Genomic DNA, 68583 nt, shown 5'->3' with positions numbered 1-68583 from the left:
AGTCTCTTTAAAAATAAACTTTTAATTTTGGAATGGTTTTAGATTTACAGAAAAGTTGCAAATGGCACAGAGAGTCCCATGTATCTTTCTCACAGTTTCCCCATCCTTCCCACCTTACATAGCACAGAACGTCCGACACAACTAAGAAGCCGCCTTTGGCACAGACTGCATCTGGGGTTTGCCAGCGTGTCCGTTAACCTCGTCCTCTGTTCAGAATCCCCAGATGCCGCTTGGACTCCAGCTGTCAGCCTCCACCCCTCTGTGGCAGTTTCCCAGATTCTTCTTATTTGGAGAAGTACTGGTGAGGTGTTTCGCAGAATGTCCCCCAACCTCGGGTTGTCTGAGGTTTTCTCATGATGAGTCTGGGATTATGGGTTCTGGAAAGAGACCACAGAGGTGGAGAGCCCGTCTCATCCCATCCCATCCTGTTGGGGTCCATGCTGTGCATCGCTGCCTGAGGCTGTGTCTTTTTTTTTTTTTTTGCGGTACGCAGGCCTCTCACTGTTGTGGCCTCTCCCGTTGCGGAGCACAGGCTCCGGATGCGCAGGCTCAGCGGCCATGGCTCAGGGGCCCAGCCGCTCCGCGGCATGTGGGATCTTCCCGGACCGGGGCACGAACCCGTGTCCCCTGCATAGGCAGGCGGACTCTCAACCACTGCGCCACCAGGGAAGCCCCCTGAAACAGTTTTAAACTGTTTTAAACTGTTAACTTGAAATTATACAAAGTATGTTCTCTGACTATAGCTGAATTAAATTAGAAATATCTAACTCACATATATAAGAAAATCCCCAAACAGGAAATTAAACAACACACTTTTAAATAACCTATGAGTCAAAGAGGAAGTCTCAAGGGAATTCAGAACCTAGTTTAGATGTAACGAAGATGAAAATATATCAAAATTTGTGGAATGCAGCTAAAGCACAGCTTGGAGGCAGGAACTTCAGAGCATTCAGTGCTCATATTAGAACAGAAGAATGGTCTCAGATCAATAATATAAGCGCCCTCCTTAAACTAGGAAAGGAAAAGTAAGATAGAGCCAAAGTAAGCAGAAGGAAAGAAATAACAAAAACAAGAGCAGAAAAATCAATAAGATTGAAAACAAAAGCAATAGAGGAAATCAATGCGACTAAGAGCTGGCTCTTTGAAAAGTCCAGTAAAATTAGTAAAACTATAGCTAGACTGACAAGAGAGAGAGAAAACACAATTTACCAATATCAGGAATTAAAGAGAAGATAGCATTACAGACACCCCCCCCCACACACACACACACACATTACGGGGATGACAAAACAATACCACAAGCAACACTCTGCACATAACGTCATCAGCTTCGACGAAATGAATGAATTCCTTGAAAAGCATAATCTTACCCAAACTCACTCAAGAAGAAATAGATAACACGAACGGTCTCATATCTAGTGAATAAATAGAATTTTCAGTTTCAAATTTTATGAAAAAGAAAATAATCTAGACCCGGACAGTTTCACTAGAAATTCCACTCAAATTTAAAGAAGAAATAACACCAATTCTACATAATCTCTCCCAGAAAATAGAAGAGGAGGAAAGTCTAGCCCCTATTATGAGGTCAGCATTCATCTGATACAAAACCTGACAAAGGCAATTCAAGAAAAGAAAACAACAGACACATATGCCTCATGAACATATGTGCAAAATCCCTAATATAATATTAGCAAGTCAACTGCAGAAATAAATAAAAAGAATAACACTTCCTTACCAAGCGAGGCTTACCCTAGGAATGCAAGGCTGGTTTAACATTTGAAAGTCAGTGAAGGTCATCCAGCATGTGAACAGACTAAAGAAGAAAAATCACATGATCACACCAGTTGATGCAGAAAACGCTTTTGACACAAATCCAATATCAATCCGTGACAAAACCCTTGAAAACTAGGAATAGAAAGCAATTTTCTTAACCTTAAGGGCATCTACAAAAACCTATAGTCAATTTCATACTGAATGGTCAGAGACTGGATGCTATCCAGTAAGATCAGGAATCAGGCAAGGTAGTCCACTCTCAGTTTCCAGCACTGAGAAGTTTCTTGCAATAAGGCAAAAAAAGCAGGGCGGGGAGGCATCTTTTCAAAGAACAAACTTTTGATTTCATTGATTTTATTGTTTTTTCTATTCTCTATTTTATTTATCTCTGTTCTAGTCTTTATTATTTTCTTTCCTCTGCTAGCTTTGGGTTTAGTTTGCTCTTCTTTTTCTAGTTCCTTAAGGTGTAAATTTAGATTGTTGATTTGAAGTCTTTCTTTTTTTAAATGTAAGTCTTTACGGAGATAATTTCTTTTCTTAGTGCTGCATTCACTGCGTCCATTAAGTTTGGCATGCTGTGTCTTTGTTTCCATTTGTCTCAAGATATATTCCAACTTCCCTTGTGATTTCTCCTTTGATCGATTGGTTGTTAAATAGAGTGTTATTTAAATTCCACACACTTAAAAATCTTCCTTCCTTCTGCTGTTGATTTTTAGTTTCATTCCATTGTGTTGGGAAAAGACACTGTATATTTCAATCTTTATAATCTTTTAAAGCTTGTTTTGTAGCCTTACATATGGTCTATCTTGGAGAATATTCCATAAGCACTTGAGAAAATGTGTCTTCTGCAGTTGTTGAATGGAGTGTTCTGTATATGTCTGTTAGGTTCAATTGGTTTCTACTTTGCTTTATATATTTTAGAGCACTGATGTTTGGTGCACATACGTTTATAATTGTTACATCTTCTTGGTGAATCAATTCTTCTATCAGTGAGTGATGTCATTCTTTGTCTCTTTTAATAGCTTTTAAAAGGTTTTAAAGTCTATTTTGTCTGATACTAGTGTCGCCCCCCCTTGGTCTCATTGGTTGCTATTTACATGGATAATATTTTTCCATCCTTTCACTTTTTTTTTTTTTTGGCTGTACCACAGGCATGCAGGATCTTAGTTCCCCAACCAGGGATTGCACCGGGGCCCCCTGAAGTGGAAGCACAGAGACCTAACCACTGGACCACCAGGGAATTCCCCATCCTTTCACTTTCAACCTATTTGTGTACTTAGATCTAAAGTAAATTTCTTTTGCTTGATTTTTGACAAAAGTCCAGAGACATTTCAATAGGGAGAGGATAGTCTTTTCAACAAATGGTGTTGGAAGAATTGTACATTTATTGCATTAAAATGTACCTATACCTCACACCTAATACAAAATGTAACTCAATCTGGATCATAGATCTACGTGTAAAATGTAAAATTAGAACTCTTTTAGAAGAAAGACCATGGACTAGGCAGAGTCGTTAGATACGACATGACAAAAACAATTCATAAGAGAAAAAAATTGGTAACTTGAACTTCATCAAAGTTTTTTAAAAAACCCTTTATTTTGTGAAAGACACAGCTAAGAGAATGACGATAAGTACAGACTGGGAGAAAATGTTTGTTACTTACATATCCTGCAAAGGAATGTATCTATAATATAGAAATAACTCTCATTATTCAAAAATAAGAAAACAAACAACCCAAATTTACAAATGAGCAAAATAGGGAATTCCCCAGCAGTCCAGTGGTTAGGGCTCTGCGCTTCCACTGCAGGGGGCACAGGTCCGATCCCTGTTTGGGGAACTAAGATCCCGCAAGCCCACGGTGTGGCCAATAAAAATTTTTTTTTAAATTTTAATTAGCAAAATATTTAAACAGAATAAATACTTCACCAAAGAAGATATGGAGGTGAAAACTATGCACAACAATAGCCCAAAGATAGAAACAAACCAATTGTCTCTCAATAGATGAATGGATTAAAAAATGTGGTCTAGACGTGATGGAATTTATTCATGCATAAAAAGGAATGAAGTACTGACCCATGCTACTGTGGATGAACCTTGAAGACATGATGCTACTAATCCAGACTGGAAGGGAAAAAGAATTCATGATTCCACTGGTATGAAGTACCTACATGGGCAAATTCAGAGAGACAAAAAGTAGAATAGAGATTCTCAGCGGCTGGGTTGGGGGAGGTGGGAATAGGAGGTTTGTGTTTGGTGGGTACAGAGTTCATGCTTAGGATGTTGAGGACGATGAAGAAGTTCTGGAAATGGATAGGGGTGATAGTTGCAACAACGGGCTGAAGGTACTTAATGTCACTGAATTATACAGTTGACCCGTGAACAACATGGCTTTGGACCGCATGGCTCCACTTATCTGTGGGTGTTTTTCAACAGTAAATACTGCTGGATCCACAGTCAGCTGAATCCACAGGTGCAGAACTACAGATACAAAGGAACTGTGTGTACGGAGGAGCCATGGACAAGGAGGGCTGATGGAAAGTTCCAGGTGGATTTTCAGCTACGTGGGTGGTTGGCACCCTTTACCCCCCAGGTGTTCAAGGGTCAACTGTATAGTTAAAAATGGCTCAAATGGTAAATTTTATGTTCTGTGTATTTTACCGCAGTAAAAACTGTTGGCAAAAAGCCCACAGTGAGACTTCACTGCATATCTATTAGAACGGGGAAACACCTGATCATACCGAGTCCTGGTGAGGCCGCTGAACAACGAGAGCTCTTGCACACTGCTGGTGGGGATGCAAAACGGTCCAGTCACGCTGGAAAACAGCTTTGCAGTTTCTTAAAAGTTAAACACATACTCACCCCAAAGAGCCAGCAATCCCACTCCTGTGTATTGACTCAAAAGAAATGAAAATTTGTGTTCACGCTAAAACCTCTTCACGGGGCTTCCCTGGTGGCGCAGTGGTTAAGAAGCCGCCTGCCAATGCAGGGGACCCGGGTTCAAGCCCTGGTCCGGGAAGATCCCACATGCCGCGGAGCAACTAAGCCCGTGTGCCAGAACTACTGAGCCTGCGCTCTAGAGCCCTCGAGCCACAACTACTGAGCCCGCGCGACACAACTACTGAAGTCCGCGTGCCTAGAGCCCGTGCTCCGCAACGAGAAGCCACTGCAATGAGAAGTCCACGCGCTGCAACAAAGAGTAGCCCCCACTCACCGCAACTAGAGAAAGCCGTGCACAGCAGCAAAGACCCAATGCAGCCAAAAATAAATAAACAAAACAAAAAACCTCTGCGTGAATGCTTATAGCAGCTCTATTCATGATCACCCCAAACTGGAAACAACCCAATTGCCCTTCAGTGAGTAAATGGTTAAACAGACAGCAGTCCATCCATGCAATGGAATATTACTCAGCAACGAAAAAGAACAGACTTGATACAGCAACTGCATGGATGGCTCCCAGAGGCAGTACGCTGAGTGAAAGAAGCCAGTCTCCAAGGTCACCTACTGTCTAATTCCGTTTGTATGTCATCCTGGAAAAGACAGGACTGTAGGATGTAGGACACATCTGTGATGGCCAGGGGTTAGGGATGGGGGGGATTTGACTGCAAAGGGCAGCAGGAGGGATTTGAGCGTTTGGTATTCGACAGTCCTGCTTATGGTGGTGGTGGCACAAACGTACATGTGTGTGCAACTCAGAGAACTGGAGAGCACCCCTCCCATTTCAATTTCACAATATATCAATTTAAAAAGAAGTAAAAGACTTGCAAACATCTGGACCTTCTGAGTGCTCACTGGGGTCTAGACCCTGCACCGCATTCCACATTATTACATAAGAATCCTTCACACACCCCACCAGTTGGGCTTACCATTCCCATTTTACAGATGAGGAAACTGAGGTGTAGGGAGCGGCCTGGGTGTGTCTGACTGCAGAACTCACGCTGGTAGCGACTACGCAGTTGAGAGCCTTGTGAAAGCCAAGTCCGTGTTCAGGCTGTGGGGGCAGCAGGCCTGCTTCATGGAGCCTTCAAGGAGACTGAGAAGATGCCCATGGCTTCTCGGGGATAAACCAGGACTCTGGCACTGGACAGACCACCCAATGGGAGGGGGACAGAGGCCAAGAGCCAAAGCGGATCACTCGGGTCGGCTGGCTGGGCGAGCACCGCAGGATGGCTGGAGCTGTCTGGACACCGTGCCAGGCAGGCCGAGGCAGCTGTGGTCACACCACGGCTGCTTCGAAGCTCCCGTCGGCCAGCACAGGCCCTGCCAAAGGAGCAGCCCTGGGCCAGGACACTCCCCACCCCTGAAAGCATAGCTGAAGAGGGGGTACTGGCCAAAAGTGGCCTCCCCCAGGCTTGCCATTGGGAACGGGATCAGGAGAGACTGAGGCCCTTAGAAGGCCGAGCTGAGGCTGAATGGGGTCGGGGTTGGGGGAGAGGGCCGCGGGGGGCGCGTGGGGCAGCGTCAGAGGGAGCAGAGGCTGGGAAAGCAGGGGGGATGGCAGGCCTGACCGAGGTCTCAGCCACAGGGACAGATGGGGGGGTGGACTCGTCCGAGGGACGGGTACGTCGGGGCTGGCCCCAGAACAGTGTTCCTCCGAGCGCGGCCAGGATGCTGCAGGGGGCCAGCTGGAGCTGCAGTCACCTGGGCTCCCACCAGGCACATGGGGGGCCCCAAGTCTGAGAGGCTCTACGCCCAGTGAGGCGCCCAGAAGCCAAGGTCCCCTGCAGCCTCGCTACCTGCGGCAGCTCTCAGAGGGGCTTCCCCTGCTGCCCTCCCTTGCACCCACCAGAGGTAGCCTGGGGCACTGGGGGTGGCTCTGCACTCAGGGCCCCGAGCACCGCAGACAGCAACGCTAGCCCCTCTAAGACTGAAACCCAGCCCCGTTGGTCTCCTTGCCTCGGACTCACTGCGGGCTGCACCGTCCAGGCCCAGGCCCACCTCCCTCTCCCAGCATTTCCTAACGGGTCGGGCTCCCTGCGCAGCTGAGAGCTGGGCCGAACGCCTCGGGCTCGCGATGGCTTCGCTCTGGCAACAGCCCTACAAGGCAAGTCCGCCCTCACATCACCCGCATTTTCAGGGGAGGCAGAACCCATGGAATGAGTGTCCAGGCCACTCTGGGTGACCCAGCCAGTCTCTGGGTGCCACGGTCTGAGCCCAGAGCCCTGCTCTCAGCCCCGTTCCTACTGCTGTCCCAGGAGGGTTGGTTTCTTCCATCCTTGTGTCTTCCGGACCCTCTGCAAGCTTGGGGCAAATCCCCGGGTGTGGGGAGCTGCAGGCTCGCCTCCCTGCCACGCCTCATCCTCGAGCTGAGCTTTTCCGTCCCCCTGTCTACGTCCTGCGGACGCTGTCCGCAGCTTGCTGGCCGGGCCCTGCCTGCTCCAGCCTCACGCCTTCCCTCCTCCACCCCGCTGGCCTTTGTTTATGTGGCCTGTTCTCCCCTCCCCGACCGCCCTGCCCCACCGGCCTGCACCCTGATTGTGGGCCAGCCCCTGCGCTTCGGGGGCCTCTGGTCAAACACCATCTGGGAAGGCCTCCTAGACTTTCCACCAACCCGCTAGAAGCCTATTCTAGAACCTGGCACCACGTTCTGGGACCACTGGCTTGTGGGTCTGGCTCCCTTTAGACAGAGAGCTCCCCTGGGCAGGGGCCCTGTGGGGCCAGCTTCACACCCACGGCCCCTGGCAGCACGGGGTATGCGGGCCCATTCTGGGGGTGCTGGTGGGTGGGTGAGAGGGGGCCGGGGAATGGGCTGGATGGAGGGAGAAATGTTTGCAATGGCCTACCTAAATCATATGTCATTCTCCTGCTGTGGAAATGAAGGAAAACCGAGACCCATTATTATTCCCTTTAATCACAATGAACATCCGATTGGAAGAATCTCGGGGGGGGGGCATAAAAGGAAGACTGAAGGGTGCCCCCTCCCATCCTTCCTAGTCTTCTCCCCCGGGCACCTGTGACAGGGATGAATCCTCCAGAGACTGTGCCCGCAGATTCTCACTTTCTCCCTACACACAGCTTTATTTCACAACAATTGTATTATTCTCTTTCTCCATGTGCCATGGCGGCCGTCCCTCCACTCACGACACCCCCAGCTACCTCATTCTTCTGGAGGCTGCAGAATGTTCCAGTACCCAATGTACCATGATGGATTCACCTCTTCCCCTAGGGATGGACATTTACGTTGTCTCCAATTATTTCATCCTTATAAATAATGTTGCTGTGGGATCTCCCTGGTGGTCCAGTGGTTAGGACTCCGTGCTTGCACTGCAGGGGCCCAGGTTTGCTCCCTGGTCGGGGAACTAAGATCCCGCAGGCCTTGTGGAGCGCCCAAAAAAAAAAAAAAAAAAAAGGTCGCCGTGAACTTCCTTGGGCAGCCTGCAGCCTTCTGCAGCTGTGTCCGAGGGAAAGATTCCCCGAAGGGAACGGCGGCAGGGTCTATGTGTTCTAAATGGCACTGAGGTCCATCTTTCATTTGGGTTTTAGGGACTACTGTTTCTATTATTTAAATGGCATTCCTACCTTTGTAGTCCTTCCTCTTTGGTCCCCGGACAGCGTTAACATGAATTGATGTCTGGGATTAGAGCTATAGCCAGAAAACCCACGCCCCACTTCCTCTGCCCCAGACTGCGCCAGTCGGCCCCAATTTCGAGTTTGCTCCAACTTCCCAAAGCGGGCCCACAGTGGGGAACGCCTGTCCCACTTGCTGGGAGCTGGAAGCTGGGTGGAGTGGGGTGCCCCTCCCTGCCGCCAGTTCCATGCCCCAAGGTCAGGCTCACACAGGAAGACAGCTGCGAGGAAGCCCTGGCTGCTGGCCAGCCTTGGAGAAGCCTTGTCCACGGTGCCTGCAAATGCGAGGCCCTGAGCTGTTTGCAGGGGGATTTAAAGGCCCCGAGGATGGAGGCAAGTGGGGACGCAGATGCAGGGGGCACCGAGGCTCCTCGGGGGGAGCCAGGGCTGGAGGGAGCGTGCCGGCAGCTGCAGCCGGAGCGCCTGGGCACAGACTTCGGCCCCTGGCGTTTCCCCTGTGTCAGCTTTTCTATTTTAGGCTGGTTGCTCCTCGTCAGGGAATTCTCAGCGAGCCGTGGGAAACCCAGAAAGGCGGGCGCTGGGTCTGCGCGGCTCCCGCGCGCCCTTCCGCGGCCCTGGGGTGCCCTCCAGCACCCGGGCGAGGGGCGCACCCGGGTTGGCAGGCTCGCTCGCCCACACGAAGGTCACCCTTTCCCTGGCCTCACCCTTTCCCTGGGTTACGTGTCCCGTCGAGAATGTTCCCAACTTGCGACCCAGTCGGGCTCCTGGATCTTATCCCACAGAAACAATTTGCAGACGTGAAACCCTGGCAACGGCCCAAGCGTGCAGCCCGGGGCTCACCGCGGCCGTGGGAAGGGGATGGAGAGCGCTGCGCGGGGTGACGTGGGAAAAGCCCGCGACAGGCGCTGAGCAGGAAGGGTGACTGCAGGACGGCTGTGATTACAGTTACGTGGAAACCGTATCTGCGCACGGAAAACGGCGGGCGGCTGGTGGCACGCGCGGGAGACTCAAGGCCGAGGGTGGGGTCAAGCCCCGGCTCTGCCATTCGCTTTGGCCTTGGGACCCTCTGCGCCTCCATTTTCCTTATCTGTGAACCTCAGAATAGCTTACCACCACGTTTGGGGTTTAAGGGGACCGTGTTTATAATCCTCAGGCCAGGAGGACTCAGAAAGGCACACATTAGGGGCTCAGGAAGGGCAGCTGCAGTGGGTTTTATAACAGGGACAAATGGAAATAGTTTGACAGGACCGGGGAAACACCTGTGGGAGACCAGCAGCCAACTTCACATCGCTTAAAAAGGGCCCCCATAAGCCGCTGCTGCACAGTCCACACCGGCTCCCCCTCCCCCCACCCCCGCCAACCCGGAAAACACCTCTAGAGCCTTTGAAAACTATCCCCTGGCTTTTGCGGGCCTCTGATTTCCACCTTGCCTGTCACAGGAGCTGTTTCTTTTCTCGCTGCTGGGACCCTCTCTAACCAGGGGGAGTTCACCCAGGCCGAGGCGGGGAGGAGCATTTGCGGACCATTTGCAGACCGGAACAGGTGGGGCCTGGCTTTGGAAGTGGGAGCCGCGTTCCGCGGATTCCTGCCGGGCGCTCCGCCCAGCCTGGCTCCGGGCCAGACCGGTGCCCGCAGCGCCCCGCTCCACCTGGAGAGGGCCCACCCGGAGGCACCCAGGCCTGGAGCCAGCAGGAGGCTCGAGGCTGAGGGGTTTCGTGGTGGGGACTTTCCAACAAGTGAGAGTAGGTTTAAATCCAACGGCAAGTGAAATCGAACATTCCTGGATTCATTCATCTGGAGGGTCTGTCCCCTACTGTGTCCCCTCCCAGCAGGCATCTCAGCCCGGACGGGCCACCCCTGCTCCTATGAGCCCACAGGAGTGATGGAAGTGGAGGTGGCTTCAGGTGACTGTCCCCACTTTCTTGAGACGGAGGGGCTGCCGGGGATGAGAGCTTTCAGTTCTGAAACAGGACAGTGCCAGGCAAACTGGATGGTCAGTCTCCCTGGGGAGAGCAACCTACAGGGCTGACCTCAGGGAGGGTGGCACCAGGAGGAGAGGCCATGCAGGGGTGCTTCCTAGCCAGTGGGAGGGGGAAGGGAGACAAGGAAGGATACGTGGGGCTGGGGGCTACGCTGGGCAAAGGCCATGGAAGGAGGGAAGCTGACACCAGGAGAAATCTTGTCAATGTCAAAAGCTGGTATTCTTGCTGTCTAATCTGCTCTTTCTGTACCCAGGAAAGTGAGGCCAGGGGAGGAAGAGAAGGAGGGTGGCACAGTTAGGACTAGAAGTGGCTTTCTGGGCACCAGGGTTGAGAGCTGCGGGCCGCTGGGCCCCAGGGGTCGAGGGGCAACTGCCTGTCCTGATGGACTGGTGGGAGGTGTGGGGAAAGGGAGAGCAGAGATCAGGGAGGGAAAAGGGGGACAGAGTCTCCCAAACCAGCTGCCCTGGCGTAGTTACCAGGGGAAAAGGAGTTTTAACACAAAACCCCACTGACCTTGGCTGGCAGGAGCCTTGGGGTCTCCGGGCAGCGTCAGCAGCTCCCTGGAATGTGGCCCAGCAGAGGTGGCCCGTCCAGTCAGGAAATCTGGTGGGCAGTGCCCGCAAGCCCTGGGTCCTGGGCGTCTTCCACGACCCTCCCTTATCAACTGCCATGGAATGCAGAGCTCTGGGCCTGGCCAGTGAAGGGCCAGTTTGCCCACCCAGCGTCCTGCCCACTGTGGGGAGCATCACAGCCTTCCTGCCACGTCTGCCGCGTCATCTGTTCCTCTGTCACCTCCCGGCAAGCCCTGATCGAGTGCTGTCCCTGATGAAATATTTATCACTAGGTGACAAAATACGGTTTTTCAAAAGCTTCAAGTCCTATAAGAAGGTGATGTTCTCCATTTCAGCCCCGCCACTTCCGCAGCCCCTTACTGACGGCTCCCGTTGACATAGGTTGTTCCTTTGCTATTCATCCATCCATCCATCCACCCGTCCATCCACCATGCAGGCATCTATCCATCCACCTGTCCATGTATCCATCCACCCACCATCCATCCATCCACCCAACCATCCACCATGCAGGCATCTATCCATCCATCTGTCCACGTATCCATCCACCCACCATCCATCCATCCACCATGCAGGCATCTATCCATCCATCTGTCCATGTATCCATCCACCCACCATCCATCCATCCACCCGTCCATCCACCATGCAGGCATCTATCCATCCATCTGTCCATGTATCCATCCACCCACCATCCATCCATCCAGCCGTCCATCCGATAAGCACCACTGGGTGTGTATTGTGTAGTATGGTGGTTGCGAGTGCAGCCTCGGCCTTTCCAGCCCTGAAGTCCATGGTTGCGCCTACCGCCTATGGGTCCTTGGGAAGCTTCTCAACCTCAGTTTCCTCACTGTGAAAAGGAATAAAGGCACTTACTTCACAGGCTTGCTGTGAAGGTGCAGGTGCAGGCAGGTAACATGTAACAAACTTACTAAAGAATAAAGCACGCAGGTGCTTTCTCTCATCCTGGGCCACCTGCGCAGAGTGCTGTGATGAGGACCCCGACGCAGCTCAGCCAGGAGACGCTGGACAAGGAATTACGATGAAAGAAGAGTGTTTCTGCTGAGGAGGAGCTGGGAGCCGTGAAAATGTAGCCAGGAAGACTCACCAGGTTTGGGGCTCGGGGGAGGAAGCCCAAGCGGATGGACGTTGGCTGTCGGTGGGAAGGGTGCCCTGAGAGCAGGGGAGCCTGGTGGAGGGAGCTGGGTGAGTCGGGAGGTGCCCAGACATGCTCCGGTTGTCTGGTTGATGGGACAGCCTGGATGTGTTGTATTTATAGAAATCGTTCACGGAAACAGGTTCCTTTGCCAATTAGCTGCCGCTGGCCAAAGCACAGTGATAAATGTTCTAAAAGACAAATCTCCGAAATGTTTTCTCCTTCTCTAGTTTTTATTCTCCCTTCCCTTTCCACTTGTGATTTTTCTGAGCCTGACCGCATTTGGGGAGGGTTGTAAAAGGATTTAAAACTTAAGACAATAAACAAATCACCTGCTTTTGTTAAATTGCTTTACTGGCTATGTTATTTGCTTTCAGGATTTTAGCTATGACCGCAAAAACACTCAACAGATTTAGAAGATTTTCTCATTTTAACTGGAAGGCTCTATCTCCTGGGGGCGGGGGGGAAGGCAAGACCGATTTACCTGGGAGCCTCGTTTGAGTTGAGTTCCAGGGTCAGGAAGTACTTCCGATTTGGGGCTGGGATCCGGGGTGCACAGTTTGGGGGTGGCATTAGGCTACAGGGGGAGGCCAGTCTGGTAAACCCCGCCAGCAGAGACTGGGTTTGGACCCGAGGGCAATGGGAAGCCGGCTCTGAGTCGTAAACTGGGGAGTGACAGATCAGACCGGGGGTTTTTTAAGTTCTTCTGACAGTGCTTCGGAGAGGTTTGGAAGAGGCCAGCTGGGAGGTGGGACTGGGGTAGGGATGGAGGGAGGGAAGAGGATGGCTCTAAGAGCTGTCTGAGAGGTGAGGGAGCGGTCTGCGTAATGGGCTCTGTTTCCGGCCCAGGCAGCCTGGTGGATGCAGATACCCTTTTTCATCCGGAACTGATTTTGTTACCTTTTGTAGTCAAGGCCTCATGCTCCAGGGCACCTGGCCTAAGATGACTAGGGCTGCAGGGCACAGAGCTCCACATCCGGCCGGGCAGGGCCAAACTGGGACTTTGCTTCCCCCCGCCCCCCCCCCGCATCCTTCTTGGGAGGGGCACTCCAGCCGGCTTGTCAATCGTGGCTCCTGTATCTATGACAGCCACACAACTCATTTTCCCTGGTCATTTCCGTTTAAAATGCGCTGTCCTTTTGTTTGCACGGGTTCCTGTGTCATATTTGGTGTTCCCATTTTTAGTTGGGAAATAAGACACTGCATATTATTCTACCCACGGGCCTGAACGGGGCTGCGGAGAACATCCACGACTCTAAGACCTTTGTGGGTAGCAGAAGTAGGGCAGTGGGGTGAGGATGCGCAGGCTTTGGGGTCAGAACGCCGGCTCCGGGTTCTCCTTGTGTCCCTGAGCCCTCCTCTCCAGGCCTCCCCTTCCCCACTTGCAACTGGAGGTGGTAATACCTGTCTGGGCCGTCACCCTGCAGACAGCAGAGCAGCCCGCACGCAGTGACTGTTCGCATCTCCGCGCTGGGGGCTCAGGAGGGAGCAGGTGCGCCCCGCGGGCTCTCCGCACGGAGGGATCGGGAAGACCCGGATAACCCGGCCGCCGGCCTTGCGGGAGAGCTGGTGGGCGCAGTGCGGGGGACGCAGCTCCCAGAGCCCGGGTTCTGAACCTTCTGGAGCTCAGGTTCTTCGTTTCAAACTTGGAAGGTAAGGGCCCCTGTACGGGGGTGTCCCGAGATTAATGGAGACGCCACGCGGAGACACCGCCGGGGCCGGTCGGACGCTCTGGACGCCGTAGCCGCCGCTCCCCAGCGTGCGCGACGACGGAGGGACGCGACCGCACAGGTGCCCCAGCCCAGGAGAAACGTTAGGGCCCCGCCGCCCCGCGAATCTCGGGGGCGGGGTGCTCTCTCCTCCCTGGGCGCTGCTGCAGGGCGAGCTCAGGATGTGGACAATCGAGGGGCACATGAGCATTTCCTCTATGTATCTTCTTCCTACTTCAGTTTTCAGAAAGTGCAGGAGAAGGGCTGGAACCGGCCACCTTTGGGGTTAACGCCTGTAAGCAGGAGGCACGGGCAGCACACTGTCCCTTTAAGGCGTTGAGCCATGCCGAGGCGTTCTGCTCCTCTCCGCTCGCCGTAGCTGCCCTCCGAGAGGCCGGCTTTGTGCGTTTGCCCCGCCCCAGCAGTCCCCGCCCCGCGCGCGCGCGCACGCGCACTGTTGCTCTCCGCACCGCCTAGTTGAGCTCCCGCCCAGGCGGCGGCCGACGCGAAGCCTTGAGCGCCCGCCCCCGTCCCCCAGCCGCCCGGCAGGTAAGTGGCGACCGCCCGGCCGGCAGGCACGCCCCGGGGGTGCGGGACCGGGACAGACGCTAGCTCCCCCCGCGCCGCCCGCCGCCGCACGTGTTCCGGCGGGCCCGGCCCGGCGCCGGTTCAGCCCCGCCGGGCCTCCCGGCGCAGAAGCCCCGCGCCCGCCGCCTCGCCTCCGGGTGCCCGCTCTGCGCCCCTCCTCCCCGCCGAGCGACCGGGCCCCGGCGGCCCCCTCCCCTGACCCGAACCAGCCCCAAACGGACCCGCACGGACCGCCGAGCCCCGGGGACCCCCGGCTTCTCCCGCCCCCAGCGGTCAGGTGACAAGCCCCCGGACCCGGGACTGCGACTTCCTCCTGCAGCCGGCGTGCGTCCCCCGTTTGCCTCCAGAGAAAGACCTCTGGGCCACCGAGCCATCCAGTGCCTGGATGTGGCGCGCTGTCCGCTCTTCTCTGCTGCAGAGGCGCCCTCACCCTAACCAGCTGCTCACCCCCAGCCGGGGGCAGCCAGGCCCCATCTCCCCCCGCGCGAGCCCGGGGCCCCAGGGGTGCGGGGCTGCCGGCATGAAGGGAGAGACCACCACGCTCTTGCTGTGGAGTCTCAGACCCCTTCTAGTCTGGCCTGCGAGAGCCATTTTGGGGGATGTGGAAGATGCTCCCTGGTAGTCCTCTCACCCCGTTTCTACCCGCCCAGGTCCGCTGTCGACATTGTCTCTGAGGTTGGCCCGGCCCCGTAGGAGGCGGAGAGGTAAGCCAGAACGCCCGCGTGTCTGAGAATCCAGGTGGGGTGCGGAGAGCCGGGTTCCCTCGCTCTCAGTGGGCCTCGTTACCGCCAGTCTTCTCACACCCAGCGGCCCAGTCTCTGGGGTGGAGCCTAGTAATTTGCATTTTACTCCGAAGCTCTCCGAAGAAGTTCGGACGCTCAGCCTTGGGTGGTGTGGCTCACCTAGGTCCCAAGAGGGAGCAGGTAGCAAGTGATCTGGAGGCCGGCTGCAAACGTTGAGTCGAGAAGTTGTGTTTCTAAAAGTTTGCTGAATTTTTGTGTTGGTTTTTTGTGTGTTAATGTTTTGCTGGCAGGGGTTGAGCTGGGAGGGGCTGGGCACCTTTCTGTAAGACCACCTATTGTATGTATCCCCAGCTCCTCACCTGAGGGCAGCAAGTTTGCGGGAGTCACACCACACCTCCTGGCGGGTCTTGATTTTTACTGTAGAAGGAGCTGCTCAGGCCTCTGGGCTGCCCTTTCCACCCCACGTGGAGCCTCTTCAGTTCCCACTGGTGTTTAGGTTGGACGCGCCCCGGGCTTCCCTCCTCTCAGCCCTAGTTGTGGTCTGCCTTTCTCAGATGCTAGGTTCTGTGAAACAGACCATCCAGCTCTCGTCCTTGGCTCCTTTCCCCCCACTTGTCCGGCCCACCCAGGGGAAGGCAGCACCTGGGTTAATTGGCACGGCCTGCTTGCGCTAAAGCTAATCACCAGGTAGGCAGCGTTTCCGGAGCGCCAGCTTCGTGCCAGCACCCCCCCCCCCCCCGCCCCCGCCGCAGCTTTATTGACCTGCCCCTCCCCTACCCCACCCTACTGCTTGGGCTTCGAGTGCTGCAGGATCCGTTCCTGGGCCGGGATCCTTGCTGCAGGTAACCCGCTGTGGCCTCACGGGGTGCTCTGCACAGCTGTGTTGCATTGTGATTTCGCTCCCCTCCTCTTGGATGAAGACTTGGGGACGTGTTCTTTTTGATGGCTTCTGTCCCGCCTTGGTGCGACAAGGAGCCCGTGCAAGCTTCCAGTTTTAAGCGCCGAGCTAGAATTTACAAGGTGTGCACGCGTTGGATTAACGGTGGTGTCAGCTTCCGGGAGTCGGCTGGCCAGTGATGCTTGCAGGATGTCTTGGTGGCTCTCCTCTGGAAAGGCGCCTTCCCTCGTTTCAGCGTCACCTGGTGTGCTTCTGTGCCACGTGTCCAAGTCGCGGAGTCTAGTCCTGTGATAGAGGAAACCAGTCTCTTACCATGCAGCATTTGAGGGGTTCCCGTCTTCATGCCGAAACCCAATTGAGCTGCAGTCTCTTTCCCTCCTCTGCAGTGAGTTTGCTTGCAGAGTGTCCTTGCGTACTTCAGGTTGCTTTTAGGAAGCCTAGCGCTGGCGACTCCAGCAGGCGGGGCTGGCTCCAGTCTGTGCTTTTCCGGCTGTGTCTTGTCGTTGCTTCACCAGGGATGGAGAACCTCTCGGCTGTTAGCGTTTTGGAAGCAGCCTTGTGTCTGCCGCGTACACGTGGTGACCTTGGAGTCCCCGGGAGGTGTGGACCACTGGGGCCTGCTCTTGTGTTTTCAAACGTGGCTGTTAGCACTTTTGCATCACTTGGGATGCATTTAAGGATTTGGATGAGTTCCCAAACTTCTGCACCCCGTAGCTCAGTCTCCTGTAATTTGGCGTGTTTGCTTCCTGACAAGAAGTCTTTGGTTGATTTTTTTTTTTTTTTAAATGTATCAAGGACTCTTTGAAGAGAATTACGTTTTGTCTGCCTGGACTGTGCTGCATTTCAGACATGCGGTAACAAGATAGGAAGCACCCCTGAAGGTGGGTCTTGGACTCTGATCACAGAAGGGATGAGAGCAGCAGAGTACCTGCAAAGGACTAGCGAGGAGTTACGTGCAGAGGACCCTTAGTTTGGAACGGCACCTGCTACAGGGCTCAGTGAGGTGGTCAGATTTTTAAAATTCTTTTTCCTGGAAATTAATTTTTGAAGTGTGGTTTGTCTGTTGGCCTCGGTCCCCCACTGCAGGTTTGGATTAGCAGACAGCCCTTGCCACTGTGCGTCCTCCACTCGGAGCTGTGAACTCTCTACCCGCGTCGCCCTGCCTGGTGGGCTGCAGAGCCATGGCAACCGAGGAGAAGAAGCCCGAGGCTGAGGCCGCCCGAGCACAGCCCACCCCGTCGTCGTCGGCCACGCAGAGCAAGGCACGTCCCTGCGGGCTCCTGGGCACGAAGCCTGGGAGACCCTTGGGAATATTTCACGCCCGGAACTGTTTCCCCTCCCCTCCCCACCCCCCACTTAAATATTGCCAGTTTTTACTCCAAACTACATTCCCAGCCAGTCCAGTGCTGATGTGGGCCGTGTCGGGGATTCCCAACCTGTCACCTGGGGAGGGGGCTTCACCAGCAGTACGCATCCTTGGTCTTGATCGTAAGAGTCTGTGTGGGACCTGGGAAATGCCTCTTGTTCAGCACCTCGCCCCTGGCCCGCACAGTTCCCTGCGGAGGGCGGGTGTGCAAACCCCTCCTGTAGACCGCAGGCGGGCCTCTCACCAAGGGCGCAGGCCTTCAGGTGTGCGTCGGGGAGCCTGACCTCGGGTGGGTGGGCTGCCGAAGCAGGGCTGGGGCTGCCAGAGGTTCCAGCTGCACTGGCGGGACTGCCTGGAGGGCGGCCTGGGTGACGGGGGCTTCAGGAGAGGCAGGGCTTGTGAGGGGACGCGCGGAGCCCGGGGTTAGGCGGGTGCACCCCGCTGGACGAGGGCTCTGGGAAGCGCCGTCACAGGGTAGGTGTGAGCGTGAAATTCGGCCTGGGCGCCAGCTCCACACTGGCGATCAATGGGTTTGGACAGTGGTGGTTACTTTTCGCTGACTAGTACTCTCTCTTGAACAGCCCACACCTGTCAAACCAAACTACGCTCTGAAGTTCACCCTGGCCGGCCACACGAAAGCTGTGTCCTCCGTGAAGTTCAGCCCGAATGGGGAGTGGCTGGCGAGTTCGTGTAGGTGCCCCTGGGGCTTCCCTGCGTGTCCCCTCGATGTGCCCGTGCCGGTTGTGATTCTGAAGGGACGGGCCTGGGCCAGGGGGGAGGCCTGGGGGTGGGTGCCGAGGACCGCGGCTCCCTAGGGGAGGCTGTGTTGTGGGCAGCCCAGATTTTGGCCCCTGGATGACTGGAGACCTCAGTTGCTTTTCATTCCTTTTTTTCAGCTGCAGATAAACTCATTAAGATTTGGGGAGCATACGATGGGAAATTTGAGAAAACCATCTCTGGTCACAAGCTGGTAGGTCTCAACCTGGGCCGAAGTTGCTGCTGGACGTGGGTTGGGGCCCATCTCCGGGCTTGTCAGGTTAAGATTGAACCTCCCTGCCCCCAATTTTTGGGATAGTTACTTGTCTCTTGGGTTTTTTTTAATTAGTTAATTGATTTTTGGCTGCATTGGGTCTTCACTGCTGTGAAGGGGCCTCCTCTAGTTGCGGCGAGCAGGGGCTACTCTTCGTTGTGGTGCGCGGGCTCATTGCAGTGGCTTGTCTTGTTGGGGAGCACAGGCTCTAGGCACACGGGCTTCAGTAGTTGTGGCGCACAGGCTCTAGAGCGCAGGCTCAGTAGTTGTGGCTCACGGGCTCAGCTGCTCCGCGGCATGTGGGATCTTCCCCGGACCAGGGCTCGAACCCGTGTCGCCTGCATTGGCAGGCGGATTCTCAGCCAGTGCGCCACCAGGGAAGTCCGCCTCTTGTTTTTCAAGCAAATAGTTTCGACCAGATGAGTTTCTGCCCAGCTGTGAGGCCTGGCAGAGCCACGGAGACCAGGCTTCTGGGCCCGGCCTGCGGGTTCAGGCTGTTTGGTCAGCACGAACCAGAGGGCGTGGCCTGCTCAGTTATGCCCAGTTGGACGTTGAGGATTTGACTTTTGCTGGCCAATCCCGTTTTGCCGAGGTAGTGACTGTGACCGTGTGTTTCCTCCCCCAGGGAATATCTGACGTGGCGTGGTCCTCAGATTCTAACCTCCTTGTTTCTGCCTCAGATGACAAAACCCTGAAGATATGGGACGTGAGCTCGGTGAGCCGCATGGGCCCCTCCTTGGGAAGCGCGTGCGTTTGGGGAAGGGGCTCGGGGTGGGACTGCGTTTGGGGAGCAGCCGTGCTTGTCGTCAGAGGGGCTTTACAGCTGTGGCGGGTCAGCTGCTGATGGGTTTAGCCTGACGGCTGACATTTGAAGAAACAACCACTGGGAATGACTTAGTCTCACAACACTTCCTCTCAGGGAAAGTGTCTGAAAACCTTGAAGGGACACAGCAATTACGTCTTTTGCTGTAACTTCAACCCCCAGTCCAACCTCATCGTCTCGGGCTCTGTGAGTTTGGGGCCTCCCCAGGGGCGGGGGTGAACCGGGGGCCGTCCTGGGCTGCTCTGGGGGCTCGGGGGCCAGCGAGTCTGTCCCGTCCGAGCCCCCGGAGAACCACTGCCACCTGCCCCTCTGTCTCCAGTTTGACGAAAGCGTGAGGATATGGGACGTGAAGACGGGGAAGTGCCTCAAGACCCTGCCCGCGCACTCGGACCCCGTCTCAGCCGTGAGTGCCCCCCGCCCAGCCAGGTCGCGGCGCTCGCCCGACAGCAGGGCCACGAGTGGAGACTGGGCTCAGGGTTCCGTGCCCGTGGGAGGCGGGCGGGGAGGCGGCCCCGCCCGGAGGCTTGCAGAGCAGGCGGGAGCGCGGGCGGCGTGGGTGTTGCGTGGAGCCACCTTTGGGTGGGTGGGCAGAGGGCCCTGGGGGCCGGGTGGCCCAGTCGTGGGGGAGGCGGTGGGAAGGTGGGGCCCCGCGAGCCTGCTGCACGCGCGGTCCAGGGCTGCTGCCAGCGCACAGGATGAACAGGCAGGGGTTAAACTACGTGCGTGTCATAAACGGCTCCATTTACAAACGGCCAAAGTATTTCTTTGCCAGCGAAGGGCCCGAAGTGGTTTCTTAGCCAGGTTTGCCTTTTGGAAAGTGGAAGGGGTCACGTATAGATAGTTTGTTCTCTGTTAACGAGGACATGGTCCTCCTCAGGTTCTAGGCTTGTGGAGGTGAGTGACTTTAAGTGGCTTCAGCCTTGGAAGCCCTTTGTCCAGCGGGGCCGTGGGCAGAGCCCTGACCCCCTGGGGGACGCGTAACGTGTGCTGGTCGAGGCTGCCTGGCGCGGTGCTGGCCCTGTGTCACGGCCGGTGCCTGCGGCTGCGGGGAAGGCGCCCCTGCCGTCTGGGCCCCGGGCCCTCCTGAGTCTGTGCCGTCGCTCCTCTGTCCTCTGTGCTGGGGGCCCCGTCTGAGCCGAGCTGGCTTCCAGACAGGCCGCAAATGGGCATGTGTGAAGTAACCAGGAGATAGTCGGAGTGAAGGCCATGAGTTGAAAGAGTTCTGTCTGTGTTGCAGTGGTCAGGGATGGGGCTCTGATCGCAAACGATGGTAGGATTTTTAAAGTCTTTGCTTCTTACAAAAGTAATGTGTGCTTATTTTTAAAAAAGGCAAGAGGCAACGTAGCGCGTAGCAAATCAGAGTCTTCTGAGCTCCCATCCTCAGAGGCAACTGCGCGCAGCTGGCAGCTACCGTCTGGGGGTTTCGGTTTTTTAAGTGCGTGTTTTCCAGCCCACCCCGCCTTGTCGGATGGCGGTGGTGCTACGGGACAGCGGCATCCTGCTCCAGCTTGCGCACCGCAGAAAGGTCTCGGACACCTTCCGGCTCTGTGCCTGCAGGCGCTCGATGCTCTCGTCGTCCCCCCGGGGACGCTGGCTTGTGACTTGCACTTTATGGAGAGAAGTGCAGCGCACGTCTGTTGAACAGCCTTGCACGCTTGTGCCACAGCATCTGCGGGCAGGTGTCGGGGGAGCACCGGGTCTGCGAGCGGTCAGCCTTTGCAAGGCCAGTCGGGGATCAGAGCCCTCAGGGTGCGTGGGCTTCCTGCAGTCTTCCGCCCCCTTGAGTCCAGCTGCTGTCCCCCTGCCTGGACTCCCCCATGTCAGTGCTTTCCTGAGGTCCCTGCTGTCCCCTTCATCCTTCCCGCCCCCTCTCCGCAGCTGCTGGCCTGTGCGTCTGCCTCACTTGCCCACTCTCTCCCTCCATGGCGCGCCTGCAGGTGTCACCTCCAGGGAGCTCAGCGGCTGTCCGTCTGAGTCGGGACTTGGCGTCCCCACTGGGGTCTGTCTGGCCCCCCCTTCCTTCTGGGTAGCACTGACTTTCTGGCCGTCTTGCCCCTCACACCCGCGCGCTGGTCTGCCAGCGTGTGCCGGCGGTGCTGTCTGGACGTGGCTGGAACAGAGCGGAGCGCGGCCCTGGTGGGGCAGGCTTTGGGGCCCCGTGTCAGCTCGTCATCACCCAGCGAAGGGGCTTGGATCAGATCGTAGTTTGCAGGTTCAGAGGGACGAGTGTGATGAGATCCGCTGCTGTGAGTTGTAGGGAAAGCGGCTTCGGGAGGCTGACGAGCACGTGGCTCAGGAGTGGGGGGAGGGGGCGCCGTCAGCACCGCCGGGGGAGCAGGACGAGGACGGTGACGGCGGCCCTTCACGGGCCACGCCATCCACGTGGAGGCCGCCAGCCACACACGGCAGCACCGCAGGCTGAGACATGCAGGAGTGGGCAATACGTAGGCTTCCAGCTTCTGAAGATCCAGTGCAACGGAAAGAACGTAAAGTGTCTTGTTTATAACTTTTAGTGTCGGTTACGTGTTGAAGTAGTATTTCAGGTATATTGGGTTAAGTAAAAACCTGTCAGGTTTGTTTCACCTGTTAACTCCCCTGCTGCAGTGGCTAAGAAGTTTAAGTGGCACACGTGGCTCCATCACGGGCCCCTCGACAGTCTGGACGGTGGTTCTCCAAGCGTGGTCCCAGGACCACCTCTGCTGGGAGTGCGCAAGCTGTGCGGATTCTCGGGGCCGGCGCTGGGCTTTGACAAGCCCTCCAGGTGCTTCTGCTACACGTGGGCTTGTCCCCTGGGGACGCCTGGCACCGTCTGGAGATGTTGAGGTTTTCAACAACCAGGTGCTACTGGCATCTCGTGAGTCAAGGGCGGGGGAGCTGCTACACGGGACAGCGCATAGCAAAGGAGTGTGTGAACCGTGTGTCAGTGGTGTGAGGACCAGACGCTGGTCTGAACCGTGGCGGCAGGCGGGCAGCCCCAGCCCTGTCCCCGAGAAGTTGACCCGGGGCGCGACCCCCCATGGGACAGGCATCACACGTAGCAGGAAAGAGGGCGTTCCAGCGGGGGGTGTGTGTTGTAAAAAGGCTTTTCCTGCCCAGGACTCGAATGAAAACGATGGGAATTGATGAAGAACTCTACTTCTGACGTTGTGATTCCTTCTGTATACACTGAGGTTCAGTTGGAAAAAAGAAAGAGGACAAAGGCAAAGGCAAACCACTTCTGAGGAAGGGACTGCTCACGTTGCCATTTCTTTATCAGACGGTGTATCTCGCCTGTCTCTGTAGTGGGCAGTTAGGCATTCAGATACAGTAACTGGGGTGGAAGTGTCACAGGTCGGCTTCTGGGCCCGGCCCCCGATCTGGACGTTGCACCTCTTCCCGGGCACAGAGTTTGGAGCAGCCGGGATCTTGTTCCTGCCCCGTCTGCAAAGCTCGAGTGTCGCAGGGGTTGGTGTCCGGGCCCTCGGAGCAGGAACCGGGCCGTCTTGTGATTCTGGGGGTGCTCAGCGTTACGCGGCTGGGAAAGCTCCGGAGTGTCTGAATAAGCGGGCATCCTTCTCCTGACTTCTCTGCCTTGTTCGATGGAAGTCGGGGAAGCCCTGGTCCCACTGCCCCCACGGCCATGCGGGTCCACAGACACGCTCTGGGCAGTGGGGCCTCCACGGAGCCAGCAGGTCTGGGTTGGTCGAGTTTGTGATTTAAATACTCAAGACGTGTTTCGGGGTTGGTTTTCTTTCTGTGGTTCAGTCTTCCGTCGTGAAACAAACTGACGGTTGCTTGAGACACCAGGTAAAAATGACCGTTTTATCCACGCTGCTTGTGGTCTGCGTTAGCATCCTTGGGAAATCAGAACTTAAAGCTCGCTCAGAATGCAGCAGGGTGCGTGTCCCTTTGTCGGGGGCCGGTGAACGGAAGGCCATCCAGGTGAGGCGCAGTCTGTGTTGATGCTCTGAAAGTAAGTTTCTTTTCCCCTCTCCCGCTCCTTCATCCTCAGGTTCATTTTAATCGTGATGGATCCTTGATAGTTTCAAGTAGCTACGATGGTCTCTGGTAAGTGAAAGAGCTTTACTTCGTTGAGTCAGCAAGCGTTTAACGGCTTCCCCTTGCACCGTTGTGCCTCCGGGCGTCCAGCGGAAGCGTCTGCCTCGAGGGGCTTGGGCAGGCGGGGTGGCGGGGAGCGTGGCCGGGAGAGGGGGCTCCTGTCAGCAGCGAGGCCCCAGCCGGAGACGCGGGGAGGCGCTGCTGTCCTGGACGTGGCTCCCCGTGGACCCTGAAGGGGGCGCGTCCCAAGCTCGTGGCGCTGGTGGGGAGGTGGAAGGAAGGTGTGCTGACGTGAACGTCCGAGAGTGTCCATCGGGGCCGTCAGGGTCCTGAACAGGTGGATGAAAACAGGTCCCGTCACGGAGGGTGAGGAGGAAGGGTGGCGGGGGCGGGACATCCAGTCTAAGCGGATCGCGCTCGTGGCCTTGGCGCTGGTAGTGTAAGTGCCCTGTGGATGCTTTAAGAGACGCGAGGGAAGACGCGGAGATAAGCGTTTGAGATTTAACGCGGCCCACGTGGGTATAAAGCGTCAGGAGGTATCTGGGCTTGGCGGGTTGCGCGTCACAGCTCACCTGGTTACCGGGGAGGGGAACCTGGGGAGGGGGTGGGGCGGCAGCAGCCACCAGCCGGACCGATGGCCTGAGAAGGACTTCCCAGCTACACGGGAGAAAGACAGGGTGGCTAAAAATTTGTCTACATTTAGTGAAAATAAAGTAGAGAAACTCGAGTAACATAAGTGATAACGTGTAAGAGTACCGTGGAAGAAACGGAGCTCAGGGTGCTTGCTGGGCGCTTACCGTGGGGGGGCGGGCTGAGCACCCCCAGGAAGGCTGTCAGGTTTGGGTTAAAAGCCCTCTGACTCTTGTTGCTTTCAAGAAACACACCTAAGACAAAGGAATGAGTCAAGGCTCGGAAAAGAAGGGTGGGCACATGGGGTCGGGCAGGTGGGAAGCAGAGACCGAGTGTCAGCCGGGGCGACGGTGACGGAAATGCAGCATGTGGAGTTGACGGGAAGGCTGAGAAAGCTCCGGCACCAGGCCCCACGGCCGCCCGAGGCTGCCGTGGGGAAGCTAGGGGTACAGGGAGCCGAAGTGTTTGTGAGGGAGTCCAGCCTGCTGCTTCGACTCCGACAGCAAGGGGCTTGGGGTTAGCGGGGCCGAGCGGTGCCACAGGCTGTGTATCTGCTGCAGAAGTGCTGGTTTTCTTCAGCGTGTGGCGCGTTCTCAGAATTGCTTGTGGACTGCCTCTAAGAGCTTTCTAAAGAAGTCAGGGGAAAGCAAAGCAGGCCAGAAAAGTAAGGGGAGGAAAGTTGTAAAGTTAGAAGGCGGAGAAAGGGGAAAGTGACAGGGAAATTTAAATAAGCTGTATCCTTCATAAGGCCCACAAAGTGGTCAGCCTTTATAAGCCTAAGTAAGGAAAAAGAGCAGAAACATGCAAGACTAAACTAGAGAGGGGACGGGAATTCCCGGCGGTCCAGCGGTGAGGACTCCGCGCTTCCACTGCCGTGGCCCGGGCTCAGTCCCTGGTTGGGAAGCTGATATCCAAGGTGCGACCCATGGCCAGAAAATAAAAAATAAAAAGGGGGTGGAAAAGAGCAGTTTCGGGGGGATGAGGGACGAGCAGGAGGATGCCTGGCCCACCTCTGAGCAGGCTGTGTAGACGGGGATTAATTCCGACTCCCTAAATTGAGCAAGGGGGTCACCATGGCGGAGATTGGAAAAAGCGATTCAAGGGCTGAAAACTATATGGGCCCTATGATTCTACACTGGAATTGGGTTAAGTGACAGAAACTGCTAAGGCTGCTGGAACTGGACCGCAGGACAAGTTGGGGAGCCCCCGGTTCATTTCTGGGTCCAGCATGACCTAACTCCCCAGCTTGACTGCTAGTCCAAAAAAGACAACCACGGAGGACACTTCACTAGTGAAACTTGAGGTCACAATCCCAGGAAAATGTTACAAACTGAGTCCACAGTGTGTGGAAGAGTAGTATTTCCTGACCAAGTGGGTTTGTGAGTCATGAGACGATTGTAGTAATGTGCCAACCAATAGGAAATTGAAAATCTAATAATTATACCAAGAAATTGGAGGCAGAGATCCGTATAATTTTCTTACCTGATAAAATCCAGCAGCCGTTCCTAATGAAAACTCCAGCAACATAGGCCAGTGTCACAGACTGTTTAACAGAAACTTAATAGTCACGTTTATAGCAAGTGGTTAACGTGGCACATCCATTTCTGCTAGAATCGGGCAAAAGTCATGCCCATCTCCTTCAGCATTTGGTGCTATTTGGAATTTCTAGCTAACGTGGTAAGAAGATAAAGTCATTGTGTGAAAACTGGATAGAGACTTATCTCTCTGTAGGTGGAACATTTATATGGTTTTTTTTTTTTTTGCGGTACCCGGGCCTCTCACTGTTGTGGCCTCTCCCGTTGCGGAGCACAGGCTCCGGATGCGCAGGCTCAGCGGCCATGGCTCACGGGCCCAGCCGCTCCGCGGCATGTGGGATCTTCCCGGACCGGGGCACGAACCCACGTCCCCTGCATCGGCAGGCGGACTCTCAACCACTGCGCCACCAGGGAAGCCCTGTATGTTTTTTAAAACTTAAAAATCACGTATTTGTACTTTACAAATAGGGACTCATTTAAGCCTCACAACAGTCCTGTGACTCGGGTACTGGATGGTCGCCATCCCCGATCCTCAGTTGGGAAGCTGAGGCAGGGATAAGCCCCTGCCCGCCATCCCCGAGCTGGTCAGCGAGAGAGCCAGGGTCCGGAGCACAGCTCGGGCTCTGGAACCCAGGCTCTGAGCCACCGAGCCTGCCGGTTACAGAACGTGGACGGGCACTTGGTGAGGTCACTGTTTGCAGATTGACAGTGTTTCGCTATCCTGGGAGCTACCAGTTAGTGGATGAGAGCAAGTTCCCCCGTAAGAGTCACAGAAGCATCGGGGTGCTTAGAATGCGATTAACAAGAGAGCAAGGCCTGTATTCAGGAAATGGTAAAATGTAACCAGAGGGACACAAAGCAAAGAGGGAGGGACGGGGGACCAGGCACGTCCTCATCCTGGCGGTGGGGAACGCCCGTCTCCTGGGCTGGTATGCTGTAAGCGGTTCGATTTAGAACCCCTCCAACTAGATAAAGTGAATTTAAAATTCTTAGAGAAGCGTAAACTGAGTTCTCTGCCAATAGAATTAAAACAAACAGCGAGTGGGGGAGTGATGTTTCTGGGTGTTAAAACCCGAGACACAGTTACTGCGGCCCCCAGGGCGGGATTGGCTCCGAAGGGCTGCAGGTGGGACAGTGAACGCTTGGGCGATAACCCCTGCGTTCCCGTTACCTGTAAAACCCACGTGCCCTCGACCCAACGCCCGCCCCCATCGCTGGGCATCTGTGCTCCAGAAGTGTCCGCGCAAATACACCGCCATGGTTCCCAAAACAGGGTGTTGTGTTGGCAGAAATCACAGAAACACTGAGGTTGCAGCGACGGGATACCTGGCGCGTCCCGTTGGGGAATAGCGGCCCTTTGAGTGGGTTCTCTTGGTCCTGAACTAGGGGACGTCCAGAAAAGTGCCTACGATATCCTGTTTTTATAAAAAGCACTCTGCCCCAGGGACCGTGTGCTTGGCGTGTTTTCGCGTGGAGAGCCCTGCAGGGACGCAGGTCGGGCTGTTGGCCTCGCGGCCGTGGGTGTGCGGAGAGGGCCGGTCATCGCCCCCCCCCCCCCCCCCCGGCTGTCCCAGCTGTCGCGATGAGCGCGCTGCTCCGTGGTGAAGGCAGCAAGAGCACACGCGTCTGCACGTGCCGCGCCCGTTCTGGTCCCCAGGGCTCAAGGGAGTGGTTGTGAACGGTGACTGGAAAAGCGAGATAGGACTGGCTGTGGCTTGGTCCTGAAACATCCGCGTTGAGAGCCGTGGAAAGTAGGAAGCCGCTTCTAGTCACCTGCTGTGCTCGTTGCTTTGCAGTCGGATCTGGGACACCGCCTCGGGCCAGTGCCTGAAGACACTGATCGGTGAGTACCGCCGGCTCCTGCTTGCAGGGGGGCCGCGTCCCAGGGGACAGTCTGCCGGGTTGGCTGTGGCGGCTTCTCCCACGCTTCCTGCCCTCCATGTGTGGTTCTCTGGAAGCCTCCCTCTCTCCCCGCTGGACCTACTCCCTCTGGGAGGGCTCCCCCTCTCCTGAGCGGTTCCGGCTCCCATCCGCTCCTTCCTGATTGGCTCTCCCTTCTGGCCTCGCATGGCGCTGCCCAGCGGTGTCCTCTGAAGGACCCGCACGACCCTCGGACTCTGCCCGTGCTCAGCAGACCCTTGTCTTCCTCCCCGGCCTTGCGGACCCTCCGCTTGGGTCATTCCTTCAGCACATGGGGTTGAGCCCCTGCCCTCAGTGAGCCCTGTCTGCTGGGGGTGCGGAAATGGGGGGGAGGAAGTGGGCAAGGGGCCCCGAGGTCTCTGCACATGGGGCTGGGCTGTGCCTTGGGGAGGAGGGGAAGGCGGCACGGAGTGGAAGGACAGCGTGGTCTGGGCGGCAGCTGGTGCTGCTGGGCGTGGGGGGTGTGTGGCCAGAGGGTGGCCTCGGGCCTGGGAAGGCAACGCGAGAGATGGAGCCCTGGAGGGGTCCGGTCACGGACTCGGCGGGCAGGTCTTTGCAGTGTCGCGTTGAGCAGGCAGGGCCGCCAGGGCGGGGCGCCCACCTGAGCCTCCTGTGCCCGGCTGTCCTGGGAACAAGCGTGGCTGTGAGAGTGCGCTGGGACCACCGTGACAGGACACCGCGGGCTGCGCGGCTTCAATAGCAGAGACCCGTCCCCACTCCCTGGCGGCCAGATGTCCAGGGTCAGGGCTGGGCCGGGCCGCTTCTCCCGAGGCCGCTCCTTGGCCTTCTCAGCGTGCGCTCGCGTGGTCGTCCGCTGCGTGGGCTCCTGCTGTCCCCACCTCCTGCTCTGACAGGGACGCCGGTCAGACTGGCTTGGGCGCCCCCCCGCCCCCGCCTTATTTTAACTTAGCCCGCCTCCAGGATGCTGTCTCCCAGGTGCCGGGCTAGGGCTTCAGCAGGAGAACCGGGGAGGGACACAGCGGCCTCTGTGGTTTTCTTGCTCTGCGAGGGGGGCCACCCTTCTGACGCGCGACCTTCCCCCGACCGCGGCATCTCTCTGTGTCTGTCGCGCTGTCTTCCCCCCCGAGGCCTGGGTGGCCACCTCCGCCCGGCGGGAAGTGTCCTCGTGCCCAGACGGCCGAGCGCGGGCAGTCCCTGCAGCCGCCCCGCAGCTGGGTGGGAAGCCGAGGCCAGAGAGGTTGACGGCCGGCAGCAGCGAGCGGTCTGGGGCCGGGCCGGGAGGGGTGGTGGGGAGCCGAGTCCCGTCCCGTTTCTAACCTCGGGTCTAGGGCGTTAGAACCTCGGGCGTTGATGGGCAGCCCCGCGGTGCTTCGCCGTCGGAGCCTGGTTAGACCTCTGGGCACTGCCTCCTGTCGTCTGAGCTGGGGCGGTGGGGGGGGGGGCCTTCCGTGTGGCCCGGCGACCGGGTGGCCCTCGCCTGCTTCTCGTGGCATTTTCGGTGTCGGGGACCAGCTGGAGGGAGCAGAGGCCCCCGGTGCGCGGGGGGCAGGCCTGGGCCTCCCGAGGTGGTGATGCGCGTGCTGCTCCGCGCCTGGTGCTCGGGACACGTGGCCGCGCTGGCCCCCCCCAGGGCGCACGCCCAGGGCTCTCCTCGCTCAGGCAGGGACACCCTCCTCCCAAGGAGGCGTGGGACCGTCACAGAGCCCCAGCACCTCCTGGGCGTGGCTCCCGTGCCAGCGGCTGAGAGGGTGGCAGGGCCTCTGACCCGCCTTCCCAGGGCCACCCTGGGGCGTGCGCTCTGACCCCAAGTGTTGGGAGCAAGGGTGCGCTGTGACGTCGCCAGGGTTGTTTCCGGGGAGAAATTACACGCCTTCCGCTATAACCATGCAACCGGAGAGCGCCTGCCTGAGCCACTGTGTTCTCAGGGGGATAGTTTCTCGGTTTAGCTGGGTGTTTGCAAACTCCCTCCTGTGAGGCAGGCGATCCCGAGGCCGACTGGCCGCAGGGCCTTCGCTCCCGAAGCCCTAGTGTCATGGGGTCACTGGGAGAACCGGCTCTCACGCTGGCACGAGCAGTGGGTGAGGGAGGTGGCCGGCCCTGGGGGACGCCCGCGAGGGGCGGTGTCGGCGCAGGTGGCGGTGAGGGAGCCCCCCTTCCCGGAGAGCCAGTGCCCCGCTGGCAGCCGTCTCTGTGCTCCATGCAGACGATGACAACCCTCCCGTGTCGTTTGTGAAGTTTTCTCCGAATGGCAAGTACATCCTGGCCGCGACCTTGGACAAGTAAGTGCTTCCATCCCCGGCGTGGCGTGCGGCCAGGCCCGTCGCCCCCCAGGGCCGGATTCCTAGCGTGAAAGACGATTCATCCCGCTGGGGCTGGGCTCCGGACGTGGGTGCCACGCTGGAAGGGCCTGTCTGTGTGGGGGCTGGATCTCAGGTTGTTGGCTCCGTGGTCACCGTGGCCCATCCTGTCTGAGGTGGTGGCGGGCATGGTGGCCTCGAGGTGCGGGGCCCTGTTCTGCCCGGGCACCCTGCTTCTCCCCCGACACGCTTCTGGGCAGATGTCACTGGCCACCGGCCGCCCTCCCGGGAGGTGGTTGGCGCTCGGCCTCCTGTGCACCGTGGGCTGCCCTCAAGTGGGCTTGCCGGGTCGGCCCCCATGGGAGGAGGAAGGACTGCCCTGGACGGGGCTTTTTCTGTCCCTTTCTGGCAGCAGCGAGGACCCCTTACTGGCTTAGGGACACTGAGTAGCTTCCTTTAGAAAAGTGTCCTTGACCCACAAATGCTGGAGGCCCCACACTCTGCTCGGGTGTCCTCACGGTCCCTGGACGCCGTGCGCGCGGGGCACCTGCACCCGGAGGGGGTGGGGCGGCCGTGGCGGAGTGCACTGACCCGCCCCCTCTGCCTTGCAGCACGCTGAAGCTCTGGGACTACAGCAAAGGCAAGGTGAGCGGCGGGCGGGGCTCGCAGAGGGCTCGGGTGGGGTCCTGGGCTGTGGCCGGAGGGGCCCAGGAAGCGGCTCTGCACGTTGCTTTGGTGCACGTTGCCTGACGACTCGGGTTAAAGCTGGACCTGGGCGGGTTGTGCGGGGGTGGGGGGCCCCGGTGCTCTTCAGAGCCGTCCAGTCGCTGTAAGATGCCTGGACGGGGGCAGCACCTGGGCTGCAGGGCGGTCGTGACTGAGCTGACGTCCCCTGGCCGTTTCAGTGCCTGAAGACGTACACGGGCCACAAGAATGAGAAGTACTGCATATTTGCTAATTTCTCCGTCACTGGAGGGAAGGTAAGTCGTCTCCCAGCTCAGGAGCTGCTCCCGGCCCCTTCCTGAGACGGGCCTTGTACTCTCACCCACAAAACAAACAGGAATTTCCTGTTTTTTAACCAAAATGAAGTCACGCCACACAAAGTGCTGATGACTCTCACTTGTTTTGGGGTGTCCTGTCCTGGCTGCTTGGGGCCCGCAGGCTCCGTGGTCACGCTGAGGCCTCCTGGGAGCCGGTCCCCGGTGGGTTCTGCCCTTGCGGGCGGCCCTCGCCCAACCCCCAGGCTCAGACTGAGGAGCTGATGGTGACGAGCAGCCCAGCCACGACTGACGGCAAATGTCAAACGTGGCGACGGAGTTGAGGAAACAGCTTCTGTCCTAGAGGCGCCTCGAGACGCGTGGCGGGCCATGCGTCAGCCTCTGCACGGGAGGAGGGCAGGGGCTCGGGGCCCACACGGGGGCGGGTGTGCCGTGGGGTGCAGGGTACTGTCCGTCCACATGTGCGCCCTGACCCTGCTCTCTCCCCCTTCGTCTGTGACCAGTGGATTGTGTCGGGCTCGGAGGACAACCTGGTCTACATCTGGAACCTGCAGACCAAGGAGATTGTACAGAAGCTTCAGGGCCACACAGGTGAGCTCGGCACCTGTGCTGCCGCCCTCCTGCGCCTGGTGCCCCGGGAAACCCGACCCAGCGCACGTGGGCACCTTGGGCTGCCTCCGCTGCCTCCTCTCCTCGCCCGCGGGTGACTGGGGGACGCTGTCCGTTTTGGGGCTGCTTGCGGCAGGGGGGTGGGGGTGGTCTGGTCCTGGCTCCCGCAGCCTGAGGCCACAGCCTTTAACCTCTTCTTCCTGTCGGCCGACAGGAAGCCCATGCGGGCGCTGTGGCCTGTCCTGCGTGGAGGTGGCGCGGGGAGCGGGGATGCCTGCCGTCACCCCGGTTGCCCTCCGGGCCGCTGCTCTTCCCCCGTGCTCAGTGGAGAGTGGTGTTGAGCCCGTTGAGAATCAGATCAGAGTGACACCCTCCTCCCTAAGAAGGCAGCTCCGCCTGGGAGCAGGGCCTGACCCCGGAGGCCAGTACTGGCCTTCGGCCTCCATCGTTGGCCTGTTGCTTCTCCTCTGCTGTGCGGGCAGGACGCTCAGAGGCTTGTTTGAAGCCACTCAGGCAACAGGGAAAATTCTGGGGTTCATTTTATTTAAAAGCTACAAGCGCATTAACCTGACCAGCCCCAAGTGGCAGCTCGCGGGATCTGCTGTCCCCGCCCTGGTGGACTCGCAGAGTTGGCCCCTCGGGGCGTCCTGGGGCCCAGCGCTGGTGGAGGGGGGCAGCCCCGGGCTCTGGTCCAGGTGCAGAGGGCGCAGTGTTGACACCGTGAGACCAACAGCGGCCCCCCAGCTGTGCCCCCGGCCCGTGCGGCGCCCCAGCCTCCGGGCTGGGTTCTGGGCTGGGAGCCCCTGCCGTCTTCCTGCTCGGGCCCTGGGCTCTGTTTGCCGAGTGCACCGCGCGCAGGGCCCTGTGGGGAGGGGCCCGGTCCAAGGAACGAACTGTTGTCGGCTGTCGTTTCCAGACGTTGTCATCTCGACGGCCTGTCACCCGACCGAGAACATCATCGCTTCGGCCGCCCTGGAGAACGACAAGACGATCAAGCTCTGGAAGAGTGACTGCTAGGCCCGCCGCGCGGGGGCTGTCGGGAAGCCCACCCGGACTGGCGGGGGCGCGGCTCCCGGAGGGGCTCCCGGGGTCCGGGCCTGGGGGCCGGAGGGGCTGGGCCTGAGCCGCCTCTGAAGACGACTTGCCTGGGGCGTGTCTCCCACTGGAGGGTTCTAGAAGTTGCTGGTGAAGTTTCTCGCCAATTCCTCTCACCGTTGGGGAAGAGTTCCTAGTCTGTGTTGTGTTCAAAGAGAGTCAACAGAAATTTTTAATTTTTTATTACAAAAAGGTGAAGTTCAATTTACCACGAGTTGTGTGTTTTTCCAGTAACTGTTCTGTACCGTTTATGCGATGTTATTACCCAGTGCCAGCGCTGTGACCACGGCTGTGTTGCTGCCACGGCTTCTGGCCGCCAGCCTGGCCCGCCCGAACTCGGGGGTTGCCCCTGTCAGTGCTCAGCAGATGCCCTGGAGACACTGTCCCGCCTGTAGCAGTAGCCACGTGTCTCGAGTCTTTCTGGGAAGCGCAGAGCGGCGTGCACTGACGTCCGGGTAAAAGCCTTCTGTGTTTTGGGGTGGTTGCCCCTGTGCTGTTGGCGTGGCGACCACACACAGGGCTTCCGTTTGTCCCACGGGTGGTCACACTACAGGCAGCGCCTCGGGCTGTAATGAAGGTGGGGTCGTGTGCGCGTGTGGCAGCCGAGTTCTCAGCAAAGCTTTCCTCCATGCGGCTCTTTTAGGAAAAGTCTCAGTTGGCAGGAGGTTGAAAGGATTTTTCTCACGAGACAGGTCCCCCGAGTGATGTGCCCACTCCTTCCTTGTCCACGCGGGGTCCGGGGCCGCAGAGGGCGAGTCAGCAGTCCCCGCGGGCTAACGGCGCGTAGATGTGGGGCCGCGGGAAGGAGGCGGGGGGCCTAGTTGGGATGGTGCCGGGGACCCTGCGATGTTGTCCTGTGGAACCTGGCGGACGCTGGCGAGGGCGGGGGTGTGGGCGCCCCGGGTCTGGGGCGCACAGGCTGGTGCCCGCCCTCGCCGCCAACCGCGGGACCCACGGGCTTGGGAGCCGGCCTCTCGCAGGGAGCTGGGTGTCATCCGCCCTCCTCGCGCACCCAGCGGCTCTGCTTGCTGGGTCAGGGGCCTCTTTCCTGCCGGCGGGAGTGGGGTGTGGGGCGCACCGGACTGCAGGGCAGTGTCGTCGCAGAGCCGCTGCCGTCCACAGGGACCCCTCCCTGCAGCCAGGCCACCCTGGGGTTCCGATCCCGCCTGTGGCCCCGAGACCTTTGCTGGGGAGGCGCGTCCCCTGCCTGATGCCGGGCGGCGGGGCCAGTCCTTGGGCTCCGGGGGTCCCTGCAGATGGGGGAGCGGCAGCCCACCCCGCAGCGGCCGCTGTGGCCCAGAGAGGACAGTCGCACCGGCGTCTGGAAACGAGCATCCTGCCGTTCCCCCCCCCACCACGTGGGAAGAAGCCGTGCGGACGCTGGCTGTCGTAGGAGCGAGTTGCTCCGGCGAAAGGACCCCCGTGTCGGCAGCGTCCGCACGGGGGACGCTGAGGCCCCGCGTCGGTGGCGGAGGCCTGGCCTCAGGATTTCCGAGACCTTGAGGTTCTTTGGGTTTTGTTGGTTCCGGTGTCGGACTCGCCCCGGGGGGAGGGGCATGCGTGCAGAGTGCCGTGTCCTTGAATATAGTTTATTTTTTCTACATTTGAATTCTCTGTTGTAGATTTATGTAAAAATACATTCTCTTTTTGAAAATAAAGAATTTCCTGTCTTGTAACTGTGTCCCCGCGAGAACTGTTTACCTTTCTTTCCGTGTAGCGGCCTGTGGAGCGGAGGCGGGCCCCGAGGCGGTGCTTCCTGCTGCGCAGGCTCTGCAGTGCCACGTGCGCTAGCGGAAGGTTCTTGGTCTTTAAAAAATGCTATTTTCTTACTATGATGATTATGTATTTGTGCTAATTATCAACAGAAAAAAAAAAGCAAAGATAATAAATCACCCAGATGCCTCTTCCCACTAACATTTTGGGGAATATCTTCTATTATATTAAAAACAAAAACTTTATTGTGGAACATTTCGAACGTATATAAAAGTGGAGAAAATCGCTGTGTTCTATCATCCAGTTTCAAAAACTTTTAACCTCTTGTTTCAGGCATCCCTCCCTGGTTATTTGAGTATAAATCCCAAATGTTTTATAATTTAAGCAGTGAATTCATGGTATCTCTAAAAGATAATTCTCCAAAAGCATTACCCCAGTACCGTTTTCACACCTAAAATATGAATTCTTTAACCTAGTGTCCAGGTTTCCCTAGTCGTCTTAATATCTTAAAGTGTACGTGCCTACGTATGTACACACAGGTACATACACATACGTACGTATACATCCGCGCACACGCACACAAGCTTGGTGTGAACCGGGGGCCCCAGCAAAGCCCCCGCCTGTGTTTCCTTCTTGAACCTCCGGGTTCCCCCGTTTCTCCCTCGGCATCTCTGGAGAATGGGTCACTCGTCCCCTAGGTGTCCAGGTCCGGGTTTGCTGCCGGCACCTCCGAGGGGCTGCCGACCACCTTCCCGTCTCCCCGTTTCCTGAGAGCCGGAGTGGACCGACCACCACCCCTCTGTGTTTAAATCGTCGGTCACGTTGCTTGTATTTACTTTGACCATCATTTAACTGGGTCCTTAAATGAGCCCTGCATTTGAAACTCACAGCAGTTTGTGCTGTGGACATAAAGGGGGAACCTGGTTCAGGGCATCTTCCGCCTCGCCTTCCCTGACCGCTCCCGCCTGCTCTGCTCACCCCACAGAGGTCGTCTGCTTTGGATCTGTCCGCTAAGGCTCTGGAATGGTCCAGGATGTGAGCTCCTGGGGCTGGGGTCCTCTCCCACCTGGATCAGTGTCCCACGGAGGACGGCTGCTCAATTCCTACTTGTGCCCCGAATGTCTGTGATGCTGAAGAGATGCACATGGAAACTTCGAAGCCACCAAGGCCTCAGACCTCAGCCACCTGCGGGACCTGGTCTGACCACCAGGTCACCTGCCTAACCTCCCCCGCCCCGTTCCTGCTTCCACGCTGAAACACACTGACAGGAAGTGGAAGCCACCTGGGTGTCCTGATGTCCGCTCCCCGGCCCTGCCCCCCACCCTGTGGCTGGGGCTGAGGTGAAGGCACGCCTGCCCCAGGTGCAATGATACCCATACAAGAAAGCTGTGATCCACTCTGTATTACGAAAAATGCCAAGCATCTCATTAAAGACCTAAATGTAAGGCCAGACACTATAAAACACTCGGAGGAAAACACAGGCAGAACACTCCATGACATAAATCACAGCAATATCCTTTTTGATCCACTTCCTAGAGAAATGGAAATAAAAACAAACAAATGGGACCTAATGAAACTTAAAAGCTTTTGCACAGCAAAGGAAACCATAAACAAGATGAAAAGAAAACCCTCAGAATGGGAGAAAATATTTGCAAATGAAGCAACTGACAAAGGATTAATCTCCAAAATATACAAGCAGCTCAATATCAAAAAAACAAACAACCCAATCCAAAAATGGGCAGAAGACCTAAATAGACATTTCTCCAAAGAAGATATACAGACTGCCAACAAACACATGAAAGGATGCTCAACATCACTAATCATTAGAGAAATGCAAATCAAAACTACAATGAGATATCATCTCATACCGGTCAGAATGGCCATCATCAAAAAATCTACAAACAATAAATGCTGGAGAGGGTGTGGAGAAAAGGGAACCCTCTTGCACTGTTGGTGGGAATGTAAATTGATACAGCCACTATGGAAAACAGTACGGAGGTTCCTTAAAAAACTAAAAATAGAACTACCCTACGACCCAGCAATCCCACTACTGGGCATATACCCTGAGAAAACCATAATTCAAAAAGAGACATGTACCTCAATGTTCATTGCAGCTCTATTTACAATAGCCAGGACATGGAAGCAACCTAAGTGTCCATCGACAGATGAATGGATAAAGAAGATGTGGCACATATATACAATAGAATATTACTCAGCTATAAAAAGAAATGAAATCGAGTTATTTGTAGTGAGGTGGATGGACCCAGAGTCTGTCATACAGAGTGAAGTAAGTCAGAAAGAGAAAAACAAATACCATATGCTAACACATATATATTGAATTAAAAAAAAAAAGGTTCTGAAGAACCTAGGGATAGGACAAGAATAAAGACGCAGACGTAGAGAATGGACTTGAGGACACGGGGAGGGGGAAGGGTAAGCTGGGACGAAGTGAGAGTGGCACTGACATCTATACACTACCAAATGTAAAATAGACAGCTAGTGGGAAGCAGCCACATAGCACAGGGAGATCAGCTCAGTGCTCTGTGACCACCTAGAGGGGTGGGATAGGGAGGGAGGAGATATGGGGATATATGTATATGTATAGCTGATTCACTTTGTTATACAGCAGAAAGTAACACACCATTGAAAAGCAATTATACTCCAATAAAGATGTTTAAAAAAAAAAAATGCCAAGCATCTCAAAGAGCCGAGCAAGTAGCGTCGCATAGGTGTTTGTCCACGCGGCACACACACGTATCACACAGCCGTGTATCACAGATCCCTGTGTCGCACCCCCCGCTTATGCACCCGCGCGCGTCACGCCCACACGTCAGTGTGGACAAGTGCAGCACACATCGTATAGCGATGCACCCCCGCGGACCACACGCCCTTGTGTCCGCACAGTAAAAAACAGTGGTTAGATGCCACAACGTAAGTGGCAATGCCTTAACCGTATGCGTGTTGTTAGACCCGAAGGTCTCTTCCATCCTTGTCAAGGGGAGTGCTAACCTTCTCTCCTTTCATACAACACGCTTTCATCCTTCGCGCGCTCCCTATTTAAGAACCCGCCTGCGCACCGCCTTTTGCTTACGGCGACTTCGCGTTCTCACCTCAGACACGCTGGTGAAAGTGATCGCATCCAACAGATAGCCGAGAATAAGTTCTTTTTAAGTCGCTATATTATTTTAGCGCGATGAAAAAACTTCTTTTTCGTATTCTAATATATTCATAAAACAAGCCAATCAGAGGCTGAGAGGAACACCCGGAAGTCCAAGCGTCCCTCAGGAAAATAGATTCCCCCGGAAACAAAACAGGGTTGGCACGCACTTCCTACAGCGACACGCCTCGCGGAAATGGCTCGGAACTTTCTGCGGAAATGGAAGTGGTTGGTAGCGAATCAGAGGACGAGGAAGGAAGAGCCGCTCCACGGACATCCGGACGCGGCCCTGCGCTTGGAACTGTGGGTGCGGCGGGAGCCGGGGCGTGGTCTGCGCATGCTCCCAGCCTACGCCACGCGTCTTCCGCGCATGCTCTGAGCCGGCTCCGCGCCATTTTTGAGCGGACGGTTCGAACCCCGGGGCGGGACAGAGTCTGCGCGGAGCCGGCTTTTGCTCTTCCCGTCCGTCCTTTCCCTAGAGTTTTAGGATTTAAATCCGATGCTTCGGGTGCTGGCCGTCCCCGCAGTGTAGACGGTGGGGCCATGCGGCCCCGGCCGAGGCGGTGACGCGGTGCCTCCCCACGGCTGCGGGCGCGTGGTTCCCCGGCCGGACGCGCGTGTGCGCTGGGCTCCGTGCGACCGGGGGCGACCTTCCGATGAACCGCGCGGGCTGAGAAAGGCGTGTGCATGTGTGCATAAGCATATGTGCATACGTGTGCAGACACGCCTGCGTGTCCACAGCGTCCGTGCACGCCCAGGCGTCCCTGAGCGCGCCCGTCCACACCGTGTATGCGCGCACAGACAGCACAGAAGGGCAGTGGACAGAAGGGGGGGGCGGTAGGTCCAGCCAAGGGACGCTGAGCCGGCTGGGGTGGACACGGCCTGCAGGAGGCTAGCAGTGTCCCCCATCCAGTTCTCCTTTGAGAAGTTCCCAATCAGCCGGTTAGTTACAGGTAGAGAGCTAACCAAGTGCGCACGGGAGAGCTCTGCCCAGTTTGCAGAGCATCGTGGGAGAGAAGGGAGAGAAGGGCCGAGGGCGTGACCAAGGGACAGGCAGGCAGCCACCAGGGACGGGGTCAGCTGGGAGTGGGTGTGTGTGTGTGCTCTGGGCAAGGCCCTGTCCTGCCCTGTGTCGGCGCTCGCAGGTGCAGCGCGGGGCCTGGGTGTCACCCCGGAGCTGGTCAGTACAGTGGGCAGCTGCAAGGGGCATCAGTCCTGTCTCAGTCACTGCTCTGTCCAGCTACCCACACCGTCCTAGCGGCCGGGCTTCCTTAGTCTCAGACCTGCGGGGCTGTAACTCTTCACTAAGGACAAGCGGCTGCAGGCCGTGCTCAACACCCACTGTGTGCCAAGGCCCCAGCGGCCCTGCGCTAACGTCCTCCCGTTTCACGCCCCTCCCCCACGAGGTTGGTGCCATGAGCACCCACACTTGATAGCTGAGGACACAAGCCAGAGTGGTTGGGTGACGTGGACATCACACCTCCAGTGGGGCAGCAGAGGGGTTAGAGCCGGGCTGCGGGGTGAGGGGCTGGGAGTCTGCTTGTGCCAAACTGTCCTGCTCCACTGCTGGGACTTGTGCGCACAGACCTCTGCCTTGGGCCTCCTGGGACCCTTTGGTCTGGGCACATGGGAGGGTCCATCCAGAGTGGCCCGGGGCCCCAGTGATGTCACCTCCTGCCCATCGCAGGCCACATGGGGCCTTGCCCTTCCCTTGAGTCTAAGCTCCTGGTCCCCGTTGGCTTGGAACAAAGGGGCAGCTGGCTCCTCAGGAACCCCAGACCAGGCCTCTCAAGCTTTAGGCTGACTCCAAACCACCTAGTGTTAAAATGTAGATTCCTGGGCAGAGTCTGAACCTGGGGGGGGGGGGGGGGGGGCGTGTCTAGCGGCAGGCCTGGGAATCTGCATTCATGAAGCCCTTTGGGCCCCCACCTCCCATCCCCCTCTTGACGGCCTGTCTTTGCTCTGGGTGGAGAGTGGGTGACTCCATTTCTTCCAGGCGACTTCAAGATGATGACACAGACTGCGGAAGAACTTGCAGAATAAGGTGGAGGCTGCCTGTGAGGGAAGGTGGCCAGAGGGTCTTCGCAGTGTTGAGAGGACCAGTCGGGAAGGACCCACGAGGAGCAGCTCCCTCCCGGGACTGGCGCAGACGTGGGTTCCTGGGCTGCATTTACTGAGGCTGCTTTTCCGGGCGCTTGCTGGTACCTCCCGGTCATCATCGGACCCGAGTTCACCGGGAACGGAACTCACTAGACCATCCCCAGGGGTGGTTCCTAAAGGCCCCCGTGTGGGATCAGGGGCTACACCCAGGAAGTCCCAGAAATAAGAGAAGGCGAGATCACCCACCTGACCTGCCTGTTTTGCAGAAGCTGAGGGAGAGGAGGGCCTTGCTGAGCACCCCCCTGCCCGTTGTTTCCTGGGTGGTTGGGGGGAGGACCCAGACCCAGATGGTGGAAGTGTGGGGTCCCCTCCAGCCCTGGCGAAGCCCCAGGCCTGTGTGAGCCTTTTCCCTGCAAGTGTCCTGGTGAAGATGCTAGATTAAATACCGACGCCTGGTTAGATTGGAATCTCAGGTAAACAGTGAGCACTGAAAGTGTGAGTATGCCTCAAATATGTTATGGGGCGGTGCTTATACTAAAACGTATTCATTATTGCTCTGAAATTGTCCTGGATTTTCATTTGCTAAATTTGGCAACCCCAGGAACAGGGGAGGGGGCGCTCTTGTCATCTGCCTGGGAAGCAGCCCCTCCCAAAGTGTGCTCTAGGGACCACTGTGCAAACAAGGGAAGGGCTTCCCTGGTGGCGCAGTGGTTGAGAGTCCGCCTGCTCAATGCAGGGGACACGGGTTCGTGCCCCGGTCCGGGAGGATCCCACATGTCGCGGAGCGGCTGGGCCCGTGAGCCGTGGCCGCTGAGCCTGCGCGTGTGGAGCCTGTGTGTGCGGAGCCTGTGTTCCGCAACGGGAGAGGCCACAGCAGTGAGAAGCCCTCATACCCAAAAGAAAAAAAAGGGAAGGTGTCCTATGGAAAAAAGGGGAGGAGCTTGTTTGGGGAATTCTGTGTTGAACCAAGTTGCAGAGTCCTTCTCCGCCCCCACCCCCCTTAAAAAAAAATTATTTTATTTATTTATTTTTGGCTGTGTTGGGTCTTCATTGCTGCGCGCGGGCTTTCTCTAGTTGCAGCGAGCGGGGGCTGCTCTTCATTGCAGTGCAGGGGCTTCTCATTGCGGTGGCTTCTCGTTGCGGAGCATGGGCTCTAGGCACGCGGGCTTCAGTAGTTGTGGCATGCGGGCTCAGTAGTTGTGGCTCGCAGGCTCTAGAGCGCAGGCTCAGTAGTTGTGGCGCACGGGCTTAGCTGCTCAGCGGCATGTGGGATCTTCCCGGACCAGGGCTCGAACCCAAGTCTCCTGCATTGGCAGGCAGATTCCCAACCACTGTGCCACCAGGGAAGCCTCCACCACCCCCTTTTTAAAGGAAAGCCTGCTGGGGGGCCATGGAGCTTGTGAAAATGAGGGCTGGAGGGGGCGTGGTCATTTAGTCATCCATCTTGGCTCATGGGCTGGTGGCATGCAGGTCTGTGCAGGAGGGAGAAGAGAGGGCCCAGGCGAGGGAAGAAAGCAGAGGAGGAGGGGGAGGAGGAAGGCCAAAGACAGAGGGGAGGAGGCTGAAGGGCCTCAGCGGTACTTGGGTCCATCCAGACCAGCCAGGGTCCATGCCAGGGCACCCCGTGGTGGTGGCCACCGGATTTGCCAGCACAGAGCTTGGATGGTTGGCTCTGCACATCCAGCCCCATTCCAGTCCCTCAGTCCACTTGTAGCCCTGGGGAAGCACTCCACAGTGGGCACTGAGTCGACGAGTTCAGGCAGTGATCCGGGTTGTTCAGAGCCAAATAATCCTGCTTCTGCTCTGATTATAATACTCTTATTCCCAGGTGCAGGTGACTTTGGAGAGCTTGAGTTTTCCAGCTCTCTGGTGAAGGCTGCACCTGATCTGGAGAAATGTCAGGGTCAGGACTCAGCAGCTGGAGGAAGTCTGAGGCCAGTTTGGGCCCCCAAATGTGGCCAGTTCCCTTTCCCAGAAACCCACCTGTGGGATGGCCCAGCTCTGCTGGCTTTCACAACTCGGGCTTCTTGGCACCTGCAAGGAAGGGCAGAGCCGTAGATGGAAACGCTCGTCCCACCCCCAGCACCATCCTGTAGAACTAGGGATCTGGTGGGATGAGAGCTAACTCTTGACTCAAGGATTTGTCTTCACACATCTTACTGTCAGCATCCGTGGGCTGCGTGGGGTGAGGGTGGGTGGCTATGGGGGAGCCTGGCCCCTGCCCCACTCACCTCCAGCTCACAGACCTCTGCCTGCTGACCAGGCGGCCCCTAAGCCCTTTCCAGCTTCCTGGGAGATCCTCGGCTGGACGGGGGAGAGCAGTGACATTCCCAGGAATGGCAACAGGCCCTGAGGACTCGTCGCCTTTTGGAACGGGAGACCTTGGTGACCCAGCAACCTTCTGGGGCCGTCACGAGCCTTTCAGAGTGACTGCTGGGGCTCAGAGCATCAGCTTCAAGGCCATTGCTAGCGGCCACCACCTAGACTGGGGGCCTTTGGAATCGGGGAGGCCCCCGCCTGGGGGTGCCCCTGTCCACTGGCTCCTGTCTTGCTGGCCTTGGAGTGGCCGGTGGGTTGCCCCCTGGGTGGTGGGTTTCTGCCCCTTGCCTGTTCTTTGCTCTCTGTAGGAAGGGACACCCCAAGGCTGGGCATCCACGCCAGGAGGTCGCTCCTGTGGGAGCAGCGCTGGGTGGGCGGGGAGCTCGGGCTTTCTCCTCCACCAGGGGGCGGGGTTGCACCTCTCAGGGTCTATGCCGCCTGATGGAGCTGGAGCATCCTTCCTGGGGGAAGGGCCTGCATCTCACCTTCTCTAAGCCTCAGCTCAGCCCCTGGAGCAGAGGCTACTTTCTTGTTCAGAGTCCGGCTCTCTGTGGCCCTGGGCAGGTCACCTCACGGCCGAGCCTCAGTTTCCTCCCTTACGGGACTGGAGCTCAGGGCCTGGCTCACAGGGAGGGTTCAGTAGAGGGTGGCTGCTACTGTCCTATTTTCCAGGTAGAGAAACCGAGGCTCAGGGCATTTCCAGGATGCCTAAAGGTGGTACCCCCAGGTACGGCAGGCAGTGGGGTCTGGAGCCCAGGCTCTTGGGCCCCCAGAGGCACCAGAGGTACTGGGAGGTACCGGGAGGTGCTGCGGGCTGGTGGCCGTGCGGGAGACGTCAGATTTGTACGGTTCCTGACATGCGCCCGACACACAAAATCTCTATCCACGTGTAGCCTGGACACTTTTCCTGGAGTTAATTCTTTCAAAAGTCCATTTTTTTTCTCATTATACCTACTCATTGCACATGCATTTAAAACCACACAGGAGCAAACTAACCCTGCGTCTTACCAACCACCCATCTCGATCGGCACAACTTTTACTGCTTTCCTGTTTCCTATAAATTCCTGTGTTGTAAGATAGGTTTGCAATGACTTGAGGGGTACCCTAGGCAGGACCAGCAGTAATCTTTTTTTTTTTTTTTTTCCCAATTTCAAAGCCTCACAATTTTTCCTGGCGGTGGAGGACTCATCTAGAGGTCTGCTGTGCAGAGGAGGGAGGGAAGGTCCAGATAAGGGGACTAACTTTCCAGATTTTTCTCTGTGTGTCAATGGGCCCAGATGGCTTAAGGCAGGATTTTCTTTGCAATGCTGAAACTCTGCCCCTCTCGTCCTGAGTGTTCCTGAGGATGAGGTGTGTCGCTGTGCCGAAGTACAGAGTTAGTGCTGTTGCTTTTCGTCCCCAAGAGCTGTCATGAAATTGACGCTGTGTCTTGCAGTTGATGGCGGGAGGGAGAAAGTGTGATCTTTGAAACCTGCTTTTTCCCTCTGCAGTGTCTGGAGCCTCCGGGCAGGCAGGGTGGCGATGTCCCCCAACCGTCCCTCCGAGGAATGCCCCCAGGTCGCTCGGCCAAGCCCACAGGGCGGGCGATGACGGTCCAGGGGGTGAGGCCTCTCCTCGGGGGCTGCTATTAATAAAGTGACCGCTGACCCCGGATGTGTGGAAGGAGGAGAGGACCGAGCGTTCCCAAGGCTGGCGTTTGGCCGGAGGCCTTTCTCGCGTGACCGGCCGGCCTCCCGGGCGCTCCGGTTCTGCCCTGGCCCCCACGGCCCCGATGGACAGGAAGCTCCTCGGGGACCAAGCACGGGGACTGCCCTTCCTCCAGGATATAAATGTCCCAGGACCAGCTCCCTGCAAGCGTCCTGAGGCCCCGAGGGAGGGAGCCTCAGGCCTGGGGGGCCAGGCAGGACCCAGACACAGGTCACCCGCCTTCCAGGAGCTGGCTCGCAGCTGCTCCAGAACTTTCTCAGGCTGCCCCGCTGCCCGGCCCCACTTACAGGCCCCAGAGGCAGCCTGGCAGAGGGTCCTGGTTTATTTCTCTTCTCATTCGGTCATCTGTGGGACAGAAGAGGGGACTGTGTCCACGTGCCAGGAGTCCTTCCCCTCGCTGGGGAGACAGGGAAGACGTGATGGGGGCAGTAAATGGCGTTTGTGTGTCTCGTCTCCTCTGCCTCCGTGTGCTGTCCTCCTGGGCCTGGGCCCGGGGCCCTTGGGTTTCAGGAAGCAGAGACAAACGTTTAAACGAGCCATTGCCGGAACAACTTGGCCGACAAGAGTCTGTGCGGGCACACGTCCTGCACCTCGTCTGGGCCCAGCTGTGCCGGGTGCTCTGTCTCAGTTTCCTCATTGGTCCACGCACAGCTCTGCTGCCCCCGCCCCATGGGTGAGATGCTCACTCCGGGCCCCGCAGCCGGAAGGAGTGGCGCTGGCAGCCATCCCACTATGGCCCCTGGCTGGGCATCTGCGCTCTTCCCAAAAGGCTGTAGGGACGTCACCCCTGGGGCCTGGGTTCTGGTCCCTCCGTTTGGAATCTGGAAAAACTCTTGCTGGAGGGAGAAGCAAGCGCTCCCGGCACTGTTAAAAGGACCCAAATAACCTGGTGTGGATAATCATCAGTGATTCTCATCGCTCTGCCCCCCAGCAGGCCCCGTTCTGCCCCCTGGACAGCGCGTGGGGGTCACGGAGCCCTGGAGCCCTGGGATGGAACACAGTCCTCCTAGTTCTTGGCCCTGGGGGGTCAAGTTTGGCAGGGGTGCTGGAGGACTCAAAATGATGACTCATTGACACACCCTTCGCTTGGGGCACCAAAACTCACCCTTAAGAGAGAGACTGGAAGGAATTTAGCTTAAGAAAGGCTGCCAGACAGAGCACGGCTGACCCGGGAGGAAGTGGCGGGCGCTGGCGGCCTGCCCCTCTGCCCCTCAGGCCAATCAAAGCCGCCCCACCCTCTGAGTGCAGGCTGCAACCAGGTGCTACCCGGAGGATTTCCACCCCTGGGACCTGGGCATTGCTTTCTCCAGGTGACAGAGGAGAAAGCTGAGGTTCAGAGAGGACCCCCAGCCAGAAGAGAACAGAGAGGGATTTGAAGGCAGCTGCGGGTAACTGCAAAGCCCGGGCTGGCCCCTGCTGTCTACCAGGCGACCGAGACTTCTGCCACATGGGGGTCTGGTCCCACCCCCTGGCCAAACACTGTGGGATGTATGCTAGAGTTCTCCCCCAGGGCCGGTGTGCACAGCGCCTAAAGGCTCCGAGAAGTCCTGTGGGAAAGAATTCTGCTCCCCGTTGCGCGCCCAGCACTTCGCAAAGCCCCGTCCCCACGGAGCAGCGCCAATAGCACCCCGTCGTGGATCTAGGGCTCCACAGACACGCATTGGGAAGAGTGCTGCCCTGTAGGGAAGGAGGATGGCTGTGAGCTCTGGGAAGGAGTGGGCCGGTGGGGGTGGGCCGGTCTCTCCTGCCTGCCTGGTCCTTCCCCGGGCGGGGCGGGGCGGGGCGGGGCGGGGGCAGGCCGGTGAGGATAGGACCACCCAACCGGTTGCCCCTGGAACGCCTGGCGCCCCTCTGTAGGAGCCTCAGGGCCCTGGGGCGAGACCTTCCCCTCTCTGCGCCCCTCTTCTCAACGGTGAATGGAGATGGAAACGGTGCCCACCTTTCAGGGGAGACACAGGGGAAGACCTCGCCCAGCAGTGGTTGTAGACGCTCTTCATTCAGGGGACCATTGCTTGTGGAAGGTCAGTCCCGGCAAGAAGACACCCCCCAAAGGCACACAACCCTACCTTCTTGCAGCTTCAGGCCTGGCAGGGAGCCGGCAGTGAACACATGGCTCCTGGATTAGGTTCCTGAGTGTTCCAGGGGCTGGGGGAGCTAGTCTGGGGGGTGGGCAGGGAAGGATGAGACCTGGAGTCGGAGTCAGGGTTTACCCAGGAAAGAAGGAGAGGGCTTTGGGGTGAAGACACCGCCAGTGTAAAGGCCCTGGGGCAGGAAGGAGCAGCGCCCTCCAGGGCCGAAAGGAAGGAGAGACGCACAGGAACACCCGTGGAGGAGTCTGGGAGGCTGCAGAGGCAGCAGGGGGAGGGGCCAGGCAACAGGATCGGATTCCCCAGGGCAAAAGTGGGCAGCATGGAGGAGGTGGCCCAGTGAGTCACTGCGGTCGTCCGGGTGGGACGTGGGGCTGGTCTGCCCTGGGAGCGGTGGGCTCTGCCTCAATGCTCCTCCCAGCGTCAAACAGCCGCTGCCCTGCCCGTCCATCTTGTCCAGGGCGCCAGGGTGCCGCACTTAGGGAGGCTGGCGGGCGCTCTGCCCATGCGTCCCCTCGGGGAGATGGTCAGCGCAGGGCCCCCTCCCAGCAGCCTGCTCCTCCCAGCCAGCCCCACCGGCCCCAGATGCGGGGGATGCTACTTTGGAGAGAGCTGAGAAGCGCATGTCGGAAACTTGGGGTTGCGGTTCTGGATACGCAGTCTGGATGGCGGGGGCCCAGGCCTGGACCATCGCTGTGCCGGCCTTGGAGGGGGTGCCCTGGGGGTGACTGAGCATAAGGCATAAGGCTGCCCTGGTGAGGGAGGTGGGGAGTCACTGCTGCAGCCCCCACCCTACTCCCGGCGTCCCCCTGTACCGCGATGGTGGGGGCGACAGCAGTGCCCACTCCCGGCCCCGGCTCCGTGCCAGCTCGGGCCTCCCCAGGACCACGAGGTGGGCGGTGGTCTCCCATTTACGGATGAAGGAAGCAAGCACGGGATGGGATCATGGCAGAGTGGGGGTGGCTGTCATCTTTTGGGTCACGTGCCCTAACCTGGACTTTCTGTGGGCAGCGCGGGCTCAGCCCCAGAGGCAGGCGTGACTGAGAAGGTCCCACAGAGGGCGGGGCCGGGGGGTAGAGGCGGGGGGGAGGCCTGGACTCTGCTGGCCCGGTGCAGCCCATTGAAGCATCCTGCCCTGACCTGACGACCCTGCTGTTGCCCCGGCGGCCTCTGCTGTTTCTGGCCCCTCTGAGCCTTGGCTCGATCACGTCCCCAGCTCCCTGCAGGCTCCACACTTGGCCCGCTGCCCACACAGGGGACAAGAGCCGTGTTGGACCCCTGAGCTCGCTGCAAAGACAGGGAGGTGGTTACTGTGTACCTCCCGCTAGCCAGGCCAGATGTCAGGGTGTGGCCAGGGCCTAAAGCAAAGGCAGGAAGGCCCGGGGCTGCTCTCTGGGGCTCTCTGCGAGGATGCAGCAAGGTCGTCTTCGGCTCGGACTCCGGGGTCCCGCCCACCGGGCTGCATCCCCGCTGTGTCCTTGGTGGCGTGGGCAGGGGCAAAGGAAGCTGTCTGCCTGAGGCTCCTGCAGCTGCTGTGACAAAGCACTCCAGACTGGGGGGATGAGAACCACAGAAACACGTGCTCTCCCAGAGCTGGAGGCCCGAAGTCTGAAATCCAGGTGTGGCAGGGCCGCGCTCCCTCCAGGGGCTCCAGGGGAGGGTCCTTCCTGCCTCTTCCAGCTGCTGGGGGCCCAGGCGTCCCTGGCTCATGTTCACGGGGTCCAGGGGACGTATCTCTGTGGGGCCAGCCTTCACCCCACTATACTCTCCAAGCCTCCGTCTCCACATCTGGAAATGGGCGCATCGTGAAGACCAGATGGGGCTGAGCGGAGCGAGCTGCTGCTGTTTCTGTGCCCAGCCTGGACCTCCTCCTTTACCCGCAGACGGCTCAGTCCCCTCCAGTGAAGCCACCCCTCCTCGGGCATCAGGACCTGGGTTTTGGCCCTGCTCTGTCACCAGTCCCTTCGAGACCTTGGGGAAGTGGCTCCTGCATCTTTGAAATGGGAAGATTCCTGCTGGGGGTAGGGGGATGGAGTCCTAGGCCTTTTAGACTCTGGGAGAAGCCTGTTCCCGCTCCATAAAAATGCTGCTATGTTCACGGTTCCAGGGGCTCAGAGCCCTCCAGAACCTCCAGAACATTTCGTGCTATCCATTAGGCCCAGAATAAAACATGGAGGCTGGCGAAACTGTAGGCAGCTGGGAGGCAGAACGGTGCACTGGCCCTAGCTGAGGCTGGGTTTCCACCTTCAGGCCTGAGGGCGGGGGCCAGGCTGCAGCTCTGCCCAGGGCCCCTCGGCCCTGAAGGTGTGGCCGTGGGCCTTTTCCTCACCAAACAGGCTGGCAGCTCCCCCAGCCCGCAGCCCGCCTCGGCCAGCAGTGAGTCCCACGGTACTGCCCCAGGCTCCCCACAGCCCTGGCTCACGGACCGGCTGGCTGGCTAGCTGACGTGCTGTGTCCACTCACCCCTCCCTGCCCGATTCTCTTGTTTATTTAGCCTGGAGTAACCCCTGCGTTGCCTCTGCTCAACTGGGAGCCAGCACCCTCCACACTTGGCCCGTGACCTTGGGATTCTGGGCCCAGGGCTCCTCTTCCCTTCCGGGCCGGTGTCCAGGGTGGGCCTGGGGGACTGGAACACGCGGCCCTGTGCTGACTACATCAGGCAGCAAAGTGTGGACTGAGCGTGGCCGGGGCCTCCTCCCCCACGTCTCCTCCTTTGTAAAAGGGGGTGACCCCGTCTGCCGCCAGGGGCCCCGAAGAGTGCACAGTAGGTGTGACCCTGAGTGCGGCAGGCATTTCTGTGGGAGCGAGGGCACGTCTCGGGGCTCGGGGACGTGAGCAAGCCCTCAGCTGGGGGCTCTCGCGAAGGTCTCACAGAAGGAGAGGTGAGTGGACGTCTGGCTCTGGTGGGCGTCACCTTCCAGAAGGAGGAGACTGATCAAAACACAGGGAAAATGAGGGAGGTTCACAGGACAGGAGGTGGACGGGGCTGAATTCGGCTGGGAGGTCAGGGAAGGCTTCTCCCGACCCAGCTTCCATCGGAAGGCGAGGACAGAGCTAGCCACAGGGTGATCTGGAGAAATGGAATCCTGGGCTGGCACGTGCAAAGGCCCTGAGGGGGACGAGCTCGGTGACTGAAAACAGATGAGGCTGCATGGGTGGAGCTCAGGAGGGCCTCAGGGCCTCCTTTGCTGCCGTCTTTGGGCTCAGCCCCCTCTGATTCCAGCCCCAAGCTCTGAAAGTCCTGGCCCCCATACTGGGCTCCCGATGTCTGCCGTGTGGCCCTGAATCCGTCAAGCCCTGGGCGCTCATCATTCCTTACACCTCACCTCATGTTCCCCCGCTCAGCTTCAGCGTCTAAGGGTGAAGCTTAGACACACCCATGTGCCTGCCTTCCCTGCTGCCACACCGCCACCCTCCCCGGGGCTCTGCCCTGGTCACCCCGTGACATCCCCTCTTTGACTGCCGCCCCCGTCATGCCGCCTCCCTCCCAGGCTGTCCTTCTGCTGCCGAGGCTGCCGTCACACCCAGAACCCCGTCCCCACAACCCCCCTTGTTGTCACCCCATTCCTCCGCTCCCCTTACCCAGAGGCCCCTTAAGAGATGTGTTCCCCTTGCAGCCCCGCCCCCTTTTGCCCAGGAAACCACCCCCCCCAAGCGTGGCTCCCCTCCTCCAAGGGTCACCTGTGCAGAGCCCCATCCTCTCTAACTGGACCGTCTTTACCCTTCCTTCTTCCACGTGGCTGCGGAGCCCTCCCGGCCGGGACCCCTGTGGGCTGTGCCGGTGCTTGGCCTCAGGTGCTGGTGGGTCCCAGTCTCCCCCCTCGGCTGTCTGCATTCCTTAGAGCGTCGTCCAGGCCATGGCTTCTAGTGCCTTCCATGGGCCGACGACCCCACACCCCTCTCCCTTCAGCTCCTGCGCCGGGGTGTCCGCGACACGTCCAACCAGGAGTCCTGGCCACCCCGTTGCCTGCCGCCCCCAGACCAGTTCCCCGCGCCGTCCTGTCTCTGATGGCGGCCCCTCATTCACTGACGGGAGGAAACGGAGGAGGGAGAAAGCTGGTCTCCACGCTGGCTCTGGACTGAGCAAGTGAGGGGCGGGCTCCCGGCAGGCAGGGGGACTTGGCTTTGACCTCAGAAGCACCTGTCTGCCGAGGTGTCTCTCCCGAACGCATGCTGCCCGGGGGTCACAGGAGTCTCACGACCAGCCCGGGCGGCGTGGGGGGCCGGTGGGGATGCCGCTGGAGGGCTGGGGCACCAGCAGGGTCCCCCTGCCTTTCCAGCTGCGATGTGGGAGCAGCTGACAGACCGGCCGCCTGCCCACCAGGTCCGGCTCACGTGCTGGGGGTGATGCGCGAGATTCCAGTGCCAGGTCCTGAAGACGGACTCTATCAGTTCCCGCACTGCGAAGGCAGCCGGTCACCTGGTGGTTTCAAAGGCCACTGCTGCTGACGTGGCCACAGCTCCCTCCAGTTTCACCCTCAGAGACCCTGGGGTGGGGGGAGTCAGGTGTCACCCCCTTCCCAGGTGAGCTCCGAGGCCCTGTGACCTGCTGAAGATCACGCGGTCGGTTCCAGGCCAGGTGCATTTCTGTGGTCCGTTTCTGGGCTCTGAGGAGAGCTTTGGAAAAGAGGGAAGTTTTAGCATTTAGTTGTGGAAAAAACCCCTCAGATATTCAGTATACAAAAAATGAAACAGAAAGAATAGAAAAGTGAAAAAGAGAGAATCAGTTCTACCACCCAGAGACCACAGCATTTGGTGCCTTTCGTGTGTGTGTGTGTGTGTGTGTGTGTGTGTGTGTGTGAAAATTGCCCTGTTTCCTTCCAGGACAATAAATGGGGAAACTGAGTACCTTTTCCCTCCATCTCATTAATTTTAGGTATTAACAGAACAATCACTGCCAATTCATGAGGGGTAAAGAGATGTCTTCTTTCTTTTAACTTTTGAATTTTGGGGAGTGAAACACTTTGAAGTGCTTATTGACTATAAGTGAATTGGTGTTCCTGTTCTTTGCCCGTTTTTTTTTTGTGTTGTTGTTGTTTTTTGTGTGCGGTACGCGGGCCTCTCACTGTTGTGGCCTCTCCCGCTGCGGAGCACAGGCTCCGGACGTGCAGACTCAGCGGCCATGGCTCAAGGGCCCAGCCGCTCCGCGGCATGTGGGATCCTCCTGGACCGGGGCCCGAACCTGCGTCCCCTGCATCGGCAGGCGGACTGCCAACCGCTGCACCACCAGGGAAGCCCCCTTTGCCCATTTTTTACCTGATCGAACAACATCTTTGTTACGTGCTTGTAGGACCCTTTTCTAGACTAATAATAGAAAATTTTCTCCAGCCGTATGTGCAGCAAGTGCTTCTCCAAGTTTGTCTCTTTTGCCCTTTGGCTCTGTCTGTAATTTGTCTTTGGAGTTTGAACATTAACACTTTTCTGGATCCGTTCAAGTTGCTCTTTCCTTGATGGTGGTCACGCTGGCGTGCGCTGGGTGGGGGGCCCTCGGGGAGGGGCAGCCCCTGGCCGGGCGCCGTCACTGTGAAGCTACGGCGGGAGGGGAGCGCTGTTCTCTGAGACTGGAGCCCGCGCTACTGGGGGCTACTGTTCCTGGAAACGCGTTTCGTGGTGGGACAGTTTGGGGTCATCCCTTTTGGCTCCCGTCAACCTAAACAGGACATTCTGTGCAGTAACAGAGATTATGCTTTGTTTGTTTGTTGGAAAATCAAAGATATGTGAACGGGTGTGGGTGTGCGTGCAAGCGTGTGTGGGGGAGCGCAGCGAGACTCACCCAATTAGCAGTTAAAAAAACGCCTTTTGACCATCCTTAAAATCCACTTCCTTTTCAGTGCAGAGCGCCGAAGGGGCCGGGCCCCTCCCCGAGCCCTCAGCCCTCCCGTCATGGGAGAGCCCTGCCAGCGGGGGGTGGGGGGAGGGTGGGAGGCAGCAAGCAAAGGGAGGGTGGGCCGAGGGCAGCACATGGGTGTCCAAGGCACCCAGGCTTCCCCTCAGCATCCGGCGGCTCCCCCGATGTGGGCGAAGACAGGAGTCCTTGAGCCGTGTCCAGCACGGTCTGTCGTGTCAGGTAGAGGTCGCGTTTGCTCCGGAAAAAGGCTGCTTGGCCGACAGGCTTCCCAGCACCATGCCCTGGTTGGGGGCCACTGGCTGTGTCTCTCTTCAGACCCACTTTACAGATGGGGAAGCTGAGGCCTGGCGTTGGGGTCAAGATGTCCAAAGTCACAGAGCCGGTGGGAGCCTTGGTAGGCCTGGATTCCTGCCGCCCTGCCCCACACCCTGCCAGGGCTGTCTCTGCCCCATCACTTGACTGTGTTGGAAACAGACACCCTCTTGCCACTCAGGTGTGGTCAGGCTCGCAGCTCCAGGTTTTGCCCCCATGAGATGGGGAAGACGCCTCCAGCCTAGGGTCATGATGGCAAGGGTCCCATCAGACGGTGAGAATACAGTCTCTGGCAGACAGTTGGTGCCCAGTCAATGCTGGTGATGACAGAAGAGAAAAGTGTAGAATTGGTTTCACGTTGTGATTGTTTTTACATTAATGATTCCCATGAGGCTCCCAGCCTGGGGAGGAAGGGGTGATTTCACGCTCTCATGACGCGCCTGTTGGGGCAAGGACCCTGCCTCCCAAATAAACGTTCAGCCAACCGAGAAGCGGTCAGATGGCCAACCTCCCAAGGATGCCCTAGAGTGGGCCCACCTCACACGTCCCTGTAACCTCCCTGCGTGATGAGATTGGGGTCCTGGCACCAGGTCCCCGGACTCCTGGGGACAAGGGACCTCGGAATAGATCACTGGCCCTGGGGTCCTGAGGCCTGTTTTCCAGTCCTGGCTGTCCTTCTCCAGCTCAGCCTCAGTGTTCTCCTCTGTAAGATGGGTCTACGTCCCTCGCCATCAGTGAGAAGCAGGCAGACTCCGTTTCTGTGTCAGCCACACGGGCATCCTACAAACGCAGTGCACCTCGACACTTCCCTGCACTTCTCACCTGCCACTTCCTGGTTCTCTCAGGCCCTGGGAAAGAGGCCAACTGATGCTCCTGGAACCGTCGCAGAGTGTCTGGGCTTTGGATCACTGGACCCAGGAGGAGTGCCCTGGAGGAGTGCCCTGGAGGAGGAGTGCCCAGGAGGAGTGGGTCTGGATTGACGGCTGGCCTGTCTCGGATGGGCGCGGGCTGGTTCTAATACCCGAGCGCCTGCCTCATTTCCACCAGCCCAGACAGCAGACGGGCAGCCCCGGGCCAGCCCAGAGGCTTTCCATCAGGAGGTTCTGGGCGGAGGCCACGGGAAGCCCAGTGTTGGGGCTCTGGTCCCCCTCACCGCCACACAAAGCCACACTTGTCCAGAGCCCAGGCCCTGTCTGCACTGGCCAAGGGGCCACATGGGGACCACTCAGCACGGAGGCCCTGGAGCCTCTGGAGGGGTTAGACCCAGCCATGTGGGCAGTGAGAGGGTGGCATGTGAGGCAGTGATGTCCCCTGGCCCAGCATTCTCAGACAGGAAAGAGGTCACCCCAAAGACTTACAGGGGGTCAGGCAGAGCTGGCCCTGGAGCCAGGAGTCCTGGCCCCCAGCTGGTGCTGGATACCGAGCCAGGAGGAAGTTAGAAGGGCCAAAGCCCAGGGCCCCCCAAACGCACCTCAGGCTGGGCAGAGGCGGGCAGACAGAACCCCACTAGTCTCCAAAGCTTGAAGGCACTCAGAGTGTTTGATTTTCTCCCCATTTCTCCCCGCTCAGAGTCCAATTCATCAATAGAAGAATTCTCTGGTGTCGCACGTCTCCAAGCCCCACAGGCTGCTACAAGATTGATTAACACAAACATCAATTTCTCGGGCTGCACGCCTCCGAAAACACGGCACTTTTTCAGACTGAATTGCTACTGTGCGCCCGGTGTAAATAAAGGAGCGGGGGTAACGCAGAAGATTTGCTACTGTGCACGGGCTGCTGTTCCCTCTCCACCAGCGCTGTTGGCGGGAGGTGGTTGGCAGGGAGAAGGAGAGAGAGAGAGAGAGGGAGAGGGAGAGGGAGAGAGGCGCTCAGGGGAGGGGAAAACCCAGGAGGTGCGATGGGGTCGAGGGATCGGGGAGGCAAGCGTCATTGGTTGGTTTCTGGTGGTCTGTGGAGGGGTGGCAGCGGAGGGGGGCACTGCTGGCCTTGCAGCGGCAGGCGGTGGGGTGGCCTGGACCCTGGCACTTGGGTCCTCTCTCCCTCCTTCTTTCCTGCATCCCTGCAGAGCAGGCCTTCAGGACAGGGGGTGCAGGACCCAAAGGCCTTGCCGGGCTCGGCTGGAGCATCAGAGGCCAGCAGGGTGAGAGCCCGAAGCAGGGAGACTGGAAACCAGGGACCAGGCACAGGGACGCTGGCCCCGCAGACAGTGGGGTTGAAGGCCCAGAGCCCGGGAAGCTGCTTCCCGCAGTCACCCCTTTGCTGCGACCAGGACCTGTTTGGTGCCCTCCCCGCCGTCTCCCACACGCTGGTCCCGCCCCTTGGCCTGGTCCTCTGCTGGCAGCAACTCAGCCCCCAGGGTGCCCCCAGCCTCTGCGCTCCTTGTCTCTGCAGCAGAGGCACCACGGGACCCAGGATGCAAGTTGCAAATGTGGTAAAACGTGGTTTTAAATTTTAGATTTCCAGCAGCTGCATGAAAAAACATAAACTGGTGAAATTAGCTTCAGTAATGTTTTGTGTAACATAACGTACCCCGCAGACGGTCATGTCAACACGTAATGACTAGGAAACAGCGATCGGTGCATCTGCTGTTTGGGCTGAGTCTCTGCGGGCAGGGCTGCGTTTCGCGTCGCAGCATCTTTCTTCGGGCCGGCCTGTTGCATGTGCTCAGTGGCCAGCGTGGCCGGTGGGCCGTGGTGGATGGTGCGGCTCTGGACCACAGTGGCCTTGGCCTTCCAAGTGTGGGCGCCCCGTTTAGTCCTGGCGACCACAAGTCAGGGGGCTAGTGGGTCCTCCCTTCACAGATGAGGGGCCGGCCCAGTGCCCAGCACGGGGTTGGGGGGGTTGGGGGAGAGAGAGAACCCAAGTTCAAGGCCAGAATTCCAGCTTCGGTCAGCTCCAGGCAGGCCTCCCGCGCCCTGACCGCGGGGGCTCTGGGGCCTTTGAGGGACCGAGAGCAGGGCCAGCAGCCAGGTGTTGGGGATTACTATTATCTTCGTTGTTACTGTTATTATTATTCCCATTGGAATCCAGTTGGAATCCCTGACATGCCTCCCCGACCAGTGCCCTCTGGTAGAGCTCAAGCCCCTCCCCTTTGCCCTCCAGACCCCGAAAGCCGGCACGCCCTCCGTCTCACTGCTGCTCCGTCCCCCTTCGCAAGGCTGACTTCAGCTGGGCCCTCAGGACCTGGCTTCCTAACAATCTGGTGACGTCTCTGAGGGCTTGCCAGGCGCTGGGCTCTGCAGGAGCCCCGGGAGCTTGAGATCTGGGGTCCTGTCTTGCTCCTGGAGGCCCTTTTCTGCTGACAGAGAGGGGCCCCTCGCGCCCCCGGCTTCCCCCAGGCCCTGCCTCCTTGGCCCCTGCGTGTCGGGAGCTGCGGGGCCCTGGGCCCAGCGGGAACCCACGAAGCTAGGAATCTCAAACAGTGTGAGAGGCAGTGTGGAGGTTGGGGGAGGGGCGCTTGCCACTGGGGACTCCATGCCTTCCCCACCCTCAGCCTCTCACTCACCAGATGTTTTCTGAGCACTGACCTGTGTCCAGGGGACACACGTGTCGGCCATGCCCGAGGTGGCTGTCGGGACAGATGAGAGAGCACGTGGTGACGGGACTGAGGGAGGGCTGAGCTCGCACCGGTTCTGGGTCTGTGGAGCATCCCTGCAGGCTTCCAGGAGGAGGCGTCTCCTGAAGCTTGAGTGTGAGTTACGTGGGGCAGGGAACCGGGCCAGGGTGAGGGGCCTGGGCTGCAGGCGGGGGCTGGAGGCTGTGGGGCCGGGTACCCGAGGGTGGCGTGGCCTGGCCCAGGTGGGCCGGGGAAGCAGGAGGAGGGGGGGTTGGAGGGAGGCTCAGAGGCAGACGGAGGGCCCGTGATGGGCAAGGTCAGGACTGAGGCTAGTGCTTCTTCTCCCCCCGCAGTGCTGTGTGTGGCATTGCCCCAGAAGCTTCCGCAGAAGCAGGCCAGCGGCGCCAGTGCACCCAGCCATCTCCCCCGTGGCTGTGTTCCCTCTTCCCGTGTCACCTGGAAGCCCCCCTACCTCCCCACTCCGCTCTTCATTGAAGAGAAGGGCCAGGGACCAAGAGGATTCGAGCCCTTGGCTACCGCACTTGAGGGCCCAAGGCGGCTTCTGCCGTCCTGTTTTCCATTACAGTCTGAAGTCCACTGGTTCTCGAGGGTCCCCGACAGGTGGAGAGCCCAGAACCAGGGGTAATGCACCTTTTCTCTCAGCAGGGGAGCTTCTGGGGCCTTCCTGGAATCAGGGGGGCCACGGCCCAAGAACCTGAGGGTTCCCGTAACCCCCCCTCGGCCCCGAGGATCTGCCTGGGCAGAAGTCTTCCTCTCGACTTGAACTTAACGTACAAGGAACGCGCACACAGCGGCAAAGGCTGCCTGCGCGGGGAAGGAGGGCTCCCAGGGCCGCTGTCAGGCTTGGGCACTCCGGCCTCTCCTTTCCCAGCTCGGCGGTCCTCCGCCTCCTCTGCCTGCCTGCACCCATTTTCGGGACTTTCTGGGTCCTGGAGGCCTGAGCAGCGCCTGCAAGTCCCTAACGTCCCACAGTGAGAACAACGCAAGGTGACCCAGTGTGTACCTGCCCCCAGTCCCCCAAGAGCCCCCAGTTCTAAGCCTGCCTCCCTGATGCCCTCTGACACTGGTTACCCCTGGGGAATGGAAACTGGATGGGGTGCAACGTTTATTTATTCCTGTACTGATGGATTTTTGTCCAGTGAGCTGTGTTACTGTTTTTATTTGAAAGCTATTGAAAAAATTGAGGTTTAGCTCGTACACAGTCAAGGGCACAATTGGTAAGTCTCTGAGATTGTACATACTTTTCCTGTACAATTTTTTTTTTTTTTGCAGTACGCGGGCCTCTCACTGTTGTGGCCTCTCCTGTTGCGGAGCACAGGCTCCGGACGCACAGGCTCAGCGGCCATGGCTCACGGGCCCAGCCGCTCCGCGGCATGTGGGATCTTCCCGGACCGGGGCACGAACCCGTGTCCCCTGCATCGGCAGGCGGACTCTCAACCACTGCGCCACCAGGGAAGCCCTCCTGTACAATTTTTGAAAGGTAACAAAACGTAGATTTTATTTATTTATTAATTTTTGGCTGCGTTGGGTCTTCGTTGCTGCACGTGGGCTTTCTCTAGCTGCGGTGCGTGGGGGCCACTCTTCGTTGCGGTGCGCCGGCTTCTCATGGCGGTGGCTTCTCTTGTTGCAGAGCACGGGCTCTAGGCGCATGGGCTTCCATAGTTGTGGCTCGAGGGCTTCCGTAGTTGTGGCTCCCAGGCTCTAGAGCACAGGCTCAGTAGTTGTGGCGCACGGGCTTAGTTGCTCCGTGGCATGTGGGATCTTCCTGGACCAGGGCTCGAACCCGCATCCCCTGCATTGGCAGGCGGATTCTTAACCACCGTGCCACCAGGGAAGTCTGAAACGTAGATTTTAGAAGAGCCTCTCTGAATCTTCTCTGCTGTGCCGGGTAGGAAGGAGATAACACCCCCGACCAGCCTCCCTTTGCTGAGAACTTGACTCCCCCACCCCTCCGAGCTGTCCTCACCAGGAGTGAGTGTCTGGGGTAAACAGGTGCAGAAACAGGCTCAGAGGAGCCGGGAGTCACGGGTGGGAGGAGACCAGACTCAGGCTCTGGACTCTCAATCCAGTGCTCTCCGTGCAGCCACACCCTGGGTCTCGGGTCCCTTCCCCAGGAGGCACCCCAGAGACTGAGGCCATCAGCCCCATTGCACAGAGTATGCAGAGCACTGTCAGCCAGCACACAGGCACACACACGTTCATTCTTTCATTCAGTCATTCAACAAACACCCGGAACCTGCGATGGTGCCAGGCACTGTGCCACCTCCTTTAGACGCAGTGGCTCTTTAATACCCAGCGATGTGGGGATTATTGTCCCCATGTTGTAAGAAGAGGAAACCAAAACTCAGAGAGGGTAAGAGACTTGCTCAAGGTCACACAGCCAGAGAGTGATGGGGAGGGAACTGAGCTCGGTCTCCTCCCCAAACCCCTGAATCCATTGCCTTAATCTTCCACCCTCTCCATGGCTTGGCCCCAACCAGCAAGACTTCTGCCACGCCCTCAGTGCCATCAGGGGATCTCCGGGGTGGGGACAGTCCCTCTGCAGGAGAAGGAGCTGCTGCCAGGGCTGGCAGGGTCTCGCTGTGAGGTGGGCTGTGGAGAGGACAGGCAGAGGGGCTCCGGGCTGCTGCGTCTCTGCTGTTGCATCACGTCTGTGCTCAGAGGTCTGGCTTACCCCAAACCTCTGCTCCACGGAGGGGAAGCAGGCCCAGAGAGGGGGCGCATACTGCCCCAAGTCACACAGCAGCTAAGCTGAGCCTGGCCTGGCGCCCAGTAATCGTGGCCTGGTAATCACAAGGGTGTGTGGGGGGCGAGTGTCACCCACTGCTCGTGAACTCCGAGTGGCATCAGGCGAGTGAGTCAGGCCCACTGCGGGCTCGGCACGTGGCTGGGCAGGCAGGCGAGCGGTAGGCGAGTGGCAGACGGGCAGCAAGGGGGCGGGCGGCAGGCACTTGTGTTAAGTGTGGCTAATTTGGTACAAGAACACGGATGCCACTTGCAATTTCTGCATCTTGGAGAAACAGGGAACATTATGAGGACTGTTCCAGGTGCAGCAAGAAGGGGGGCCCAAGGGGGCTGCTGTGCACGAGGTCTACAGAGTGTGCGGGGTGGGCAAAGGCACCCAGGCCCCCGCAGCCACTTCCCCTGCCAGGGCGCTGGGTTGCGTGCCTGCAGCCGGTGGGAAAGGCAAACTTGGCTCCAGCGTGCTGACAGGTCGGGGTGAAGGCCGAGGCCGAGGACTCTGTCCACCTGTGGCCACGCTGGGTTCACTTTGCACCCTGAGGCGGGTCCCCATGTGCTTGCTCTCTCTGTGTCTCTGAGTTTCCCTCTCTTCCCTTGGAGACAGGCTGGGACCTGGGACCCTTTGCTGCAGTGCTTGCACCTGGACACACCTCTCCTCGAGCGTCAAAACACAAAGAAACTATAAGGGACTAAAAATAACTGCGTGCGTGCACAGTTGGGGCAAATTATGGACAAGATACAAAGAGACCAAATAGCCCAACTGCCACTTCTGAAGAGCCGGGAGCAAAAGCAGGGGGTTGGGAGCAAAAGCAGGGCACTGAGCACGCCCCCTGCACGCACCACCACCAAGGGGGCGGGCAGACCTCCTAAGCCACGCCTCCAGCCCGCCCCCTGGACACACCCCTACCCTCATCCCATATAGGGAACCAGATGCCCCACCACCACCGCCAGCTCAGCGAGTAAGGGAACCTGTTACTTGTGCGTGCTCCCCACTGCTGCAGCAGGGGCCCCAATAAAGTCTTGCCTGAATTTCTTGTCTGGCCTCTGATCAGTTTCTATTGATTAAGGAGGCCAAGAACCCTGGTCGGTAACACCTGCCTTGCATGGGGAGAAACAGGAGGGTCGTGGAGGTGAGCGTGGTGTGAGACACTCGGCAGGGACACCACGGAACATCCTGGCCTGGGAGGGGCTTGGCTGGTGGGACAGAGACAGCCTCCAAGTTGGGTGTCTATGTCTGTGCCTATGCCTGGGTCCCAGCTGGCTGCAGGGTGAAGCTGCCAGTTCAAGACTTGGCATTTCTCCTTAAAAACATCCATGCCCTCGATTCCAAAGTACAAACACCCACCTAGGTTCTAGACTGGAAGGAAAGAAATATGGAGCCAGTGGGCAGGGTACGTCTGAGCTATCCTGGGGAACTAGATGGTCTCAGGAGATCTCCACGAACCAAACAGTCAAGACCTGCAGCTTCTGCTCTGACACAGGCCCCTGCTGGCCAGGTGACCATAAAGAATATGCAAAAAGAATAATAATTCTCCCTACTTTGAAAGGAATATTGCAAACTCGGGAGATAATGTTTAGGGACTGCTAGCCTACCGTCCCTGGTGTATAGTGAGGGCTTCTTGACTGCTAGCATCATATGTGTTTGGGCTGGTGGATAAGGAGCCACAGAGGTGAGAAGTCCCTCATCCTGGAGCATGAGTTAGTGGCCCTTGGGTACCAGCTGCTGCCAGAGCATCAGAAAGCCTGAGGCCCTGATGCTGCACCAGGTGCGATGCCAGGGAAGGGCTGAGCTGGAACAGGGCATCGGAGAAGGCCTCGTGAATCCTCACTCACTTTCTCTCCTTTGAACAGCATTTTTGGGATTGGCCCAGGGCAATGTGGAGTCTTAGCCAGGATACTGGATGTGGACTTCCAGAGTCCCAGACGGTAATCCTCTGCTTAGGTGCTACCCAACTCTCCTGATGACCCCATTCACCCAGGGCCACACAGCTAGTCTGGGGGAGTGGTTACGGACAAGGGAGATGACCAAGTGTTTTGGATTGAATGAAAATTAAAACACAACAGATCAACTTTTTGTGATGCAGCTAAAACAATGTTTACAGGAAAATTTATAGCTTAAATTTATTTAAGGAAAATTTAAATATTTATTTAGAAAATTTATTTATTTAGAAAATTTTCTTAAAGCAATACTTAGAGTTAAATGCTTATATTAAAAAAGAAAATCAGTGATCCAAGCTTCCACCTTAAACTAGAAAAGGAGGCAAATTCAAAGCAAACAGAAGGAAGGAAACAGTAATCAATGAGACAGAAAACAGAAAGGCAACAGGAAAAAATAGTGAATGAAACCAAAGTTGCCTCTACAAAAAGCTTATACCTAATTGACAAATCTCTAGTTAGACGGACCAAGAGAAAAGATAGAAGGCACAAATTACCAATACCAAGAATGGAAAAGGGGACATCACTACAGATCCTATAGATATTAAAGAGGATAATGAAGAATGTTACAAGCAATTTTATACCCATAGAGTCTACAACTTGGATGAAGTAGACAAATTCCTTGAGAGACATAAGCTATCAAAGCTCACACAAGAAAAAACAGGCTCATATATGTGTTAAAGTCCCATTAATACTAAGGAGTTTGATGTTAAAAACTTCCAAAAGTGACTTCCCTGGTGGTCCGGAAGGTAAGACTCCATGTTCCCAGTGCAGGGTGCCTGGGTTTGATCCCTGGTTGGGGAACTAGATTCCGCCTGCATGCCGCAACTAAGAGTCCACATGCTGCAACTAAGAAACCTGCATGCCGCAACGAATAACCTGCGTGCTGAAGATCCCGCATGCCGCAACTAAGACCCGGCACAGCCAAAATAAATAAATATTAAAAACAAAACAAACCTTCCAACCACGACGACAACCTCCAGACCTAGAGGAGTTTTCTGGCAAATTCTACCAAACACTTAAAAAAGAAATAATACCAATCATACACAATCTCTTCCAGAAAATAGAAAAGGAGGGAACAACTACCAACTTCTTTTTATGAAGTCAGCATTACCCTGATACCAAAACCTGACAAAGACATTACAAGAAAAGAAAACTATAGACCAATATCCTTCATGAAATTGGACATAAAACTTCTTAATAAAATATTATCAAATCCAATCCAGCAATATCCCGAAAGGGCAATCCATCATGACCAATGGGATTTATCCTAGGAATGCAAGTCTGGTTCAACATTCAAAAATGAACCAATAGAATTCACCATATCAACAGATTAAAGAAGAAAAACCATATTTCAACAGATGTAAAAAGAAACATTGATAAGCTCAACATCTACTCATGAAAAAAAACTTTCAGTAAATCAGAAAGAGAAGGGAATTTCTTCAATCTCACAAAAGGTGTCTACAAAAACCCTATCCCTAACATCATAATTAATGGTGAAACACTGAACGGTTTCCCTCTAAGATCAGGACCAAAGCGAGGATATGCAGTGTCATTGCTCTTACTCAGTACTGTACTGGAGTAAGTATTGCCCGTAGAATAAGGCAAGGAAAAAAATATATACACAGATTGGAAAGGAAGATATAAAACTTCTTCTGTTTGCATTCAACATGACCGGAGTTTCCCTATTTAGGAAGGGGGGGGTTTGTTTTTTTAATTAAAAAAAAATTTCTTTTAATATATATTTTAAAATTTTATTTATTTATTTATTTATTTTTGGCTACGTTGGGTCTTTGCTGCTGTGCGCAGGCTTTCTCTAGTTGTGGCGAGGGGGCGGCTACTCTTTGTAGTGGTGCACGGCCTTCTCATTGTGGTGGTTTCTCTTGTTGCAGAGCAAGGGCTCTAGGTGCGTGGGCTTCAGTAGTTGTGGCGCACGGGCTCAGTAGTTGTGGCTTGCAGGCTCAGCAGTTATGGCTCGTGGGCTCTAGAGCACAGGTTCCGTAGTTGTGGCGCACGGGCTTTGTTGCTCCACGGCATGTGGGATCTTCCCGGACCAGGGCTCAAACCCGTGTCCCCTGCGTTGGCAAGCGGATTCTTAACCACTGCGCCACCAGGGAAGCCCTGTTTTTCTTTTAGCTGGCTAAATCCATGTAATGGTCATAGGACCACTCAGTTTTTCTATTTCTATTATTTTCTATTTCTTCTTGAGTTGTTTTGTTTTGATGAATTATTTTATTAATTAATTTTAAGAAATTTGCCCATTTCGTCTAACTTCATGTATTTTTCAAATGTATAGGTACCTTGTTCATCTTAAATAGATGTTAGACATCTGTTTGTGTCTTTGTAGAACCTAAGCATCGTTATCTTAGAGTCTTTGTCAGACTGCTATACAGACTTAACTTCTCCTTTCTCCCATTTCTTCCCGTGTTTTGCAAACATTAGTTTGGAGGCTCATTTGAGTTGGAGGACTTGGGGTTTTGCTTTCACGCTCTCTTCCTCCCTGAGCAGCCCTGACCAGCTTTGTGTTTGCTTACCAGCCCCTCGCCCCTAGTCCAGAACCAGGTCTCGAGGTGATGTTCACGGAGGGTTGTGACACGGGGGTCAAGCAGATCCAGTCCTGGAGGCAGAAGGCAGCTTGCCTGGGCTTCTCCCCTTGAGCTCTGGCGTCAGCCTCCCTCTGCCTCCCTCCCTCCCATCTCCACGGCACGCAGCCCCTCTACAGGGCAACCTTGTGTGGGAGCTGCGCTGCTCTGTTCTTGTCTCCTTCTACAGACCTGTGTCGGGCCCCACCTGGACCGAGGTGCCTGCTCCCTGCAGCGACTGCCAAGAGTCCGGACGCCCCGCCCTGAGTTTGTGTCCCTCATTTCTGGAGAGGTTACCGCGTTTTTAGCCCACCGTGTGTGTTGGGTCACCTCCTTTGCGTGGCTTTTATCGCTGGAGCAGTAGGATGGGAGAAGGGTGCACCCGTGAGCTATTTTGGTGCACCCTTTGTTTTGGAGTGCGATTTGCTCCCTTTGTCTGTCTTGGCTTCTCCAAACCAGAGTAGATAGGGTGGTCTGGCCCTGGAAACCGAAGCCTTTTAGAATGTGTCCTGAGAAACACAGCCACTTTCCGCTGTGGTGAATCTGCCCCCTCCGACCCTGAGATGCAGACACGGCCGTGGGTTTTGAAGTCACGTTTTTCTTCCCTCTACATGTGTCTCTGCCTTTACGAATTTTGGCATGGGTGCATGTCGAGACAGTGATAAGATCAGCGGCCTTCTTTCAGTTGCCCTCAGACTGAGGGCCTCCTGGTCAGCCTCCCTGACCGCAGCTTAAATATCACTCCTGAGAGAAGACCCCCAGCCAGGTTTCCCCCTTCAAGCTCCCCCCTGCACCCCATCTTTGCCTTGGTGGCATTTGGTGGCCTTGCAGGGCAAAGGCCATCGTCCGGAAGGCTGGCCCTTGGCGCCAGAGCTGCTGGAGAGACCACTCCACCTCCATCAAATGGGGTTCTGGGTGTTTTGAGCCCAGACTCCCCCGGCCTGCTCACCACTGTCTGGTTCTGCCTCTGACGGTGGGTAATGCCTGGAATAAGACCGAGTTGGTCCCCTTCCATCCACCGCTGGGCATCTGGCCGCACAAGTCTCGCTCTCCGAGGACCGCTGGCGGGCGTTCCCTGCTTCTCCAAAAGGAAGGCGAGGCATCTCCAACTCGGAGTGTGCGTGCCCCGGAGGTCCCTTTCAGGGGTCCAGGGTGACTTCCTGTTTGAAGATTTGCTAAGTTTATGGAATTTGAGAAACGCTCTGTTAATAAAGGCAGAAGTAACCTTTGACCCACCCTCCCCCCCTTACATCCTGTAACAGGAAGCCAGCGATTCTGCCCCACCTACCAGAGGGGCAAGAAAACATCCCTGGGAGGAAGGCCGTTGCCTTTTCACCCCATCCTCTATCTGGAAAGTTCTGTGCCCTCTTCCCTTGGGGGATGAGTAAGACAGCTGTGTGAGGCCTCAGGACTTTTAAAATAAGGTCCAGGGCACTGCAGAGACAGGGGGCCGGGGGTGCCCATTAGGACATGGGGAAGCTGGTGGATCGGCAGGGGGCGCCCAGGAATACCTGTCTGGAAGGAAGCCCAATTCTCTACCAGGGCGAGGCGGGGGAGAGGCCATCAATTTGAGAGTTTTATTTACTTTGAACTACTCAGGCAAGCAGACGCATTATTTAGGGACTAGAATAAAAAGCCGTTCACTTTACTTCAATTGACCGTTTAGTTCAATTTGTGTGTTACTGCAGGTAATCACTCCAGTAATGACGTGCTATAATCCCCACTGACTGGGAGCTGGCCCCGGCTCTGTATTGATGCCGTGCGCTGCCTATACTAATTACCCATGTGTTACCATGGTTATTTGCGTGGACGCCATGTTAACATGACACCCTGGAAACATAAAGCAATAGCGGATTTTGAATTAAATCTTTCTGTTCTCTTAGAGCTAAAAGTGCATTTCACATCAAAGAATCATGAATTAAATGAGATCATCTTGGCGGAGTTGCCAGGAAGGCGATTAACTGAACGCAGAAATGTGACTTTACCCTGCCCAAGAGTTAGCGCCTCCCGAACGTTGTTGGGTTGCTAGGCGACCCCGCAAGATGACATCACTCGCACAGCCGTGCTGCCCTCAATGGCATCTCTCTATGTTTATAGCGCCTCCGTGGAGAGGGTGCGCATCATAGAAACGACATTATTTTTCTCCCGGATGATGGGTATGAACGGTGGGCAGGATTCCGAGGGCCGTGCAAAAAAGAGAATTTGGGAGCACCCGTGTGACTCTGTCTCGGGGCGAAAGATGCTTTATTTCCAGCAGGTTACAATAATGGGTCCGAATGAAAAGGTGTGTGTCACTGTAACATGTCTGAGAGCTGGGTCAGCGGTGGGTCCATCTTCTGTCTGTGAACAGGCAACGAGACGTGTGTACAGGTGTCGTGGAGGCAAAGAAGTGGCGGGGCCCCCGAGCTGGGGAGTGCGCCCCACCGCTGGCCCTGTCGGCCCCGGTTCCCTGCTCTAGCCTAGACCCAACACCAGGAGGGAATAACCAGAGCGTGGACACGGCTGCCTTGCGTGGGGCTGAGCACCCCGTCGTGGGGGGCATCCAAGCGGAAGCTGGGCAATGAGAGCAGAGAGGAAAAGGAGAGGTGGGAGGTCGAAGGGCATGTGGCTGGCCTGGCTGACCCCAGCAGTCTCCGCCAGTTGTCATGCGCTCTGGCTCTGCGGCCGTGTCTCGGTGCTCACAGCCGGGCTGGACACACGGTTGAGGCCTCTGGGAGCTGGAGGTCTGGGGTGGGCAGAGGTGAGCGGACCCCAGTGAGGAGTGAGCCTGACCTGCCCCCTCCCAGGGGAGGGGGGGCGGGCGTCCTGGAGGGGCTTTAGAAGGTCGAGGCCTGAGCGCAGGTCTCCTGGGGAAGGATGGGGGCTGGACTTCACCTGAGGGCACTGGGGAGCAATGGGGGCTTCAGCAGAGGGAGGCCCACAGCTCAGGGGGAACGGTTGGGTGAGTCTAGGCACCAAAACGCACCTGGTCTCAGGGTTGGGGCAGGACAGGTCCAAAGCCACCCTCACTCTGGCCTGGTCATCAGCCTCCCTGCATGTGGGCTCAGTCCTAGCAACCTGCCACCGAGCTCACTCCCCTCCCCGCATCTCTTTGCAAAATCCTCCTCACTTCCGGCTTCAATCAACGAGTCCTTCCTCAGAAAGTCTCTTGTTCTCAGCCTTCCGGGCCGAATCACTGGCCCCACCTGCCCTTCTCCTCCCTCTGGGCAGGGCCTTCTCCGTCTCCTGGGCTGGTCCCTCTGGCTCTTTCCCCCCTGGGAGCACCGGGACTCAGCCCCATCTAGGCCCCTCCCCCAGGACATCTCCCAGCCCTTTAAACGCCGTCCACGTGGGGATGGCTTCTGGGCACCAGTCCACCCTGAGATCCAGAACTGTGTTCATCCAGCCACCCACTCAACGCCTCAACGTGTCAACCTCTTACAACCTTTTTTTTTTCTTTTTAAAAATTAAAAAAATTAAAAAAACTGTTTTGGCCGTGCCACACAGCACGTGGGATTCTATTTCCCCAACCAGGGATCGAACCCACGCTCCCTGCATTTGAAGCGTGGAGTCTTAACCACTGGACCACCAGGGAAGTCCCGTATCTCTTACAACCTTAATTGTGAGATTACCTAGCAGCTCATGATTGGCGTGTCCAAGCCAGAAGCCCGCTCTTCCCCGTGTCCGCCCGCCCCTTAAATGACAGCATCATTGTCTGTCAGGCCCCACTGACCCTGCCGCGCCCTGGTGGACACCCTGAGACACTGCCCTCTGTGCACCCTCTGCCCAGCCATGCCCCTCCATCCCACCCCAGGGCCTTTGCACCTGCTGTTCCCCACAGGAGTCGCTCCCTCCCTCCCTCAGCTCAAGGGGCCCACCCCTCCCTGCCGTTCTCAGTCCCTGCCCCTGCTTGTTTGCTGTGTGACGTCCATCACACTCACCAGAAACCACATTCTTTCTTTACTTAGGAGACATCCACCTCCCTCCTTAGGGTGGAAATTCTGCCCCGCTCACGTCAAAATAGGAGCTGGTGTGGTGGTGGCAGGTGAGATACCCAGGATGGCCCAGAACACGCTGCTTTCTAGGGCTTGAATCCCTCAGCACCCAGAACAGAGTGCAGACAGCCATCTGGGATCGAACAGTGGCTCACTTCTTCCTTTACTGAGTCAAGACCCTCAAACAAACAAAACAAACACCCAACTTCCACCCGCTGTCACCACGAGTTCATAAAACAAAGGACATCTAAACCCTCAGAGAGTGAAAGTCACATGAGGTCAGAATAGAGGACGGCCCGTCACACGTCCTGCTCTTGTCGGCCACTGATGGTAAAAGACGTTGGCACCACCAGAGCCCGGTCTGGGGACCCGGGCTTGCGAGGCTCTGGATCTAACTCAGCCTCCCAGAGGTCCTGGGGGTTGGGGTGACACCTGGGCCCTGGGCTGGCTGCGGTGGTGGTGGTCCTGATGCTGAGTGAGCCCACGGTCCTCGAGATGCCGCACAGCTGTGCACACGGTCCCAAGGCCTTCGGCAGCTAGCATGGGCGTCCCTCGCGGATTTGGAAACTAAGCCCTGACACTGTCCCCTGTTTCATCACCATGTTGCCCATGAGCACATCGAGATCGACACTCATGGGCCTGAAATGCTTTCCAGGGGTGAAAGCAAACCCGGAAGTGCTGACTCTCCACTTTCTTTGCCCTATTTACATGCAGCTTGAACACTCTCGGGCCAGCTCTCTCCTAAAAACCTGTGTGGCTAAGTATTTAGCAAGGAAGAACTTGGCATGCGTGGGCTTACGCAGGGCCAAGATCCCCGGAACCCTTACTGTGAGTGAGATGTTCCTACTGGATGTTCCTCGGGCCTGGGCCTCTGACCCACAGAGCAGGGCCACCTGCATGGGGACCCCCCCTCCCATCTCCGGGACTTCCCGGGTCTCTCCTCACTGTGTCTCGGGCAAGCTGTCCTGCTCACGGGCGACGTCCGTCCCTCTCCAGGCTCTGGCCTGTTGTCCTTCCTGCCACAAGCCAACCCAACCACATGGACCAATGGAGGCCTCCCTCGCTGGGAGCTGCCTGGGTTGGGCCGGCGAGGTCCTTGGGTCCATGGCAACCACAGAAGCCTCGGAGGCAGAGTAGGAGTTGAGACTGGCTTGGTGGACAGGAAGTCTTGGGAGTTTTGGAGCAGAGGTGCGGGTGAGCACTCTTCTGCTTCAGGAAGAGAACCGGGGTGGGTTTGTGCTGGGTGGGCCAGGGGCCAGGGCCCATGGATGGCTGGAGGAGGGTGGGGTGAGGGGTGAGGCCCCAGCTACGTCATTAATGATCGTGGCTCCTTGCCATAGGGCATTTCTCCAGCCGGGCTCTGCACCCACTGCTTTACCGGCCTCGCCTCACAGAAAACATACCTTGGGGCAAAGACACCCATTTTACAGATGAGGAAACTGAGGCTCAGAGAGGGGGCGCCACTCAGGAGCTGGCCATTAGCAGAATCTGGGCTCCAGGGTCTAACTCAGGAGGTGGACCAGAGAATGGCCCCTGAGAGAGGGTGCCAGAGGTGACCATGGAGGTGCCTGAAGGGGGCGGGGGCATTCTCAGAGGGGTGCAGGTGACCCGGGCTGGGACGTGGTCGCCATTCATAGTGCCCTGGATTGGTAAGAAGGCTCTGAAAACAGGAGGAGAAGAAACACTCCCCATTCCTCCCTGCTTCCCTCCAGCACGGGGGGCTCACTCCTTCTTCTCCTCCGAGACGTTCAGCCCCATCCCAGCCTCCTGCCTCCACTGGCTTCGCACCCAGAGACCACCCGGCCAGGAGACGGAGGAGGATCAATGTCACTGCCAGTGTGCACGGCAGCAGCGTCCCCCAGCTGCCCCTGCCCTCTGGGTCCTGAGACGGCCCCTGCTGGCCAGGTGAGGGTATGTCCCCTGGCAAAGGGGTGACTCGACTCTGTTAGTTGCTGTGGGCACCAGGCAGAAATTGTCAAAGGTGGGTCGTTCTGGACCAAACATACAGTCCACGTACTGTGGACGCTGCCAAAACCCTGTGTTCATCTACTGGACGGAGGCAGCGGTGTCCGAGGCCCACTTTATAAACTGCACCTGCCCTCTGCGTGGGGGACGATTAACAAGCCTACAGGGCTCTGAACCTGCACGCATGGGGCTGGGGAGGCTGATGCCCTTGCAGCCTGGCCTTGGACTTGCCCTCTGGGACGGCTGCCACCTGTGTCTGCAGTGAGGCTTTCTGTCCTCTGATGCTTGTTGACACCTGCCGCACGCCAGGTATCCTGGGGCT

The 68583-nt window shown here is 57.4% G+C and overlaps 1 protein-coding gene, 2 long non-coding RNA genes and 1 other non-coding gene across 6 annotated transcripts; 3 read left to right on the top strand and 1 right to left on the bottom strand.

Annotated features, from left to right (window-relative positions):
- Positions 1-14106: 14106 nt before the first annotated feature.
- On the top strand, positions 14107-32451 carry WDR5 (WD repeat domain 5). 3 transcript variants are annotated; one of them, XM_073806766.1, is made up of 16 exons: positions 14107-14261; positions 14951-15004; positions 16737-16822; positions 17028-17203; positions 17889-17997; positions 18204-18277; positions 18963-19052; positions 19257-19346; positions 19480-19563; positions 23152-23207; positions 27160-27206; positions 29448-29523; positions 30153-30186; positions 30447-30521; positions 31043-31130; positions 32065-32451. In XM_073806766.1, exons 4-16 carry the CDS (start codon positions 17123-17125, stop codon positions 32163-32165), a joined length of 1005 nt encoding a protein of 334 aa, XP_073662867.1. In that variant the 5' UTR covers positions 14107-14261; positions 14951-15004; positions 16737-16822; positions 17028-17122; the 3' UTR covers positions 32166-32451. The 3 variants fall into 3 exon arrangements, with proteins under 3 accessions (XP_073662867.1, XP_033714884.1, XP_033714885.1); XM_033858993.2 differs by lacking the exon at positions 16737-16822; XM_033858994.2 differs by lacking the exons at positions 14107-14261; positions 16737-16822 and adding an exon at positions 14349-14577.
- A 4410-nt stretch (positions 32452-36861) lies between these two features.
- On the bottom strand, positions 36862-36987 carry LOC117312854 (U6atac minor spliceosomal RNA). Its single transcript, XR_004527260.1, has one exon. It is a non-coding gene; the product is annotated as a U6atac minor spliceosomal RNA (small nuclear RNA).
- A 508-nt stretch (positions 36988-37495) lies between these two features.
- LOC117312710 (uncharacterized) lies at positions 37496-39766 on the top strand. The gene is made up of 2 exons (XR_012332758.1): positions 37496-38519; positions 39110-39766. It is a non-coding gene; the product is annotated as an uncharacterized lncRNA (long non-coding RNA).
- Positions 39767-54341: 14575 nt separating this feature from the next.
- On the top strand, positions 54342-58827 carry LOC141278913 (uncharacterized). Its single transcript, XR_012332318.1, has 3 exons — positions 54342-55177; positions 55396-56543; positions 58410-58827. It is a non-coding gene; the product is annotated as an uncharacterized lncRNA (long non-coding RNA).
- Positions 58828-68583: the final 9756 nt, after the last annotated feature.

Source organism: Tursiops truncatus, chromosome 6 (assembly GCF_011762595.2).
Source record: "Tursiops truncatus isolate mTurTru1 chromosome 6, mTurTru1.mat.Y, whole genome shotgun sequence".
Classification (NCBI taxonomy): Eukaryota; Metazoa; Chordata; class Mammalia; order Artiodactyla; family Delphinidae; genus Tursiops; species Tursiops truncatus.
Note: the sequence above shows the minus strand (reverse complement) of the source record. Positions and strands in the feature narration are given on the sequence as shown.

Bases quoted from the DNA above. Each gene is read 5' to 3' on its own strand.
- WDR5 (XM_033858993.2), top strand. From the start codon at position 17,123: ATGGCAACCGAGGAGAAGAAGCCCGAGGCTGAGGCCGCCCGAGCACAG. The intron at 29,524-30,152 runs GTAAGTGCTTCC...TCTGCCTTGCAG, and splicing joins CTGGCCGCGACCTTGGACAA to CACGCTGAAGCTCTGGGACT. The intron at 30,522-31,042 runs GTAAGTCGTCTC...GTCTGTGACCAG, and splicing joins TCTCCGTCACTGGAGGGAAG to TGGATTGTGTCGGGCTCGGA.